The sequence below is a fragment of the Arachis ipaensis genome, chromosome B4, assembly GCF_059453495.1.
Source record: "Arachis ipaensis isolate K30076 ecotype BB chromosome B4, ASM5945349v1, whole genome shotgun sequence".
Classification (NCBI taxonomy): Eukaryota; Viridiplantae; Streptophyta; class Magnoliopsida; order Fabales; family Fabaceae; genus Arachis; species Arachis ipaensis.
In genome coordinates this window covers 123,983,640-124,055,728 of record NC_142439.1, presented here as the reverse complement: position 1 = coordinate 124,055,728, position 72,089 = coordinate 123,983,640, and the positions used below count along the sequence as shown (strand labels likewise).

Genomic DNA, 72,089 nt, shown 5'->3' with positions numbered 1-72,089 from the left:
TCAACCACCTTACTAGAAGTGAACATTGAACCGTCACTCAAAGAAGGCATTAATCATACTCCCATCAATCTCACTAACAATTCTTCTTTTGTTTTAGGTACTAATACCATGGACGCTCCAAGGAGAGTTACCATCAAGGAAGCGGGTGCACCGGATTATGTCCTTCAACCCCTTCATGTAACTCACCCCAATTTGAATGCGAACTTTGAATTGAAGACCGCTTTGATCAACCTCCTACCCAAGTTTCACGGGCTTCCCGCACAAGACCCTATTCGACATCTCAAGGACTTCCATCGCATATGCTCGACTACTAGACGGGAAGGGTCCGATGAAGTTGCTATATGGTTGTTTGCTTTCCCTTTCTCTCTTGAGGATAAGGCCAAAGAATGGTTCTACACTCTCTCTAGTGAAGTTACCTCCGATTGGGACCTACTTAGAAGGGGGTTCTTGGATAAATTCTTACCCCCGGAAAAGATGGATAGGCTAAGGAAGGAAATGTCTTGTATTGTGCAAGGTGAGACGGAACCACTATATGAGTATTGGGAACGGTTTCGCAAGCTACTAGATGCATGCCCTAATCACATGATCGACACTCAAGTATTGCTTGGATACATATGTCAAGGGATGCGCGAGCAGGATAGAACCCTCTTGGACACTTCTAGCAATGGTTCTTTGTCCAAATATAAAACCGCGGAGGAGGCATGGCAACTTATCATTGACTTAGCCGAATCCAATCAACATATGAGGCGAAGAGTCAACCGTCCAAGGACCGTGAACGAGGTATCAACTAGTAGTGAAGCCACCGCTCTAACTCAATCCTTGAATGAGATGACATCCGTTTTGAGGCAACTCCAATTGAACCAACAACAACCACAACAACCTCAATCATATCAACAACACCCTCCACCACCTCAACAACACAACCAACAATTGGTCCCTCAAAGAGTATGTGGTATTTGCTCTTGCTACTCTCACCACACGGATGAGTGCCCAAGCCTTCAAGAAGATAACACTTTGGCGGCTACCCATAATTTCTATGACCGCCCTAATCAAGGGTACTACCAAGGAGGTAATCCTAACCAAGGACACCCTTATCAAGGAGGAGGCTACAACCAAGGAAGTGGACACAATAATCAAAATTGGAAAGACAATCATCAACAAGGGAATAGGGACAACAACAACAATGGAGGAGGTCAAAGATGGAATAACAACTCGCAAAATTTCTCACAAAACCGACCATACAACTTCCAAAATCAACCATACAATCAACAAAACCCACAAAGAAACTACCAAACATATCAACCACCACATCAAAGACCACCACCCAAACAATCACAAACTCCTCAACTCACATATGCAACCACCCCCTCCAACCAAGACGAAACACTCCGGACCATTATCCAAGGCCAAAAGGAATTACAAAACACACTTGCTTCCGGCCTCACCGGCCTCACCTCTACACTACAAGCTCTTCTTGCACGTATGGACACACCATCGACCCCCACTCCTCAACTCCCAATCCAAAGTGTCATTCCCTCTCAACCTCAACCAAATCCAAAAGGGGGCATCAATGCCATCACCCTTAGATCCGGTACACAACTAAAAGAAAAGAAAGCAAAGGACTCAAGTCCTATCACAACCGCCCAAGAGGAAGAGAGAATAGATATAGAAGAGGTAGTGGAAGAGGAGACACCACAAGCCATAGTTGAGGATGAAGCCCAACCAACAAGGGAGACAACCAAGGCCAAAAGAACCTTGGAAGAAGAAATTGCTCAACCACTTCCATTTCCAACACTTGCAAAGAAAGCTAAAAAGCGCATGGAACTCGACCCCAAAATGGTAGAAATGTTCAAGAAAGTTGAGGTAACCATCCCCCTCTTTGATGCCATCCATCAAGTTCCTAGATATGCCAAATTCCTCAAGAATTTATGCATAAACAAGGATAGAATTCTTGAATTGGAAACCATTCCATTGGAGAGTTCTATTTCCGCTTTGATGGGAACATTACCGGAGAAGTGTGATGACCCGGGCCCTTGTATGGTCACTTGCACCGTCAATGGAGTTCAATTTAGAGATTGTATGTGTGACCTCGGAGCATGTGTTAGCATCATGCCGCTCTCCGTCTACCGGGTATTGAACTTGCCCCCACTAAAAAGGTCGACGGCAAGATTTGTCCTAGCAGATAAAAGCATAATAACCGTAGCGGGTGTTGCGGAAGATGTATTGGTGAATATAAAGGGGTTGGTGTTTCCGATTGACTTCTATGTCCTTGAAATGCCGTCAAGCGAAACCGAGAGAGCATCATCTATCCTACTTGGAAGGCCATTCTTGAGGACTTCTAGATTTAAGCTTGATGCTTATTCGGGGAACTACTCATTTGAAATAGATGGGAGAATTGTAAGCTTTAGCCTAGAAGAAGCAATGAAGCATCCACCGGAGAACCACTCTCTATTTCGGTGTGACCCAATCGATAACATAGTAGCCGAAGTGCATCTTGCAAGATTAGATGAGAAGTGCATGGTCAAAGAAGCAAATGAAGAGTCAAGCGAACTAAATACCACACATCATACAAGCCATCCGGAGACTCAAACTTCAAGGAATGACAAGAAGATGGAATTGAAGCCACTACCACCTCACTTAAGGTATTCATACCTTGATGAAGCCCAAAAGCTACCCGTGATAATTGCACAAGAGTTAACTCCTCAACAAGAAGAAAAATTGCTTAATGTATTGAGGAAAAACAAAAGGGCAATTGGGTGGAGTTTGGCGGATTTAGTGGGAATAAGCCCCCAAGTATGCGAGCACTGCATATTTCTTGAAGAAGGAGCAAGACCGGTCCGACAACCTCAAAGGAGACTTAACCCAACCATTCTTGAGGTGGTAAAGAAAGAAGTCACTAAGCTACTTGAAGCGGACATCATCTACCCTATCTCGGATAGTGAATGGGTAAGCCCGGTCCAAGTAGTGCCAAAGAAGTCCGGAGTGACAACAATCAAAAACGAAAGTGGTGAACTTATAGCAACAAGAGTGCAGAATTCTTGGAGAGTATGCATAGACTACCGAAGATTGAATGCGGCCACAAGATAAGATCACTTTTCACTACCATTTATCGATCAAATGCTTGATCGGTTAGCCGGTAAATCATACTATTGTTTTCTTGATGGCTACTCCGGATACTTCCAAATTCATATTGCTCTAGAAGACCAAGAAAAAACCACATTTACTTGCCCCTTTGGAACGTATGCTTACAAGCGTATGCCATTTGGCCTATGCAATGCACCGGCAACGTTTCAAAGATGCATGATGAGCCTATTTGCGGACTTTCTAGAGCAATCGATGGAAGTTTTCATGGATGATTTTAGTGTGTATGGTGAGTCATTTGAGCATTGCTTAGGTAACCTTGAAAAAGTCTTAGAAAGATGCACCAAAACAAACCTTGTCTTAAATTTTGAAAAATATCATTTCATGGTCAAACAAGGCATTGTTTTGGGACACATAGTATCAAAGGAAGGCATCTCCGTAGATCCGGCAAAGATAAATGTCATATCCAGTTTACCTTACCCCTCCTCCGAGAGGGAAGTCCGTTCTTTCCTTGGACATGCAGGATTCTACCGGAGATTCATCAAGGACTTTAGCAAGGTGGCCTTACCTCTCTCTCGATTACTACAAAAAGACACCGAATTTGAGATGAGCAAGGAATGTATGGAAGCATATGACAAACTCAAGGTAGCATTGACACAAGCCCCTATTGTACGAGGACCCAATTGGATTCAACCCTTTGAAATCATGTGTGATGCTTCGAACTATGCGATAGGAGCCGCGTTAGCACAACGCGAGGGTAAGATTCCCTATGTCATAGCTTATGCTTCCAAAACATTAGACGGAGCCCAATCCAACTACACTACTACCGAAAAGGAACTTTTAGCTATTGTTTTTGCTTTGGACAAGTTCCGAGCCTATCTTCTTGGTTCCAAGGTAGTAGTATATTCGGATCACGCGGCACTAAAGTACTTGTTGGCAAAAAAGGAATCAAAACCGAAATTAATTCGTTGGGTGCTATTATTACAAGAATTTGACTTGGAAATCAAAGATAGGAGCGGTTCCCAAAACCTAGTGGCGGACCACTTAAGTCGCCTCGAACACACAAAAGGCGACACCACTCCTATCAATGATTCCTTTCCTTTAGACGCCTTACATGCAATCTCGGAAGTGGTTCCTTGGTATGCCCCAATAGCAAACTATTTGGTTTCACACACTTTCCCTCCCAATCTCGACAAAAACAAAAAGGATAAGCTGAAAAGCGAATCCAAATACTATATTTGGGATGATCCCTATTTGTGGAGGTGTGGAGCGGACCAAATAATGCGACGGTGCATACCTCAAACCGAATTCCAAGCAATCTTGGACGCTTGCCATGCTTCCGAAGGAGGTGGTCACTACGGGCCCCAAAGAACGGCAAGAAAAATCCTTGATTGCGGATTTTGGTGGCCAACTCTCCTCAAAGATGCGTCTCTCTATTGCAAATCTTGTCCCCAATGTATTAGGTTTGGAGATATTTTCAAGAAGGACGAAATTCCCCAACAAAATATGCTTTTTTGCAAAATCTTTGACGTATGGGGAATCGACTTCATGGGACCATTTCCAAATTCCAATGGCTTTCTCTACATCTTGTTAGCCGTCGATTATGTGTCAAAATGGGTGGAGGCAATCCCCACCCGAACGGATGACGCTAATGTTGTGTATTCTTTTGTGAGGAACAATATCATTTGTCGCTTTGGCGCCCCAAGAGCAATCATAAGTGACCAAGGATCCCACTTTTGCAACAAAAGAATAGACGGCCTCATGAGAAAATATGGCATCATCCACAAAGTCGCCACAGCTTACCACCCTCAGACAAACGGCCAAGCCGAAGTCTCTAACTGGGAAATCAAGCATGTGTTAGAAAGGATTGTAAAGCCAAATAGGAAAGATTGGAGCATCAAACTCTCCGATGCACTGTGGGCCTATCGAACGGCTTACAAGACACCCATTGGCATGAGCCCCTTCCGGCTTGTATATGGTAAAGCATGTCACTTACTGGTAGAGATTGAACACAAAGCTTATTGGGCCGTAAAGGAGTGTAATATGAGCTTGGGTGGGGCCGGAGTAGAGAGAAAGCTTCAATTGGCAGAATTAGAATGTTTGAGATTGGAAGCTTACGACAACTCTAGACTCTATAAGGAAAAGTTGAAAGCCATCCATGACAAGAACATTAGGAGAAGAGAATTCCAACCCGGTGACCTAGTCCTTCTCTACAATTCAAGGTTGAGATTACTACCCGGAAAGCTTAGATCAAGGTGGGATGGGCCATACCAAGTGGAGAAAGTAGAACCTTATGGAGTCTACCACTTGCGCCACCCATCAAACCCGGACATCTTCAAGGTAAACGGGCACCGTCTCAAATTGTATCATGGTGAGTAAAGAAAGAACGCCAAGGAAATTGAAGTGTTCCTCTTGAGGGATGCAACTCTTGAACAAACACCATAAGCCACTGAAAGTCCAACTTAAGGACGTTAAACAAAAGTGCTAGGTGGGAGACACCCCACCATGGTAAGATCTTCCTTTGAGATTTGTACATAGACACTTGACTTCATGTTTGTACATAGACACTCCCCTTCATTTGTTGACTTCCTTGATAGTTTACCAAGTAAAATGCCCTGCTATAATGCTTAAGTGGCTGTATGGGGGGGGGGGTTTTGAAATGTCAAAAGTGGTGTAAACACTTGTAAATTTAGAAAAAACCACCCTTCTGCGCATGCGCGCACCTGGCGCGTACGCGCCGTTCTGGCACTCAACGATCATCTACGCGGACGCGCACCGTGCGCGGACGCGTGGATTGCGAATCATAGCCCTCCATACATTTATCCGAGAGTTGCGCCCACACCATGCCAGGGCTATGCCTGAAGCACAGGAAGCTCGCGCGCACGCGCGCATGGCGCGTCCGCGCACATGGGCGAAATCTGCCAATCAACGCGCAAGCGCACTTTGCGCGTCCGCGCCGATTGCCTTGCTGCCCCTCCTAGTACATCCTACAGAGAGTTAAGCCACTCTCAAGCCTACACTAAGCCACAGGCCCAGCACCTTTGCCGCGTGCGCGCACCTGGCGCGCACGCGTCCATGCAAGGCAAGCACGAATTGCGCGCGCGCGCCGCAGCCGCGCACGCGCCCTTTAATTCTGCACTCCTCTCTGGGCCATTTCACAGAGAGTTGAGCCCCCTCCAGGCCCCTCTCATGCCTGGGGCACAACCACGAGGACGCGCGCGCGCACAGTTCGCGCGCGCGCCAACAAGCGTTGAAGCCATCTCTGGTACTTCGTCCAGAGAGTTATGCCACCCCTGTGCCTCCCCTGCGCCACCAGCCCAAGCGCATGGACGCGCACGCGCACTGTGCGCGCGCGCACCCCTAGTCCACCTCGCTCCCTGCGCGAGCGCGCACCGCGCGCGCACGCGCCGGTGATCGACACCTTCTTTAAACAGAAAGGGGGCACACTCACCCCTTCATTCTCATTCCACTTCTCTTCTTCTCCCATATCCTTCTCCATCTTACAAGGTATTATACTAGGCTCCCTCTTAGTCCATTAATCTCTTGTAGTTCTTATTCATTTAGTTGCACCATCTTTTAGGTAGCTTCTTTCTTCTTTTTTCTTCTCTCTTCCCCCTTTCTCTAGTTACTTCCTTCTTTCTTCTTTGTTCTTCATGAGCACTTAGGTCCCAAACTCACTTACATGAATAGATGAATGGTGTTACTTACTTTTCTTGCAATCAATATGCATTATAATCGTTAATAATGGATTGTGGAATGTTCCATTACTCTCATTTTCACATAATCACATACTACTTGAAGGATGCACACCAAGTGTTCGATGAAAGGCACACTTGAATTTTGGACTCATTGCGACTACCTTGCCTCTCAACCAACCACTTTTGAGTGCATCCCCACTTTCCACAAACCATTCTTTCCCATTTTCTTAGCTTGCCTTCCATTTATGGTCCCTAAGGGTGTGTGCTTCTCATGCCTCTTCCTTGCATGCTTAAACTACCCTTGCACCACACGAAAATAATTTGCCTTGCTCTTCACACATTATCCTAGTTACATGTTGCAGCTGTCATGTAACAAAGATACCCATATTTTATGGCATAACTTTTCATTACATAGAGCTCATGTACCTTCACTTCTTTGAGTTTGATATTTTCACTTTCTTGCTTCCACAGGATGGTCATCAAAAAGGACAACAGGAAAGGCCCCAAGAAGCCAGCTTCCAATAAAGTGCGTCAAGAACTAACGGCCAGGCCCCTCCTGAAGAAGACCAAAGGCCCCGTTGACGTTCTAGAGAAGGACAACCCTCCTAAGGATTCAAACAAGTTTCCCAACCGTTACTGCGAACTTGTTTACTCCAGAATGATTGAAAGGAATTACCATCCGGAACCCCTCCTAGTCTTACCGGCTCACCTCAGTCCGATTGTGATGCCACACATTGACCGGAGGCATTGGAGATTCCTCTTGAGGCAACCAACGGAGGCCAATCTCTCATGGGTGGTGGAATTCTACTCCAACTTCCATTCACCTCATCTCACATCAATATTTGTGCGCCGGAAACAAGTGTCGGTCACCGTGGAAACCATCCGAGAAGTCCTTGGGATTGAACCGTCAACGGATGCATATGACGCCTACCAAGAAGTCTTGGCTACATGCGTTGACTGCGCATTCGATTGGAGTGCGATCCTCCGCGTCATTGCTTTACCCGACGCATATTGGATTCGGGGGACCATAAAGCGAAGACCCAAGGGTTTAGATGTCCGCCACCTCACTCAAGAAGCCACGGCATGGGCCCAAATTCTAGCTCACTACGTGCTCCCAAGCACACATGGGTCATCCATCACCGCCGAGCTTGCCTTATTGATATGGTGCATCTTGACCGAAAAACCAGTCGACGTTCCGCGTGCCATCCGCCAATCCATGGGGCGCATTCATGCCAAGGGAAATCTACCATTCCCCGCTTTAGTGACGGCATTAGTTGCGAAAGCCGGCGTCAACCGGGAGACTAAAGATAGGCGAACCTCAATACCGGTCGATGGTGATATCATTCCGACCAAGAGATGCCTCAAGCCTCCGGAAGTCACCAAGGACATTGAACTGGCCACACCAACTGGCCACGCTACCACTTCATCTACATCACAAAAATCGGCCGCCCAACGCCTTGAGGACCTTCACAACAAATTAGACCGTTATGAGAGGCGTAACCAACGCCGCTATGCTCATGTGAAGAGGCTTCTAAGCATAATCACCACGCCTATGGAGGAACCCGATATCTCCACCTCCACCGCGACTTCAAGCGGAGATAGCAATGGCATTGGAGATGTGGCACACTCGGAGCTCAATCACCCCGTGCGCCTAACCTCTAGCACGGGGGACCGTGCCAAGTTTTAAGTGTGGGGAGGTCGGCCGACCGATCTCCGTAGGTAACATCTGAATAAATCCGAATAAATTAGAATAGGTTGCATGATTAGGTTTTAGTTGACACCATTCGCATGATAAGTCTGCTTGGTTGGAACAATGAAATTCTCTCTTAGGAAACCAACACTTTGGGACGACCATGGCATTGCAAATTTTAAATGCTTTGATGCCAAAGTTGCATGAAGAATTATATTTTGGAACATGGTTTTGAGCTAAGAACACAAGCTTGTGAGATTTGAGCCTAATGGTGTGGTTACATCTTATAACCACTTATTTTTTCTTCTTGTGTGCATTATTCTCTTTCTATGATTGTGATCCTTGATTTGTTTGATTCTTTATGTCCATTATTTGGTGTATTCATGCGTTTATATGATTGAGGCCATCATTTCATTAGCTCACTCTCCCAAATGGCCTTACCCCCTATCTTCCTTTGTTAGCCAAATTTGAGCCTACAATTAACCCACTTTGTTCTTAATTTAGCACATTACAAGCCTTAAAGCGGAAAACAATAAAAGTCCTTATTTGGATCATTGATTAGCTTAGGCTAGTGTGTGTGAGTATCATTCAAGTGTGGGAACCTTGGGACATTGGGTGAATAAGAGGGTACTTTGTATTATTATTGAAAATATTGGGAATTGGGTACATACTCATGTATTGATCAAATGTAAAACCTTATGCATTGACGCTCTTGTATATAGAAAAAAAAATGAGAAAAACAAAAGAACAAAAAAAAAAAGGGGAAAAAAAACAATATGGAAAAGGAAAGAAAAAAAATAGAAAAAGAAAGAGGAAAAAAATAATGAGAAGGGGACAAAATGCCCCAAAGTGAAGCTCAAGAGGAATCAATGCATAAGTATAGTGAAACGAAAAGAAAATGCATGAGTATGTGGAAAAGTAAGGAATGGGTAGTTAGGTTAGCACTTAATTGTATAGGTCATTATATAGGTTAGGTGGGAAAAGCTCAAGTTAATCAAAGATTCAAATCCTAAGCCCACTAGCCATATACGACCCTACCTTGACCCTAACCCCATTACAACCTAGGAAAAGACCTCATGATAATTGTATGCATGCATTGAATAATTGTTGATTGTTAGATGAAAAACAAATCTTGGAAAGCATGATTAGGGGAGAATTGAGAGAATGAACCCCAAACACTGAGTGATTAGAGTGCAAACACTTCCGACGAGGGTTCGATGCTCAATCCTTTGATTCCCGGCTCTCGCGAGCATTCCTCATGCAAGGTTGCGCATATTGCATTTGACGCTTAGAAAGTGGCGAGTCCTATGCTTTGACCACCATCGTATCCCATGTGCTCGCATATGTCCTAAGAAGGCTAATTTGCTCCCAACCAAGTGGATAGTGGCACTAGTCATAGTTGCATGCATATAAGTAGGTTGCACTTCATGAGTCTTATACTTTTGCAATCCCTCGGTCTTCTTGTTTCTTCGCATTTCTCTAAGCATGAGGACATGCTAGAATCTAAGTGTGGGGAGGTTGACAAACCCCAATTTGAGGGTTTATCTTGTGATGATTTCAGGGGTTTTATCAATGATTCCACACACTTTCTATATGAAAATATAAGATTTTGCATTCCTTTCCTAGTTTCGCCTCATGAATGAAAACATGCTTATTTCGCACTAAAATAGATACATTTATAATCTTCTCTTGATGCCATTCGATGCCGTGACTTGTGTGTTAAGTGGTTTCAGGATATAGAGTAGGAATGGACCGAAAGAGAGGAGGAAGACGGGTACAAAGGAAGGAAGCATGAGGATTAAGCTTTGGAAATTTCCGCATGGGCGCGTGCGCGCACCTTGCGCGCCCGCGCGGATAGGGCAACGTGGAGCCAAAGCCAAGAGCCGGCTTGAGAAGCGGCTAAGCCAGGATCTTCATGGGCGCGCACGCGTACATCACGCCTCCGCGCACATTACAAGACGCTTCAACGGCGCGTGCGCGCCGATTTGCGAATATGATTTTTTTAAGAAGTCACGTGACTTAGGCGTGGAGGCAGTTAAGGATTCCACTCTTGGAGAAACACCTTGGCAGGAAAAGCTTAAGAAGACCAAAGGAACAAGGGTTAAGGACACTTAGTTAGTTCATTTTCTAGATCTAGATATTTTAGGGAGAGAGGAGAGTTAGTTACACTTTTTGGGGAGAAGAAGAGGGAGATTCCAAGCTTCACTAGGGTTCATCCTCATCTAACTTCTGAATTTTCAATGACTTTTTGGTGAGATCCACTACAATTCTCACTCCACTTTGTTCATGTCATAGATGTTCTTCTCCAATTTCAAGTAGTAGATGCAATTGATCAATTCTCATAGATCTAGAATTCAACTTTGTAATTTTGGATTTTGTCTCTATTTTGGACTTTCATTGCTACTCTTTAAGATTTGTTGTTAGATCTTTGTGTTGCAATACTCTCAATTTGACTTTCCTTCTCATTTTACTATGACTTTCCTTATTGCTCATCACATGTTTGATAAAATGACAACACTAGCTATGGAGTAGAATTTTCACACTTGGCATAGGGTTTGGTCCTTGGAAGAAGTTGAATAGTTGTATCAATAGTTGATTTGGAATTAGGGATTGCTAGTTGGCTTGGAGTGCACTAAAGCTAGCTTCCCATGAGGTGAAGCTAGGACTTGTGACTCAAGTTGATTGCTTTCATTTGACCTCCCTCTATACCTAGGGGATAACTAAATGGAGCAAGGCCTAATTGTTGTCAACATTGAATGGACTATAAGGATAGAATTTCTAATGCCAACCCTAAGCCAAATCTTTTGATAATTGAATGTTTGTTTCTCATTACCTTGCTAAAACCTTCAAAGAATTCCAACAAGGCTTACTAAATCAATAAGATGCACACTTTGGCAATTCCTAGGGAGAACGACTCGGGAGACTAGTACTCTCGGATATAGATTGTAGATTTGTTTGATGAAGGATTTTGCGTCGGTCTAGACTATACTACGATTGATCATTTGATAATTTCTATACCGGCAAAAATTCATTTGTCATACCACACGGAGACTTGGGCGTTGGTGGAGCAGTTGCTTAGTGCCAGGCCTCCGATGGCTCCACAACAGGCAGGGCAGAAGAAGGAGTCTTTCAGAATCAAGCTTGTTTAGCTACAGGATCGTGTTAGCCAGATGCCCCTACAGACGACCCGGAGACCCTCCGACAGTACGGTAGGTGCTATATTATGTTACTGATCGGAGGATATCTAATGATGGATAAGTTGAACAACTTGGTCCACATACGTTGGCTTCATCTTCTTCGGGACTTTGGGCAGTGTCGGGCGTTGTCTTGGGGCTCGACCGTGCTGGCCTGGACGTACCAGTCACTGTGTTCGACAGCACAACGGGGCGTCACGGACATCGCCGGCTGCACTCCGCTGTTGATGTCCTGGATCTACCAGAGATTTCCTCAGTGATGTCCACCAGATAGAGGGATCTACCAGTATCCTATCGCTGCGAGGTAAGAAATGTTTATTTCTGTATTCAGTTAAATTAATTTGTAACTTCTTACGACCTGTTACTTAACGAACTGCTTATATTCTCTTGCTTGGTGTCAGGTTGGTTGGATTGCAGTAGCAGAGTAAGGATCAGCATGAGGCTAGGTTGACAAGATCTTCTTTGATGACGCCTTCCAGCTTCACACCGCCGATCCAGCCTCGATGCATCGGATCGCTGAGTTATTCCGGACTGGTAGGGAGCAGGGTATCGAACAGTTCCAACATCCCTCCGCTCCTGTGCAGACCACCTCCTGGATGCCACAGATATCACCGGCTTTTACCTCGTCGTACGAGGCGGGTCTTCGTCCGGGTAGCCAGTATGCGACCCCGCCCTCCTACGACTATGGTATGTTGCTGACGTCATCATAGCCTCAGGTGACCCCTCCATCAGCTCCACCATCTCACCCTCAGGGTCATTTACATCAGTATGCCACATTTCCACCCTCCGGAGGAGTCCAGCCATACCATGCGCAACAGCCCCAGGATCCTGTTGTCCAGCCGATGGCTATGGGAGACCTTCGGCCTCAGCGCCAGGCTCAGACTCCACCGTGTGGTACCTAGCACAGGCGCCACTAACAGGATCCCCGCCACCGATGATGTTTATATGTTTGTACTGAAGTTGTTTTTGTTACTTTGTATTCGGTTCACTTGTTTATTCTTTAGGGTATCTTGGTGCGAACTTCTGCATTGTAAACTACTGTTGTTTATTATGGTGTAGTTTTGTATAACATTATCCTCTGCTTTACGTGCAATCTCTACATAGCGAACTATCATAAAAGTACACAAACAGTTTATACGAATTTAAAACTAAAATATTACAATTACAATAAATCGAAATAGCTACAACTTTTTTGAACTAGTACAATCAAACGATAAAATACACAAACAGGAGCAAAATACATCCATACTAAAAGCACTGTCTACACTAGGCATCTCCACATATTCTTCGTCTGACTCCTCGTCGCCCTCCTCCGCCTTGTCGACTGGAATGGCGACATGAATCAGTGGTGGTGTAAGAGGTCGGTCGTCCTGGACATAGGTCGAGTGGACAGAACTACCATGACCAATATATCCAACCTCGGCAGAAAGCTCCATCACCTGTTCCACCATGATCTTCCCATGGATGTCGAATATGAGTTGAACATGCTCGACCCATAGAAGCCGAAAGAGTCAAAATCGGAAAACACCATTACGGCATTACCCATGGGTGCTAGCAACCTATACCCCACCCTGCCGACCTCCTTTGCTTCTGTACCACCGAGGTTGGTCAATATCAAATTCTTCAACTCCGACAATATACTTACACGCTGAGTGCGCAACAGTATCGAATTCTCACACTCAAATGTCGCCCCATTGTGGCCATTTCTCATACGACAATTGGGATAAACACACACAACTATGTATACGCTGTTACTGGCCATCGTTGCGTTATTTTTGTGAGAAAAACGAGACAGAAAAAGATATGAAATGTGTGTGGAGAATGTCAAAAGTTACACATCCTTTTATAGCAGCTGAAAATTTGTCTTCTTGTATCTCGTTTACACTGTAAACGAGATACGTGCAAAATTATCTCGTTTACAATGTAAACGAGATAGAAGAGGAGTATTTATTTTGATAAATATTTTTTAAATTACTTATTTTCATAATTATTATATTATTTTATTTATTAAAATAAAAAATCCCTTTAAATTTAGGTTTACTAAATATGTTCTTAACTTTTCTATATATATACACACACATTAGGTTAATTTAACGCTGTCTGTCAAAATTAGGACGGACTTTTAGGCTTAATAAGTGCTAGTATTTATGAATATATCAATAAATCATTTATTAAAAGGAATAGCAAATTTATGATCCCCTATGTTAATCTCTCAACTAATTATTATTGCTAAAGTAAAGTAAAATATGTTGAAATGATTAGATTAAAGCAAGTTCGTTGGGTGATCCCGACATTGATTAAAGTAGGAGAATTCTTGTGGCTTATAACAGTCCACTTGTATCTGTATGTCGTAGTCAGCATTTCATATTTTAATATACCGTTAATTTTTGGAATCTCACGTTTGTCACGATCTTCTTTTGTGGCTGCTGCCTAGTGTAGCAAAATATAAAGTAATAATGTTACTGATTAGACAAAGAAAATTACCCTAATTTGGTCTTTATGATATTAAAATTTTTGTAATCTTATCTTAAAACTTTAATACATTTTGTTTATCATGATGTTGATAAATTAATTAATAAAAAATTAATATATTGTTAAATCAACCTTTAATCGACAATCACCAAAAGAAAATGCTCATTAATTAACTGTTACGGATCCGGCCCACGGATCCTACACCCAGAACGGTCCCCGAACCCGGTTACCAGGGTCCGACCCCCTTCGCCCTTCTAGAAGGCCTGGAACCAGCCCACTAGAGTTCCTAACCAACTTTCGAATTCAAACGTCTCCCTTATCTTAGCCAAATAAGATAAGATAATTCAAACGTCCCTTATCTTAGCCAAATAAGATAAGATAAGATATTCACCATCACCTATAAATAGAGGACCCAGGTCCCTCCAGGTATTCATTCATTCCTCACACCTTCTACCTCTTAGATCCATTCTGACTTGAGCATCGGAGTGTCTTTGCAGGTACCACCCCCCATTGCTCCAGGCAAGTGATCTGGCATCTGCCTCAACCCGCAAGTTCTCGATCCATCTCTCAACCCGTACCAGAGACATCTTGTACATTGGCGCCGTCTGTGGGAACTTTGCAACGTTGTGGCGGCATGGCGGATAACCCAGAAGAGCAATCATCAAACTCAAATTTCTTGCGTGTAACTGAGAGCAAAAAGGAATAATGTTTCCTTAACTTGCATCACCTTTGCATGTTTATGCATCCTTTCGCCCTACTCCAACGGCGAAATCCCAAAGGAATAATGTTTCCTTAACTTACATCACCTTTGCAGCGATAACACACCTTCGCCCTATTCCAACGGCGAAATCTCAAAGGAACAATGTTACTTGCAATTACCTTCTTAGTGATAACACTCTTTATGCACCCTCGCCCTACTCCAACGGTGAAATTCCAAATCCTCTGAGCCCAAAGTCTCGCCTCCCTTTAGTGGGATACCTCCACCTCTTGGACCATCTCATTCACCACTCCCTCATCCGTCTCTCCAAGCGCCATGGCCCCATCTTCTCCCTCTACTTCGGCTCCATGCCCACCGAGGTTGCTTCTTCTTTTGAACTCTTCAAGCTCTTCCTCCAAACCCACGAGGTCACCTCTTTCAACATTAGGTTCCAAACCTCTGTCATCCGCCGCCTCACCTGTGACAACTCTGTCGCCATGACATCATGAACGACCTCCTTAAATGCTACCACCATGGCCAAGCTCAGACCTCTCAGGAGCCAATAGATCAAGAAAGTTCTCAAGGTTCTTGCACAGATACGGGGGACAGCCAAATCGTGGCGGCATGACGGAGAACCTCGAGGAGCAATCCTCCACCCGACACCCCAACTCAAACCCACAAAGCCCAACTCCCGAACTCCAAGATAACACTCCTCCCACCCACGGGAGGATAATAAACGCGGCACATCGCCAACCAACCCCAACCCAGCAACAACCAAGAGAGGACAACCGTCCTCCCACTGAAGCCTGGCCACCCGATGGCCTGGGAGAGAAGGCGGTCCAGATAATCCAAGAGTTGTGCCTCAGGGTGCAAAACCTCAAAGGCCGAGTCACACCCAAAGAACGGTACCACCCGGAGCATACAAGCCAAGCGACCTCCAGGACCTAATCTCATCGCGATACCAGGAACACCAGGCCCTCTGAGCAACAACACTGCAAACAGCACGATCGCAGCGTTTCCCTAGACCCGAAACACCGAAGCGGAGAAGACGACCGACGGCACCATCGGGAAGCCAAACGAGCAGGAAACATGCACGTGATAATGGAAGCCATCCCGTTCACAGAAAAATCCTTGAGAGCCAAACTCCTGAAAGACTTCAACAAGCCCACTGACATGAAATAGGATGGGACCAACGATCCCCGGGAACACCTAACGGCCTTCGAGGCCAGGATGAACCTAGAAGGAGCCGCCGACATGATCCGGTTGTAAGGCCTTCTCGATAACCTTAGCTGGCCCTGCGATCAAATGGTTCAACGCCCTCCCCAACGGATCCATAACTGGCTTCCACGATATCTCACGGAAGTTCATGGCCCAATTCACCACCAGAATCACCAAAGCTAAACACCACATCAGCTTATTAGGGGTCACACAGAAACAAGACGAATCCACATGAAAATACCTGGACCGCTTCAATGATGAATGCCTAACGATTGATGGACTCACGGATTCCGTCGCAAGCCTCTGTTTAACCAACTGGCTCATGAACGAAGACTTCCTCAAACACCTCACCACCAAGCCAGTATGGACCATGCACGAGATCCAAAACGTCGCCAGAGACTACATAAATGACGAGGAGGTCAGCCAGGTCGTCGCCGCCAATAAACGACAACACGACAACACCCCACACGGCAACCCGACTTCCCGCCATAATCCGATGCCCAGAGAAAGTCAAAGAGACCAATCCAAACAAACCAACACAAACCGACCACCCAGGATCGGAAAATTCTCAAACTACACTCCCTGACAGCCCCGATTACCGAGATATACCACCAGATAGCGGATCAGGGTATTATCCCGAAAGCCCGACAACTCAGAGAAAGAACGGGCGGCAACAAGACCCTTTACTGCGACTACCACCGAGGTTACGGGCACAGGACACAAGACTGTTTTGACCTTAAAGACGCCCTCAAACAAGCTATAAGAGACGGCAAACCCCCAGAGTTCGCCAAAATCATCAGAGAACTAAAACGCGCGGAAAAAGACAGGTCGCCTGAGAGGGAAGGACGCAACCTAAGAACACAAAAACAACCTCCCAAGGAAAGTCCAGAAGACGACCCGGCCATAGTAGTAAATGTCATCACAGGCAAGGATGTGTCATGCAAGTCAAGATCAACACTAAAAAAGGACCTCAAAGTCTTGGCCGTCAGAGATCAAGCCCCAGCTACCACAGCCGACAAAACGATAACTTTCTTGCCCGAGGATTGCCAGCACAGCACCTCGGCCGAAGACGCACCTTTCGTCATCTCGGCGAGAATCAGAACAGGACTAGTTCGGAGAATATTGGTGGACACCGGCGCAGACTCTAACATCCTCTTCTGAGATGCCTTCGACAAGCTCGGGCTCCGCAACGAAAATCTCCAAACACACCGCAACGGTGTCACGGGACTCGGAGACAACTTCCTCAAGCCAGACGGTTCCATCATTCTTCCCCTTACCATAGGGACGGGAAGCCAGAGGAAGACAATCCTGTCCAAGTTCGTGGTCCTCAAGAACTCCACCGCTTATAACGTCATCCTCAGAAGGAAAACAATCAACGACCTCTCCGCCGTCATCTTTACCAAATACCTTCTAATGAAGTTCACGGAAAAAGATGGCTCCGTCGGAACCATCCATGGAGACCGGGAAACCGCGGTAGAATACGACAACATCAGCCTAGCCCTACGCAAGAGATCCCGAGACGCGGCAGGAATCTTCCTTTCCGATCTCGATGCACACCAAAATCCACGCAGAACCATGGGAGGAAACGACAAAGAAGCAAAGTAGGGCCTTGCAGACAAGGTCAGGAGTATAGCACACTTACGTGAGCTAGTCCTAAAATAGAGAATAAGCCTAAGGTACAATGGCAGCACGGTACGACGAGACTTCAGACCAGGAGACCTCGTCTTATGACAACACAACATCGGTCTACCCACTCCCAATAAAATGGATATCCAAATAACAAAACGGGTATCCAAATAACAAAAATAGCGGCCCGGGGATCGATCACTCCGAGGCCAACAAAATAGATATCCAAATAATAAAACGGATATCCAAATAAGTAAACGGCTACCCGGGAATCGATCACCCCGAGGCCAACAAAACGGATATCCAAATAATAAACCGGATATCCAAATAAGCAAACGGCTACCCGGGAATCGATCATCCCGAAGCCAATAAAATGGATATCCAAATAATAAAACGGATATCCAAATAAGTAAACGGCTACCCGGGAATCGATCACCCCGAGGCCAACAAAACGGATATCCAAAGAATAAACCGGATATCCAAATAAGCAAACGGCTACCCGGGAATCGATCACCCCGAAACCAATAAAATGGATATCCAAATAATAAAACGGATATCCAAATAAGTAAACGGCTACCCGAGAATCGATCACCTCGAGGCCAACAAAACGGATATCCAAATAATAAACCGGATATCCAAATAAAAAAACAGCTACCCGGGAATTGATCACCCCGAAGCCAATAAAACGGATATCCAAATAATAAAACGGATATCCAAATAAGTAAACGGCTACCCGGGAATCAATCACCCGAAGCCAATAAAACGGATATCCAAATAATAAAACGGATATCCAAATAAGTAAACGGCTACCCGAGAATCGATCACCCCGAGGCCAATAAAACGGATAGCCAAATAATAAACCGGATATCCAAATAAAAAAATGGCTACCCGAGAATCGATCACCCCGAAGCCAATAAAACGGATATCCAAATAAGTAAACGGCTACCCGGGAATCGATCACCCCGAAGCCAATAAAACGGATACCCAAATAATAAAATGGATATCCAAATAAGTAAACGGCTACCTGGGAATCGATCACCCCGAGGCCAACAAAACGGATATCCAAATAATAAAACGGATATCCAAATAAGTAAACGGCTACCCGGAAATCGATCACCCGAGGCCAATAAAACGGATATCCAAATAACAAAACGGATATCCAAATAACAAAAATAGTGACTCGTGAATCGATCACCCGCAAAGCCAACAAAACGGGAATCCAAATAAGCTAAATAAACAAAGTCTTGAAATCAGCCCACCAAGAGGCCTAAAATAAGTTCACAATAACGGCCCAAAAAAGGCCACACAAAACAAGCATGAGCTGACGGTCTTCCAACTCGTAGAAAGCCATATTGACCAACATCCTACCAATTGGTGCATGATGACGTCACGTCTTTTTCAGGCCCCTCACAGTCTCCCGAACTACAGAGAATCGGACTCTCCAATGACTTAACATTGAGACCAAGAAAGCATACTCTCATGCTCCGGGGGCAACTGTTCCAGACCCGATCTCCGGGCCCTTCTTCGGAACGGTCATCAAACCCGGCATGTGATGAGACGCCCAAACAACACGCTCCTGGCCTGACCATGAAACGGCTAGGAACTCCCCAAATCCTCGACCTCGATCGGAAAAACCAAACAACGATCTCCTTGCCAAACCACAATGGCGAGGAAAATGTTTCTCCAGCGATGAGACCGAGCACCCTCACTCTCTCGCTCCGGGGGCAACTGTTACGGATCCGGCCCACGGATCCTACACCCAGAACGGTCCCCGAACCCGGTTACCAGGGTCCGACCCCCTTCGCCCTTCCAGAAGGCATGGAACCAGCCCACTAGAGTTCCTAACCAACTTTCGAATTCAAACGTCTCCCTTATCTTAGCCAAATAAGATAAGATAAGATAAGATAATTCAAACGTCCCTTATCTTAGCCAAATAAGATAAGATAAGATATTCACCATCACCTATAAATAGAGGACCCAGGTCCCTCCAGGTATTCATTCATTCCTCACACCTTCTACCTCTTAGATCCATTCTGACTTGAGCGTCGGAGTGTCTTTGCAGGTACCACCCTCCATTGCTCCAGGCAAGTGATCCGGCATCTGCCTCAATCCGCAAGTTCTCGATCTATCTCTCAACCCGTACCAGAGACATCTTGTACATTAACATAACATAAAATAAATTAATATATCTTTTAAAAATTTAGCTTATGATTTTTTTTTTCAATTCTTTAAGGTCAAATGGACACTTTTTTTTTTTCAAATATTAGACTAGTGTTGGTGTTTTGATCGGGAAATGGCTCTTTTGGTGCTTAATTTGAATTAATGGAAAAAAAGATTCTGGGTCTAAATTGCTGGGTCCAACCTACAAGCCCAAATAACGGGGGCAACTTGGTTATTTGGACGACCAAGTGAGGGTAGCACTGGAATTGGATCGCTCTAAAAGCGGGCCGGCCCGCTCCAACCTGCCCCGTCCTGCCTAAGCCTGTACTATAACGGAACGGGTCGGCCCGCTCCACCAACTAAGGTGGGTTCAAAATGCTAACTCATCCCACTTTATGACGGATTGGTAGACCGGCGAGTTAGCCCGCTTGACTTTTAAAAAAAATATTAAAATTAATAAAAAAAATAATAATTAAAAAATCAAATACAAATAAAAAATAATCAAATTATAATATAATTTTTTTGCTATCTTTTTTTTAATTTTTAACTTCAATAAAATTGTTGAAAATAATATTTGTTAATAGAACTGTCTTTATTTTAAAAAATAAGTCATATAATTTAAACATATATATGAAATTATAAAATAAAATAAATAAAATTAATAAATAAAAGAAGAATAAAAATAAAAAATAAAAAAAATACTTGAAAATTATATAATTATTAATTTTGTAGCAGTAATAATTCTTTTCTTTAATAAAAAATAAAATAAAATAAAAGCCTTTGACCCGGCGGGCCGACCCACCTTGTCCTGCCAAAACCCGCAAATTTGACGGATTTTTTTATTTAGTGGATTTTAAATCCTAGTCCGATCCACCTTTTTTAGCGAGTTCGGCGGGTCAGTCCGACGGGTTCGACATGTTTTGCCATCCTTAACAAAGGGTAGTTTCATTAACTCACCAAGAAGATACTGGAAATGTCTTGTCAGGTGCAGGGGAGAATTCTTTACCCACAAGCCATGTGTCGAATATGCAGTGCGTAGAGTGGTAGAGGGGAGTTTTAAATTTTCGAATGTTGGCTCTCTCTCTCTCTCTCTCTCTCTCTCTCTCTCTCTCTCTCTCTCTCTCTCTCTCTCTCTCTCTCTCTCAAAATCCTAGCTCGAGCCACCTTTTTTAGCGAGTTCGGTGGGTCAATCCGACGGGTTCAATCCGTTTTGTCATCCTTAACAAAGGGTAGTTTCATTAACTCACCAAGAAGATATTGGGAATGTCTTGTCAGGTGCAGGGAAGAATTCTTTACCCACAAGCCATTTGTTGAACATGCAGTGCATTGAGTGGTAGATGGGAGTTTTAAATTTTCGAATGTTGGCTCTCTCTCTCACACCAAGCACTCTCCTTCCTTGCTTAGTCATTTTCATCTTCACCTTCACTATCACTTTTAATTTAACACAAAGGAGAAAAGTTTCATCTTTAGTGAGGAAGGTTGAGAGAGTTGAGAGTGAAAGTAAAAATAGTGTCACGGGAAGGGGAAGGGAGGCGCGGTAGTGATGTTGAAAAACGTGAGAAACACGACCACCACCACCACCTCTCTGACGACGAGGAGGAACATGAGACGAGGGTGAGGGCCAGGCGCGGTGAAGCGGGGCGAGGGCGAGGGCAACGACGACGGCGGCGAGGGCAAGGGCGATGGTTCCTTCTTTCCTTCTCTCTGCGTCTCTACTTCTCTCTTTTCTAAAGGTGTGAGTGAGAAGAAGGGGTTGTGATGGAGATGATCATATTGAGGGTATAATTGTCTAAATGACGATTTTAATACCAAATAAAACGTTATGAATGATTTTAGATCCAAAATAAAATTAGAGATAATTTTAATTTTGACCTTAAATTTTAGAGACTAAAACAATTCTTATCCAAAAATATTAATTATAATTTTGTATGAAAAAAGTTTTTTTTTTTTAATACAAAGAGTTAGGCATGTTTTTGGTTATGTAAAATATTAAGTACCCTTTTATATATATATATATATATATATATATATATATATATACACGCGTGTGTGTGTGTGATGATCATAATAACTAATTTTATTTTTTTTTTAAAAATTGACTAAAGCTACACCAAAAAAATTTAATTAATATTTTTTAATTAAGAAATATCCTTATAAATATCTTGATAGATGCCGTATAAAGTTATAATTAATATTTTTTAAAAGATTTTTCTAATGTTATTAATATGTTTAGAATAATTATAATGATTTTTATATATTTTCATATTGAATTGTAATAATATGTGTATGGATAATTTTTTAATATATGTTATTATGTTAATAATAAATTTGGTGTAGGAAGCATTACCTTACCGAAAAGTAAAAAAATTGTTGTTTTAGAAAAATATAATTAAGTATTATTTTAGTCTTTAATGTTTGTGTCAAATTTTAATTTGGTTCATAGTATTTTAAATGTTCTATTTTTATTTTAAAAAATTTTAAACAGATTTAATATTGTTCTATCATTAAATTTGATACTAATAATTAACGGAATGAGTGATGTGAATATTATTAATGTTACTAGTTAAGTAATATCTTCTTTCATATATTAAAAAAATATAACTAAAACTTTTTTGTAACACTTCTTTTCTTCATTTTTTTTCATTCAAAACTCCAAATCCTAATAATCAATCATTAACGCTTCAAAATTAAAGAAAATTTTTTTATATTAGTGATCCTTGGTGAATCAATTTTATTTATATACTGAAATCGAATGTTATTGATTTTTCAATATGTGAATTGTTTGTATCAAATTTAATGATGCACAACTTTAAATCCGCTTAAAATTTTTTTGAAATTGAATCAGACATTTAAAATGTTAGAGATCAAATTAAGATTCGATCCAAATATTGAGAACCAAAATAATATTTCACCCAAAGTTATATAATTGTTAGTAATGTGCTTAGTTAGTATAATTGTTAAAGTGAGTTTTTGATATTGTATAGTATAAAATTATGTGATTTTGAAATGGTTAGAATTATTTATTTAAATGTTAGTTTCTATTTAGTAATTGTGCAAATGTTCATATTTTATAATATGCTGAAAATTTATTTTTTATTGTATATTTTTTTGTTTAAAATTATTAAAATTCAAATATCTAAACGTGCCAAAAATCTGTGATCTAATTGTTGTTGAACTTATAAATAAAACTGAATTTGGAGACATATTTTTTTTCAAAAGAATACAGGGACATTTGAAAATATTGATAACCTTGGTTGAAAAATAGTACTCCAATAGAATTTTCGTCTATTTTTTGATTGGTAAATGCACCATAATTTTAGAGAATGTAACAATGATTCTAGTTTCTAAAGTGATATATTTTTGTATAGCAACAATGCAATATCAGTCAAGTCTAAACTACTTTTATACCTCTTTAACTACGTTAATTTAATGAAACTTTTTTGATAATTTCTCGTTGTAGGTGCCCTTTTAAATTAATCCATGCACTCTTTCATTAAAAGGGCACCTACAACGAGAAATTATCAAAAAAGTTTCATTAAATTAACGTAGTTAAAGAGGTATAAAAGTAGTTTAGACTTGACTGATATTGCATTGTTGCTATACAAAAATATATCAAAACTCACATTATGTTGCTGTTTGGTATGATTTTATTCGATGATAAATCTGATACTGGAGTCTATTAAAATTTTTTACCATTGTTCCGTGACTTCGATCGCATAAGAGGATTTGATTGAGTTCGGCATGTCTTGCCTATCTATATTAATCACTATGTCGAGACAACGCATTTTGATTATAAAAATATAGATGATCTGTTACTTCTCTTCCAAAAATGAGTTTGGGAGCAGACGTCTTTACTAATTTTGATTTTTCGATCTCTACTGTTAGAATATAATTAGGATCAATTAGAATTATATTCTAACACCTACTATTTTCACTAGATTGTCGGTATTGTTACTTGTGTTATGTGATATACATGCGTTTTAATATTATACTTTTTAGAGTAAATGCTATTTTCGGTCTCTAATTATTTGTTCGATAGACTTTCCACCCCCTAAAAAATTTAAACACCCAAATTGGTCTCTATTTACTTTGATATATGTACGTTCCAGTCCCTAGTTAGTGATCAAAAAAGGCATTTACTCAAAGTAGATACTAGATAAAGACTAGAACGTATATATATCAAAGTAGATAAGATTCGATTTAGGTGTTTAAATTTTTTAGGAGGTGAAAAGTCTATTAAACAAATGATTAGAGACTGAAAATGATATTTACTCTACTTTTTATTTCATTTTTCTAATTTGACATAGTAACTTCGTTACTTGAGTAATGAAATTTGTATGAACAAGTGGGATGATTGGATATCTTTGTTAAATAATTATAGAAATTAGACAATAATACTGTTTAGAGAGATACTGAACACAGTAAAAGATGCTGTCAGAATACGAATTCATATATTAATTATCGCTTAATCTTTATTTACAGTATTTAACTATTTATCATCTTTTGTATTCGTAAGCTTTCTTGAAATATTTTTTTCGTGTTGATATAATTTGTCAGAGATTTATACAATCACGACAAACTATTTCATCATTTGGTTCCGGCCGATGTCCGTAATGATGGACCAATATTAAATATAATAATTTTTTTTTTATCTCATTTGAATGTCTAGAGTCATATCTCACTAATAAAATGACGAGATAATTTAGTATGTAATAAAGCATTTTAAGAGTTATAAAAAATCCTAATGGTGCGCATAACAATATCTTCACAGATTCTAAAATTTAAATTGACTCGCAGTGCATGACAAAATTGTTTTGAAAAAATCATACTGAAATTGTATTGTATTGTATTGTTGTTATGTGCGTGAACGATGCTAAACAAACTAATTGTGAATATTTAAACTTATTTTCAAAGTCACATAAAAAATATTATGTAAAAATATCATACTTATCAATATCAATTGATAAAAAAAAGGGTTAACATTTTTATAAATTGGTAAAGTTAGCAGCCTCCCCGATGCTTTTACTTTTCAAATCTTGTCATTTCTCTTTCATTTCTTTTTTAAAGATAAAATTCATCAATTAAAAACTAAAAAAATAGTTAAATTAATTTCATTTTTTACTTGAAAAAGAAAACACGAAACGTTTTAAAATTTTTATATTAATGCCTCATGTAGGGAAGAACTTTGACATGAAAATTTATTTTTCTAACAGAATAAAATATTAAAAACTATTTAATAATTAAAAGCTATTAAAAATTAAAGGCTTTTTTATTTAAATAAATTGTTTGGCTTTTTATATTACGTTATTCTCCTAAATGGTTTTCGTGAACATAAATTCTCTAAACTATATAATATATAAATTGTCTTAGACTCGTGTGTTTTAATCAATATATAAATCATTGTATCCAGGGACGATTTATACATGAATTGCATAGTTGAAGAAGGCATAAATCGTCCAAACTCCCTGTGTGTTAGAAGAAACAAGTAAATCCTCCTAGGCTAAGACGGTTAATGTCTTTTAACCTAAAATCCTCTACCCTGGCATGATTTACGTGCTGCTTCCTAACCCTCTACCCCCTAGTACGATTTACGTGCGAATCCAATCCCCATAATACCCTACCACGATTTACGTGTAATTTTTTATCCCTCAATACCCTAGGACGAGTTATGTGTTACTATGATAAGACACGTTAGTTTGGGACGATTTACGTGCATAAATACAATATCCGATACCATGAAACGATTTATGTGCTGGAAGAGCCTATAAATACAGGAGAACGATATGTGTCGAGCCATATTTCAGCTGAGGATTGCGGAAAGATGGCTGAGAGTGTGTTTTTGTTAGTTCATCATCGGAAAAAGATCGATGAAAACACAAGGGTGTAACGTTCAGTAGCAAAAAACATGTTGGAGTGTTCATAAATCCATCAACGAGTTTAGATGATTTACGAAATAGGATATTACAGAAGTTAGGTAAGTGCGGTAAAAAGCTTGTGAAGCAGATGTTCTTTAGGATCCCTATCTCACTCAGGCAAGGTTATGTGAAGTTTGGAAAATATGAGATGCTAGGCGATGACGACATTCGTGTTATATTTCACAGTCAATCCAGATTTCCAGATTTGGGGGCAATGGAGTTGTTCGCAAGAATGGCTGACGTGGAGGGTAGCTCCGGTGGATCTGCTCCAAATTCGCCCACCGTCGGGGTAGATGGTGCTTTAAGTGCCATTCCGACCCATCATGACGTCGCCGCCCACATTTCATCTCCGTCATTTGCAGCCGATCTGCCTGTTCATACCGATGATGGAGATTACCTGGGTGATGTGCGTACCTTCGAGGAGCTTGCAGCGGCAATCAGAGGGGGACCGGTATTGAATGGTGCAACTACGTTCATGGAGGTCAGAGATAGAGATCCACTTGCTGAGGCCATGGGCGATGATGAGTCAGATTCGGAACCACCCGTTATTGGTGATGAATCCGATGGTGAGGATGACACAAGACCAGTTGGGAGATTGCAAGGCCAATCAAGTTCTCAGACACTACAGTACCCTCCACACTTCTCTATATTGGATCTTGAGGCGATGAATCAACCAACATTTTCAGGTCGACAAATGCCAACTATTCACAGAGACGAGCATGGTATGCATGAGGCAGAAAAGTTTGAGGTCGGGCAGCGGTTTCAGAGTAAGGAGTAGGCAGTGTTGATGGTGAAGAGTTATAATATTCGTCGTGGTGTTCAGTATAAGGTGTTTGAGTCGGACCAGTTGAAGTATCACGGGAAGTGCGTCCAGTTTGGGAATGGGTGTAATTGGCTAATACGCGTGACTATGCGGCAGCGAAAAGGATACTGGGAAGTCCGGAAATACAATGGGCCTCACATATGTCTTGCAACCGAGCTGTCCACCGACCACAGGCAGCTTGATTATCATGTGATCTGTGCATCAATGTTGTTTCTGGTCAGGGCGGATGCAGCAACCTCGGTGAAAGTATTGCAGAATGCAGTCTCAACGAAATATGGTTTCAAACCCAGCTACCGGAAGGTGTTGATGGCTAAGTAGAAGGCGATTACACAGATTTATGGTGATTGGGAGGAATCTTACAACCTAATTCCGAGGTGGATAATCGGGGTTCAGATGTACATGCCGGGCAGTATTGTAATATTGCGTACTTCACCTGTAAGGTCTGGTAATACGGTTGATGAGTCGAGGGTGTTTTTTCATCGATTGTTTTGGACGTTTCCGCCATGCATTGAGGCCTTTCAAGTATTGCAAGCCACTGATTCTATTGATGGTACCCATCTGCATGGCAAGTACGGCGGTACCTTACTCATGGAGATTGCACAAGATGGAAAGTCGAACATACTCCCAGTTGCGTTCAGACTAGTCGAGGGTGAGAACACGGATTCATGGAAGTTCTTCCTTAGTCACCTTCGCCGGCATGTGACCCCACCTGGGCATTCTAGTTATATCTGACCGCCACAATGCAATCAAGGCCGCGTTAGTTTTTGAAGACGGTGGGTGGCTCCCACTGGCCGCCTACCATGCATATTGTGCTAGGCACATAGCTGCTAATTTTGCGCTTAACTTTAAATCTAAGGATGCACAGAAGATTCTGGTGAATGCAGCCTACGCAAAGTCTGAACAGGAGCATGAATATTACATGGAGATTCAAGCTAAATAATAAACGTTAAAAGTGATTCAAGTCTACCCCACCTGCAAGATTCATCATCGGAGCCATTATACATACGGTAAAAGTGATTCAAGCATTAATAATAAACGTTATGTTTGCAGTTAAAGTATATCAAGCTAAATAATAAGCATTATACTTAGCTCGATGAAAGCGGCCAAAGAATGACATCAACTCCTCTCGGCCTGAATGTGTAACCTCCAAAATATCCACGACTGCAGCAATGCTAGTGGTCCAGCTAAGTTCTTTACATTTCGATTGGAAACTCTGCAGAGACACCTATATAACCAAGACAACGTGGCCGAACCCTAGCTATACTTACCGAGTCCGTTGAGATCCGCAACATACGGGAGCCAGCGTAAGTGAACTCTGGCACCAGACTTGTCGCCAAAAAGCATTGTGGACAACAACATCATGATGTAACCACGCGCATAGACCTGTACCGTCAGCTCTGTAGCATCAGCCATACGACACGGTGAACTCATCGATACAGTCCTCAGGAGGAAGTTCACCGAACAACTCTTCAAACCACTGCCACGCAGGCTTTCTACCCTCGATCAACTGCTCAAAGTCACTAAGACAACCACTAACTTGAAATCCATCAACAGGGAGGCCGAACTGATATGCCACATCCTGTAAAGTAACAGTGCACTCCCCAAATGGCATGTGGAAAGTGTGAGTCTCTGGACGCCATCGCTCAACAAAGGCACTAATCAGTGGCTCATCTAGCTTAAACCAATAATCATTCAGCCTAGCAACATGCAGCAATCCGGCGCTATCTAGGTAAGGCATAATACGGTCATACAATATCATCTTTTGTTGCCTATGGATGCTCCGTACACACCGGGTTGGGTGATAACAGAATAACAAGCATAGTCACAACTCAACATCGCTTAACAATAAAAAACATGTATCAGAAATCAACCTCACCCCTAAACCAAACAAGAACCATACCAATCCTAAGCATGTTAAGCTTAAGGTTTTACAAATTTCTAACACAACAAGCATTTTTTTTTCAATAAAATCACATTATTATGACTAAACACATCAACGTCATTGACTATATCAGTTGTAAACCAAACTAACCACTAACCTCTTCGTCGATAAAACTTGCCACGTGCGCGATGTCGTTCAATTGGTACATGTCACCTTCGTTCCTCGCCATCTTGCACCGCCCCCCAACGCCACCAAACCAACCTTCAACCGCCTCCCTTATCACCTCAATCCTCCGCCGTTGGCCACCGTCAACGTTGCCGTGCACCAGAGGCCACCCCTTCTGCCGCCTAACGAACCCTCCACCGCCGCCAACTTTCCTCCACTACACCCTTCCTTCACTTTTTGGTCGTGGCTCTCCTCCACTCAAGTAAGCTCCTCACCGCTAATGGGGTCTCACGAATGAGACATTACTCGTGGAAAGGTAACTAGGGTTGGGGGGTAATACATGATTCGTCCTAGGCTGTTGACGGGTGTATATATGCACGCAAATCATGCTGGGTTGGTGGGGGTTAGGATTGCACGTAAATCGTACTAGGGGGTAGAGGGTTAGGAAGCAGCACGTAAATCGTGCCAGGATAGAGGATTTTAGGTTAAAAGGCATTAACCATCTTAGCCTAGGACGATTTACTTGTTTCTTCTAACACACTGGGGGCTGAGACAATTTATGCCTTCTTCAGCTATGCAATTCATGCATAAATCGTCTCTGGGTACAATGATTTATATATTGATTAAAACACACGAGCTTAGGACGATTTATATATTATATGATTTAAGAGATTCACGTTCACGAAAACCATTTAGGGGAATCACGTAATATGGAAAGCCAAATAATTTATTTAAATAAAAAAGCCAAAATTAAAATATCCATCAAAATTTTTAGAAACTAATTTGGTATCACTCAAATAGTTTTAAAGCGTTGCTACTACACTAGTCAACAAATCTATATAACAGGTGAATTATATCACTTGGCAATTGGCATTTACAAAATGATAGGTACTTTATTTTATCAATTTCGTTAAGTAGATAATAGAAAATATGAACAATATGAATAATAGACTAAAAATTTGGCCTAATACAAGTAAAAAATAAAAAACACTCTCCAAATTATCTAAATAAAAAATACACTCAATTATTCAAAAAATTTAACCATACTAAACCCTAATTTACCAAACCAATTTACCCAAACTGCTTCTTCTCTCCAAATCCTCTGTCACCCCACCTTTATCAATCATCCCACTTTACCGGCGTCAATCGCACCCTCACCAGCTATCATCCTCGCCCCCTGGGATCATCACGTCGTCGCCACTCAGCAAGTATCCCCCTCTCCCTCGCCGACAGCCAATATCGCCGACGGGCTCCGCCTCCCTGTCGCGCATCCGTCGTGCCCCGTGCGTCTCTCTCTCCCTCGTTGGAAGCCAATCTCGGCGTCGATTTTAACCACCGCAGGAAAGAAGGTCAGCTCCGTGATCCCCCTTGACGCGCTATTTGGCTCACCATCCACCATTACCGCGCAACGCTCACTACTCACCGGAGATACTTGTTGCCGGACTCCTTCTTACATTTGTCGTTAGTTGGCATGGCAGACACCATCATTGGTGTCGCACTCAGCCCACTCGCTACTTCAATAGGTTCGTTGATGGCCAGAGTTTTAATTTTCAAAAAGGTGTTCATGAAATGTATTTGGTTAAGTGAATGGATTTTGCCTCTCCTGTACACAAAACAACCATCCACGTAACACTTAAAATAAACATCCAGCTTCCTAAAGAACTGAACATTCTGCATTCGTTAACTGTTTATACTTAAAACCAAATCCAATAAAATAATCATCCGATTATTCATTAAAACAACCATCCAACAACAACCATCCGATTTTGTATGAAACTAGACATCTGCATCCAACATAAAACTTTAATTCATTACCTACTTGGATTGTTGTCCCTAGTACAACGCACTTGCCATCTGAAAGAATAGAATCATCAATGATTAATTAGGATGGTGCAGTAGAAATTTATTCATCCATAGTAAACTCCATCCACAATTATGTGAGGAAAATGCAGGGGTCACTATTCACGGCGAGACTACGACGGTGTCGGCGGGTACAGCGAAAAGGGGGAGGTACAGGGTGGCTGCAGAGGGATCCGCCACAATTACAGAAGAACAGCAGCACAACTTGAGGTTCCGATGCTGTCGGCGGGAGCCTGGAGCGGCATTGGCACGGTCGGTGGGGGGAGGGGCTTGTAACAGCGCAAGTGAGACTACGACAGCGAGAGAAAAACCGGAGATGAGGAGGTTATGATGAGATTAGCAATAATCGTACGCAGTGTGAATAAGTTTAATTGCTAATCCTAGTTTTTTAAATTTTAAAATCTAAAATTAAATAATTAATTAACAATCTGATTTTCAATTATAATTTTACTTTTTTTTTTATTTATTATTTACCTTGTTTACAATTGTCATTGTTTCCTATACTTTCTCAATATACATGCTTAAAATGATCAGGCCTTTTCAATAGGTTAAATTATAAATTAATCATATATTATCATATTTACAATGTGAAAATATTAAGTTGGCCCTATTTTAAGAGAATATACATCTTAATTAGCATGCTTAGTTTTTTATTTTGAAAAAACTTTAAACCTTACTCATCTATTAAATTCCCAATAAATTTTGTATAATTACAACTCATTATTTACTTTTTAATAAATAAGAATGTGTTGGCATTTGGCAATGTCTTTTTCCCTAATAATATTTTTTCTTGTAAAATTCTTTTTTTCTTTTGTGCTTAGTAATATTATAAAATAAAATCTACAATCATCTTGGTAGGCAAACACATGCATATCAATATGCTTTTATTTGTCAAAAATACTATTTATACACTAAAATTAGATACTAAAATCAACCACTAATATATTTGTATATAATTATATATGTAATTTAATTTATTTTTAATGCATATTTATATTCTAATATGTATTTTATATTAGTAATTAATTTTAACAACTAATTTTAGTGTACATATACCATAATTATTTATTTATAAATAAAGTTAAAGACATACAAACAAAGCTTTAACTTCAAACATCTACCTTCTACTACTTATCTTATTTCAGATTGAAGTTTATAGTTTAGACCCGTTGAAAAAATCATGATACCAAACTTCCACAATAAGTGTAGGATATTCGCATATATTAATGAAAAAATATTGACAAATTAAAATACATATTGACATGTTACTCTTTCTGACGTAAACTACAAGATTATTTAAATCTAATGGTCAACAACATATATTATCTTAAAAACTACTCTGAAAATTTTCCTAGGGAATGAATGAAAGAATATTACATTTGAACAAACCCCTTTTTTTTTCCTTACCAAATTTTTGTTTGAAAAATAACATTCTAACAATTTCATATCATTTTCAAAGTGATGTCTTCAGCTAACGTCCACAAATGAGTAGAAAAATACAAGCCATGCACCATCCAATGACAAAGACATTAGTCCCTTAAAAAAATTAATAACTGATTTACTGTTAATCATTACACAATAATTAATAATATTTATCAAAACAAAGCAAATGTTCAAAAAAAAGTGTTTTAAACAATTCTATTTCTTTCTTCTTACTCTTTCCAAAAAAAAAGTCTATGAACAACATTCTATTCTATTTTGTGGAGCATGTTACATTCTTTCTAGTTGTCACCTTAGATGGTTACTCATATAAATGCACTAAAATTATATACCATAATACCATTGCAACTTTTTTCAGTTTTCATCTACACCAAAAGGGAGATTATAGGGGGGGGGGGGGGAAGGAAAAAAAAAAAAAAAAGGTTATCACTTGATGTTAGTTTTTGGTCCTCTTTGAAGAAAACAAATGGCGAATAAAAGCGAACTTCCCTCTGTTCCGGGCGGAATACTGAGTAATGGTACCATTACTTGTCGTCGCTTCCTCAGGCTCGATTTCATCAGGCTCTTGCATGGGAGGAGACGGTGGCGAAAGCGTGAAGAGAAATGCATTGAGCATGCGAATGATCTGACTAAAACTCGGTCTCAGGTTAGGATCTTCGACCCAGCATGATTGTATGATAAAGGCAAGATCCGGGGATATATCTTCAGGCATGCTAGGCCTCTCTTGCTGCAACCTCAAACACAAACCATATCAAGATTAGCCAATATATATATTTCACTCAAGCATTTAATATATCATATGTGTAAGGATTTTACCCCGTCAATCCAATCATATATTGTCTTTGTCACATTATTCAAAATATGTGACTCCGGCAATAATTACTTCAAAAAATCATATACACGATGATTTCTAATTGGTTGAGAGACTATCAAAATTACTCTCTTACCTTTATCTTTCAACATCAGCACATATTAGAAATGTTGGAGTAGAGAACTACATGAATAAGGTAAGGGGCAACAATCATATAGAACTCCATATTTCAAATTTAATACCTTAAATGCAGCAGCATAAGCAGCCTGTAAATTCGACATCCCTTCGAAAGGCATGCGGTTTGTTAGTAGCTCCCACAAAACAATACCAAAGCTATACACATCAACCTTGTTGTTGTAGTGCTTTTTCTCTCCCTGGCGCAATGTCACGGTACTATACAACTGCGAAAAGGAGCAGGCAAAATAAAGTAAGAACTATCTATAAGAGAAAAACTCCAAAACAGCTAAAAAATCAACAGCATAGTTTTAACAATCAAAATTTAGCTCCCTAAAGGGTCTTAAATGTGTGGTTTTTATCTGTTCAGTGATTAAAATACCTTGAAATGCTTTTGAGCAATGTCCTTTCATTAGAAGATATTTGAATAAACGGGACGTCAACATGTGACACGGTAGCATTGGATTGAGTAAATTATAACGGTGATGCAATAAACAAAGGTGCTAAACACCAAAAGAAGAGCTAGCCTTATCAGCACTTCCAAGGTTACAACATACCTCTGGTGCCATCCATCGGTAAGTTCCGGTTTCTGCTGTCATCATTTCAGTCACGGATTCTTCTCTTGCGAGACCAAAATCTGCAAGTTTAACAGACTTCTGATTTGCCGTAAGCAACAGATTGTCTGCATTGTCAAAGTTTCAAAAACAAAGTTGAAGAGAACCACACTAACACAACATGGCTTCAATACATCACATATACCTATATTTTTCACTGTAGCATTAATACATAAAATCACTATCATTAAATTTTAATCTATGATTAAATAGTAGACTTTCCTGTTTTGTAACATTTTATACTACCAAATTCACAATGAAGCAAAATAAGACCCGAAATACCTAAGGATACTAAGGCCACAACATCCATGACAGACATCTAATTTCAATAAACCAAATTACAAATAATGATATTAATCAAATTACGCAAAATAGTACCGGGCTTCAGATCTCTATGTATGATCCCGTTGGCATGTAGCCAATCCATGGCCCGAGCAATATCAAGGGCAAAGTTTATAGCAACATGAAGGTCTAGTAACTTCGGACGGATACTTGTTAAGTATTTCCTCAGTGACATCCCAGGCAATAATTCTGTAACGATCACCATCAAAGGATCCTTACAAGCTCCAATAAACTGCAACCACAAAAAGAAAAATAAAAAGAAAAAAACAATCAGTGACAGCATTATCTTCTAAAGAGTGGAAATCATCACTCATACTAGTACCGAGCGAAAGAATATAACATAACTTCTCATTATCACATAAGATACAACAGATCAATACACAGAGAGAAATTATAATAGCTACAATAGAACTCACCTTAACAAGATTCTCATGGTGGACACGAGACATCATATTAACTTCCCGAGCAAACCGATTTTCAAGGGCAGCTCTTTCTTCAGAAGTGCTCCCACGATTTAAAACTTTGATTGCAACAATTCTCTCTCCATACCTGGAAAATCATTAAATCCACACCTACATAACTTGATACACATACAAATAGCTATAACAGTTGGAATGGTACTCCATGAGCAGTTCAATTTTGACCTTTCATTGGAACTTAAAAACAAAAAATCAAGAGTTTGAAGTCAATTGTTCTTAGGTAAACTCAATACCATAGACATGGTCATATTTTATAGTTAATCCTATATAAGTCAAAGCAGTGAACAGGGAAAATCCCAACATTGTTATTGAAATTTGTGACGTTAGATATTCACTGATTAAACCAACCACTTAATCATCCAATTTTTTTTTTTTAAATAAAATGATCCATATGAGAAATAAAATTAATTAATTATGAAAAACTAAATTGTAGACATGCATCCCACAACTGCAGGATCAGGGTCTTACATACTTGCCCCATTACATAGAATCAGCTACATGGATTAAAAGGCGCCAAAGTATCCTATCATATAATTCATAAATCACAACTAAACATTATTCAAAACTAAATACTTAAGGCATGAAATACAATTAACATCAAAATTCAAAAGGGTTTTTGTTGCCACTAACCTTCCTTCATAGACTTTACCATGAGCTCCCTCACCAATATTGGACCCTATAAACAGAAGTTTTGGATCAACCAAAAGGCTCTCATCGATTGTTAACTGAGTATCTGTTATGAACCCATTTTGCTTCACTGATTTTGACTCAGTGCTTTCCGGAACCGATTCTTCTCTGAAACTCATGCTGCAACCTTACAAAACTATACACCCCAATTCCTCATTTCAATCATTACCCACATAATAATCAAACAATGAAAATCAAAGTATAAAAAGAAAAAGACTTTACTTTCAAAATACAAAATTCAAGACAAAAACCAACCTCCCAGAATCCTCTCCTTTCTACATGAACATCATCAACAAAATAAAGAACCAAACCCCAATTCTTCTGAGTTATATATGAAATTCAACATCAGGAACAACAAAAAAAGGCATCTAGAGCCCCACAAAGTACAAAGCTTCTTCAAACTTGAGCTCCTTTCGTCTAAAGCCACCAATAACAAAAAAGGGAGGCAAAAATATATATAATAACAACAAATAAAAAAATAGTTTTTTTTTTCTTTCCCCTCTTCTGAGATGAACCTGAAAAGAATCAATGATGTCGTTGTTGTTCTTCTTCTTCCTTCTCCTATACCCTAAAAAGTAGGCATGCCCCTTCACCCCTTTTGTTATTTTCAAACAAGTTCAAGGCTTTTGCTTCAGTGAGAAGCTGAGCTTTCGGTGCAGTTCATCTAAAAGAGGAAGGAAAAGAGAAGTGAGATAAGATAATAAACATTAAATAAAAAAAAAAAGAAAGAGAAAAAGAAGATCAAAAGCAACTTACAACAGAAGTTAAAAAAAATACCAACATTTTTTTCCTCCTTTTCTATTTTAAAACAAAATTAAAATTGTGAACGAGAGAGAGAGAAGTGAAAGTACGAAGGAATTTACTGAGTGAGAAAGTGAGAGAGTAGATGATCAAGTTGATGAGGTTTAGAGGAAGAAGAAGAAGAAGAAGAAGAAGAAGAAGATATTCTGATTTCTGAGTGTGTGTTGGGTTGGGTTGGGACGGAGAGAGAGAAAGGTTTCAACTTTCAACTTCAAAAGTGGGAGGAGAGAGAAAGTGTGTAGTGTGTCAGAGAGGGAAAAAAACAAAATAGAAAAATATCGGAAAACTATTTCTTGTGTATGTTAATATAATTAATTTTTGCATATTAAAAGTCTCTTATAAGAAAATGAATTCGTATTTGGAAATTAGAATTAATTTTTAATTAATTAATATTAAATTCAAATTTATTAGCGTTTGACTTATAGAAATTTTTATTTTTTGAATAATTTATAATTTATAATTTAAACTTTATGATATAAAACTTTAAGATAAAAAATATCACTTTCAAAAAAAATTAGCTAATATTAGTTTAAAAAATTGATTCTTTAATTAAACTCTAAAAAATCATTATTGGTAAATAATGAAGCCTAATGAAAAATAAAAATTGTAGCTAAATGTTTTTAAAAATTTTCTATTGCATTTGCAAAAAAGTAAAATTCTATTATATTTGTATTTGTTATTTTTATTTTCATTATGAAAAAGATCATTTATACTCTTTATTAAAAGTCTTATACTCCATAACATAACCATTGTTATAATTGTTAATAGTATTGAATTTTTCATATGACATAAACAATCAATAAAATTCTACATCTAAGTCATAATTATAATCAAGTCTATCTAAGTATTTTAAATTTATGCACTTTTTTTTTTATCTTTCTACCATCACCTCATTCTTCTTGTTTTTTCATTTGAATTTTTTCTTCTTCCTCTTTTTTCTTCTCCTCCTCCATCGTCATCATGATTATCATCATTATCGTTATCATAATCTTCTTCTTATACATATCATCGTTATTGTTATTGTTATTGTTATTGTTGAATTTTTCCATGTTGATGATGTTGTCTGATTCAAAATTGGTTTTTGATATGTTTTTGTTCATTATTCAATCTTATTTATGTGATTGTTTTCAAACTAAGTTAATTGTGTCGCAATTTGATTTAGATGAGTTTCATGAAAAATAGATTAAGTGAAAAAATAATAGTTAAGATGAGAGATTCAAGGTAATTATACTTGTGAGGAAAACACTTCTATTAATGACGAATAAGTAATATAGGAACTAATAATGAGGAATAGAGGTGGAGAACAAGTGTTGAGACCTCCACTAATGTCACAAGAGGATGAATGAGCTTTGTTTAAAGTGGACAAGGGTGGGTTAATGGTTGTCAAGTGTTCTGGTGGATCAACCAAATGCCAGTTTTTACTAGTGAAGATGATGAATGAAAACGATGAACAAGGAGAGGAATTTTGAGGAGAGGAAAAGATGGGTTTTTTAGCTTCTCAACTTCAGAAATAAAAAAGAAGGTAAAAGGTTTTCAGAAAAGAAGCTCTGCTTTAAAGAGGTGGTTTGAGATCCTTTTATAGTGTAAAACCAGAAGAAATCTATTGTCCAATAGTTTTAGTCTGATATTTGATTTACTCCTTTTTCCAAAATATTTTTAGGTATACCTGTCACTTTAAGTCTTTTCAACTGTTCAATGAAGGAAGTTGATTCTCACACGTTAAACTAAAGCTCATGACATGTGACATCAGTGAAGGGACATTTAGTTTGGTTTTCTTTCAACTAGATGACGCTCTTTACACTCCAAATCCAACCAATCCACTTTCACCAATTTAGTTCCCACGGAAAAGAAATTCAACTGCTCAATGTGTTCTTTTGGGTTTCATCATTTTACCCAATACCTTTAGGAGGAACTTGACTCTTGTTTGACCATATTTGTAGGTCATTATAAAAATTATTTATGTACAAAAAGGTTTATATTTTTTAGTACACAATCACAATTATTATATAATTTTAGTTCAGTACTGAGTTAATTGTGTCGCAATCATTATATAATTTCGATTCATTTTTGAGTGAATTAATGTGTATTTGGACTTGTTGTCCTGCACAATTCAAAACTCTTTCTCCTCATCTTCTACTGCTTCTTCTTCTTTTTCATCTTTTTCTTCTTCATCTTCACCTTCTTATTTCATTTTCTCAAAATTCTTTTTTATTTACTCTCTTAAGAGGAATAAAACCAAGAAAAAGAGAAAAAAAATATCAAATAAAAAAAGAAGAAACATATTAATGATGTTGTCTGATCCAAAATTGATTTTGGATGTGTTTTTGTTCATGATTTAGTCTTGTTTGTGTGCTTGTTTTCAAACTGAGTTTATGTGTCGCAATCATTATGGTAATTTTTGGTTCATTTCTGAATTAATTGTGTTGCAATTGTTATGTAATTTCTGTTCATTTCTGAGTTAATTGTGTCGCAATCCATTATATAATTTCGATTCATTTCTGAGTGAATTAAGGTGCATTTGGACTTGTTGTCCTGCACAATTCAAAACTCTTTCTCCTCTTCCTCCTCATCTTTTTCTGTTTCTTCTTCTTTTTCATCTTTTTCTTCTTCATATTTTCCTTCTTATTTTATTTTTTCAAAATTCTTCTTGATTTACTCAAACTTAACACTTTTTTTAGTTTATGTGTTAAATTTGAGTTTATCTCTTGGATAGACCTTAGAAAATCAGTAAAATTGAATAAAAAAAAAAACATAACAAAAAATAATGTATACAATGAATATTTTTCAAGTATTCTACAAAGATAGAGAAAAAAAAGCATTTCATTAATCTTCACAATCCCAGAAAATGAAATCTCCCAAACAGTATTGATATGAATTATGAATTTAATATAAGATACCATGAATATACTCATTTTTTTCTAAAAGGCCTTTTTTTTAAATCTTTTTCTCTGTTGTAGCTAAATTCTCCTCAGTTCAACTTGAAATCTACATGCGAAAATCTCTAAGTTCATATTGAAAATCTTTTATTATTAACATACATTGCTTCTCAAACCTGCAGATTCTTTATTATTGTTCTCCGCTTCTCTTTCTTTCTGAGTTAATTGTGTCACAATCATTATGTAATTTCGGTTCATTTCTGAGTTAATTATGTCGCAATCATTATATAATTTCGATTCATTTCTGAGTGAATTAAGGTGCATTATTTAGGACTAATTATCCTGCACAATTCAAAACTTTTTCTCCTCACCTTCTACTGCAATAACAACAGTAACAGCAGCAACAAAAAAATGACGATGAGGAGAAAACACGCATAGAAAAAGAAGGAGAAGGAGAAGGAGAAGGAGCAAGAGGAGAAGGAGGAGGAGGAACGCAAAGAAAAAGACGACGACGATGATAACGTGAAGCCCTAAATGACTTGATTGGAAGAATGATGTGTGCGTGTCACGCTCTTTTTAATAAGAGTAATTTTTATTAGTGTTAAATTTACTTAGTTGGATTTAGAAAAAAATATTGTTTAGATGTATAATCGATCTAATAAATAATAATTCCTAACATAACAAGTATAAAATTTTAAACTGAATTTGTCAAATTTGTAATAATAAAATTTTAATAATAATTTAAACAAAGAAGTATTCGTGTGATAATAAAGACTTAGAGATAGATTTTAAGGAAGATAATTCTCTTAAAAAAAATTATTTATTAAGATCACAAGTTATTAGCAATTGTTCAGTGGTAAAAAATTTTAGTAATATGTATAAAATTTTAGGATTGAATAGTGATTTATTAAACACTATATTGTGAAGTGGCATTTTTATCAAGTAAAAGCTAAGAGATAAGAATACAAAATACAGTGACATGAAAAATAGCGAAAGATAAGATAATGGTGCAGCTACATAGCCTACACTTGGTGAAAATAAACTGCAATAAAATATTTTCACACTTTTGGCCGTAGTAACAAGTTGTTAATTATGTTATTAAAAAAAAAAAGGATTGGACAACCAAACTATTGAATCCCTTTCAATAATGGTAGGCATAATCAAAATCTGTCCTTTTCTCTTTTAAAATTTAGTAAAACTCAAATTTTAAACAAGAGCTTTTGACCAAGTTAAAATAATTTTCCATCTGCATATACATGTTTATTAGGTTATCAAATAATTTAAATTAAAATATTTAGCCCAATAAGATATTTTTAAAATTCAAAAGTGATTTGGGATTAAAAATAAGTTGATTATTTTATTTACAATTTTAGTTTTCCAAATTTTTAGTTATTTTTAATTCAATCTCATTTTAGGGTTTATTTAATGAGTTTTAACTAACTGTTGGATTAAAAACTAAAAATAAAAAGTTTAATTTTTTCTCAAGGCATTTAATATATAATAAACTTAAAAGTATACATTTAGTTTATATATTTTTTCGAATTTCCTAATTATAGTATCTTTAAAAATATATTTAAATCACTTGTTAGAAAAAAATTCAAAATTTTAATAAAAAATTTATATATAGACCAAAATTAATCACCATATATTTATATGTAAATACATATATTACGTTACATATATTTTAATATATAAATAATTAATTTTTTTTATGTATATAAGATGGTTAAAAATTTAATACTTTATCATAATTAATACCACGGCCCACGGGTATCAATTTACAAAATCTAATATATTTTAAAATAAACTTTAAAATGAAAAAAAAATTAAAGCATGTGACAAATTAAAAAAAGACACGTGGAAGACGTGAGAGTGAAGGTTGGAAGGTTATATATAGCAGCAGCATCAGCGATTGCCGATTGGGACGTTGTTGGTCGAGGATGTTTCACATATATCATCTCTTTATCATACTCCATCTTATTAAGCTCCACTCATGGTCCTTACCTTATTCACCGTTCGATTACCTTTAATTGGAAGATTTTCTTATTCAACGGTCAAAAAATTAGCGACTACCAATGGACTCTATATTAATGGTATGTCTTAAAAAACCCTTCAGATATGTATGAATATTATTATAATGATAATGGGACACCGGACACTATTCCTTCATGTACGGACATATCTCACCGTTTACTCGGCTCGGCTTAAACGGCTGGCTCACTTTAATTTTGCCTCGTGCGGAAATATATAGGTGGAACGGTCAATCGATACATTTTTTAATACATCAATATGAATAATAATAAATAAATAATTGTTTTCCCAAAATAATCGTGTTAACTTGATGGATCAGGGGTGTTCATACATCACTTTCGTATTCGATTAAAGTTTTAAATAATGGTCGAAGAATCAATCATATGCCAACAAATAAGAGTTTCAATTGTCTTATTGGTGATATTATCAGGTTGCAAAGAGGAGGAAGAGGACGAGAATATTTGTGATTTAAAGAAAATAATGATATTTAACTCGTGTTTTTGTGTTCATCATCAAAATTTAATTAGTCATCTTGTATGATAATAAAATTTACGAGTCTTGTAATATAATGTTAATAGTTTAAAATTTTGGTGTTTATATACTAACACTCACAAGCATGGAGTATATTTACGGATGCACGGATTGAATTTAGGATGGAATTACGTATTAGTATTTTTTGTTTAAGTAATTCGATCCAATTTTATGAAGTATTTAACGAGCCTTGTAAATTATAGTAGATTATGTATAGATGTTCATTGTGAAAGACTTTTTGGTGGTTATGTAGTAATCACCCACTATTTAGAAAATGACTAACTATAATCATAGTAACTACCCTTTATGGTAAGAATGTTCTCGGTTCTGTTCAAATCGATTTTGAAAATAAAATCAATTCAATCATGTTAAGGCCTACGGGCCAGTCCATAATTAGAGTTGTATGCCATAATCTAAAAGCACTCTCGCAGGAGCATCTTGACACACAAGAAAATCCATCCAAATCACGTCCCTAGAGATTCGACTTGTATCTGGGAAGGAAAATGCAAATTCTCTCAAATTCACCCACCTCAATATTAGTTTGGATAAGTAATTTAAGAAGAATGTTAGAAGATCAGTAAATTTTGTAATTTGTAGTTATTAATTAGTCATTATTAATATTTTTAATATATAAAATTGTATTTGAATGCACTACAAAGACAAAAACAAAAGACAATATCATATTTTATAATATATTTAGTTTAAAAAATAAAGACAAAAATATATTTTTATATATGTCTTTTAGTCAAATTTTTGTATCAACCTCCACTTAAAATATATGGAAATATGAAATTTAGCGACTATTTTAATGATTTTTCTTTTTCTTCTTTTTAGCTGTCGTCTCTTTATCTTAACTTCGTCGTCCCTGAAGTTCTCTAATCTTTATTGGTATCATAATAACAAAAAGCAAGAGTGAAGAAGATGAATGGACAAAAAAAATGAAGAAAGAGTATCAAGGTGAAATAAAGAAAATGAAGAGTTAAAAAGATGAAAAAAGAGTATGAATGTGAAGTGAAAAAAAATAAATATTGAACTAACTGGGATTTAATTAAAAGAAATCAAGAAGACATAGAAAAGAGTTTTCTTTTATTATAAGATGGGATTTGATTAAAAAATATTATAGGTTCTTAAAAAAAAATCAAAAGGGATATAATGTTTTTTTTTTATCTATTTATTTAACTGTATCTATATTTTTAACTACAAAACAAAGACATTTGATAAATTTTTGTTTACTATTTTCAAATATAATATAAAAGCATAAAAATATTAGAGATCTCTGTCTTTATATCTTTGTTTTTATATCTTTGTATTAAATACAACATTCAAACATAATCTGAAGATTTATATTATAAGTAATTTATAAATAAATTATTTTGTATTTAATTTTTTAATTACAAAAATGTTTGTTTTAAAGTAGTAGCAAGGTTTTGAAAACCGGACCGGTCATTGAACCGCTCTAGTCACTGGTTTACTGGTTTATTGGTTTGACCGGTCTAACCGTGGTTCAACCGGAAAAACCGTTCCTTAATAAAATAATAAATAAATTATAAATAAACATCCTAAAGTATCTTTCTAATTTAAAACCCTATATAAAATATCACCAACTAAATGTAATTAATCATCAAAATACTCAAATTTACAGCAAATATGTTGACATTTAACATAATTATACTTTCTTTAAAAATAGTTGGATTGAATTGCAGTGCACAAGTTAAAAATAGAGAATATAACCTTAATGTAGCTAAGTCAAAAAGTAAAACAAAACAGGATTCTTACGCTTGTAGGCTTCAATATAATCATTACCATACAGAAGAACTTTCTTGAAGGGATTTATGGCAACCAAAATTGTACAAGATATGATTAACAAGGTTAAATTAAAAGAACACTTTCCAGTTGTCTCACTGAGTCCAGCTAGATGGAACAAACATCACTGTGTACTATGGTAATTCTAGATCAAATCTTACTTTTCCATCAGGCAGTAAAACAACAGACTCAGTTCCAGACGATGTTATTATCTTCACCAGCTCCCAATTCCCATTTGAAAGTTGAAGCCAACACTAAACCTTCTGAAACAATGAACTTTAGAAGTAAGGGAAAGAAATAGAAAATTCTAAACTATCCATGTCTTACTAATAATGAGAACAGAAAAACTCAATCTCTTGAACTCAATAATTACATCAGTTATTCAACTAAATAATTGCATCGGTTATCATAAACTGATTTCAAAGCCTAGAAGCAGAGTGAAATTAAAAACATGAGGCATATAATCAATCAAAAGATCAATTGCAAATTTTTTAACAAGAACAGCAGTTAAGAACAATGAAATTAATAAATCATTCACGAAATTAAAAACAGCAGCAGCATTCAGCAACAAACACTTAGCATTCAGCACAAACAGCATTCAGCAACAAGACCATATCTGAACTCAACAATCAACATTCAGCAACAAACATTACAAAACATTAACCAATAATCACACTAAACCTCCAACCAGCAACCAGCAATGACAAAATAGCAACAAACATGTAAACACTCTAAAATAGTGATGACACTAAACCTGCACCCAGCAACCAGCAATTACAAAACAGCAACATTATCAAACATTACAAAACATTACACACAAATTTGAACAAAAATTCCAGAAATTAAAAAGAACAAGAAGAACAAAGCATTCAGAAATTAAACAGAGCCATCACTTATCAGTAAACAGAGCAAATTAAAAGGAAGAAGCGAATGCGAAGCAAAATTAAACAAACCCATCAGTAACCAGAAACAAAATTAAACAGAGCCATCACTCATCACTCATCAGTAACCACTAACCATGGCAAAATTAAAAGGAAGGAGCGGATGCGAAGCAAAATTAAACAAACTAACAGAGCCAGGGATGGGGGCAAGGAGAAGGAGAGAAGGGGGCAAGGGGCTCTCAGCGCTACCGAAGCTTTGTTTATTTTTTCTGGGTTGTAAACGAAACGGCGACGAGACGACGGCGAGCTGCTCCAAGGCTTGAACAGAGAAGCCAGGGATGGGGATGACGTGCCGCGCTAGAATAGAGGTCCTGGGTTTTGGCTCGGGAAAGGGGGAAGGAGGAACCCACGGAGGCGCCGACAACCACGCACGGCGGTAGTAGAATCGTTGAGGAGGAGGCTAGGGTTTTGGTTTGTCCGTATTGTGAACTTTGATTTAGAAGGGGATGAGATGAGTGTGGCATTCACGAATGAGAGAGGGGTGTTGGGGGAAGGGGGTGACCGGGTGAGAGTGACGCGTTGCTTTTCCTTTTTTTCTTTTTTCCAAAAAACTCCAAACGGCGTCGTTTTTAAGGAACCGGTCGGTTTCCGGTTCGGTCCAACCGGCCGATTTTTGGCCGGTTCAACGGTTTTTAAACAGTTCTTGACAGAACGGTTATAGACAGCGGACCGGACCATTTTTGTTGCCGGTTCCCGGTTAAACCGGTTCGACCGGCCGGTCCGGTCCGGTTTTCAGAACATTGAGTAGTAGTGATATAACGGCTTTTAAAAAAGAAAGTTTTTTTTTTTACTTTTTTTAATATTTTAAATAATTTTTTAAAAATTTATAAGTTAATTTTAAAAATATTATCAAACAATAATATTTTAATTTTTTATAATTTAAAAATAAAAAAAAATAACTTTTAAATTTTTCCAAACAAATTCTTAACATGAAATTATTAACTTGAACATCTGAATTCTTTGCACGTATCCTCCACCAACTAGTTAAAAATTCTACGTCTGAAAGAAGTTAAATTTTCATCGCCTCAAAAAGAGTTTAACTAAGCAATTCCTAATTGAATATATCCGATATATAATTTGTTATCATTCGTTGAGAATGAGATCCATCTAAATTATTTTACTTTTTATTTGATAGCCAATTTGTTTGAATTGGTTTGAATTTTAGTTCGCATCCAGTTCCTCTTGGGGTAACTTAGTCCTCCTCTTTGCCCATTTCTTCCTCTCAAAATCATCTTCTGTGTTGAATTCCATTTTTTTAAATTGGTGCTGGCACAAATAATTCTACCTACTGTAAACTCTATTCATTTTAAACGAATACTTATATTTGATAAAAAGAAATTATGACTTATCTTATTGGTTTTTCTCTTTACGATTTTTTTATAATTCATGAATACGTTGATTTATAGTGTCCAAATATTTATATTCTTTTAAAATCATTATATCCTTTTCATTTGTTCGGTATATTAAATCTAGTTTGATGGACAATCTCTTTGTTGGAAAAAAAAAATCTAGTATTTTGTATTTTTTATCTAATATTTTAATTAACTAAATAAGTGGATTTTAGTATTTTCATATTTTGTATGATTATGGTAATTATATAAATGTTATTAAAATTAAAATAATCTTTTTATATATTTTAATAATATTTTTTAATAATACTTTTTAAAAAATTATTACTAAAATATTATTTTAAATTTAGTAATATTTTTTAAAATATTATAATTACCATAATTATCTTAATGTAGGTATATTAAAATGATCCAACTAAATAATATATAAATATTTGTAGGGTAGGAAGAATGCATGCACGTTTATGGCGCTTGGCTTACTAAAAATGTTCATATATCATTATTTGATTTGATAACTAAATAATGTCATATATGGAATTCAGGGTACAACATTTAACAGTACTAATTGTAGTCTTCAATGGCATTATGCCAAATTCTGAGTTGATGACCTAGCTAGGGCTGCTACGCTAGTTGGAATTTCAATTTCAACATCTCTAGCTTCTCACTTACTTTTGCGACTTTGTCCCCACGTTTTCTTTTTTACACTGTTGCCATTGACAATTTTAATTTTTCTCAATTTTTGTTTCAATTGACCTTAAATTATACCAATAACTTTTGTAATCACATGTTCGGCAGATGTAATAATGGAAATCCTACTTAGTTCTGTTTGTGGTATTTCTTGTGACCAATATTGTTATTTTTATTTGGATACATTGAGTTTTTTTACTTGAATTCTTATAGAGTGATTTTGGTAATATTTATGTCTTTTTCTCTAGCTAAATCGTGATTCTAAACAATAATTTAAGATATACATGTAAATTGTAAAACACAACCATGAATTTGATATATAAAATTCTTGTTTAAATTATATAACAAAATCACTATTTATATATGTTTATTGTGGTAAATTGTGGATAAGAAGATGATTAATTAGTGAGTATAAATTGTAAATTAGAACCATGATTTTGAATAAAAACTGTAATTTAGATACTCATGGGACGAAAAATTTTTTCCTAAGCTAAAGAGAGGGGGGTAAATGAGAGAAAATTTTGGTAAAAAATGATTTAATTATTTTGTCGGTTTCTAATTTTATTAAATTTTAAATTAGGTTTTTATATATTTTTTTAATTGAGTCCTTGTATTATATCAAATTTTGTAATTAAGTTTTTACTGTGACAAAAAAATTAGAATTAACACAATATTTTGTTAAATAAAATAGAATATTCCGTCAAGTATGAGGTATATTCATTTTGTTTAACAAAATATTCTGTTAATTTTAATGTTTTTGTCGTAATAGAGACTTAATTACAAAATCAGATATGTTATAAAAATTCAATTGAAAAGAAAAAAGTATAATGACTAAATTAAAAATTCAATAAAACTAAAGGACTAATAAAATAATTAAACTAAAAAAAATCTTATCACAAAAATGTCTGTTATCTCAGTTTCAATTGAATGATATTACTTACATGAAAAACTTTATTTAACAACAACAACAACAACAACAACAATATATCATTTACTTAAATATGTAGGAAGAAACATAATAAAAAAAATTATTAATTTTTGTCTTTTGGTATACTATACAAAATTCATATCTTAATTTAGTATTTAAGTCTGATTCATTGTTAAAACATAGTTATTTTACGGGATAATTTTTTTTAAAAACGTTAGTTGAATAAACATAGCAAACCATACAAGAATAACTAACAACAAAAATATAACTAAGGCTATCAAAATATTCACAACTCATATCATACATCAAAAGGTAATTTGTCATCATTAACATGCATATAGATCCAGTTAATCTACAGTCTACACTCCATATATTAAATATGTACATATATGAACATACGGCACCTAGGAACTAACCCATATAAAAAGTCTCTAAACTGACATCCGGACTAATATCTCTAAACTTACCGAATCTCTTTGGTTTACTAACAAAAGTGAGAGACTACTCAATGTCTATGCTAAGTAAAAAAACTGGTGTTTTTGCCTACCAACAGAGGTCCGTTGGCGTAGACCAGCACTAGAGCCTCACCTAGTAATCGGTATTGGGATTGTAGTTGCTCCGCAGGAAAAAGTGGTGCATGTGGCTCTGGAGGTATAATCACCTCAGGAGGAAGCTCAGGTACGTACACGTCATCATAATCAGGTACAAGTGCCACTTGATTACCTGGCTAAGCTGGAATGAACTGAGCGGAAAAAGGCTGAGTAGGTGCATCAGGATGTAACTATGAGAGGGAAAAATCATGGTATATCTGGATCAAAGTTCGGGCTATCGAGCGGGTGTAGAAATAGTCTGTCTCGTAGTACGTATAGTCTGATGCGAGGCTCCTCGCATTATACATAGTAGCTACCGAAGCCAGGATCCTTGTACACATAGGGCTGCGACGTCTCATAGAATAGTACGCCCGTCTCCATCTGAAGGAAAAAAGTTGGGGTAAGAACTTGGGAGTTTTTAGTAAGGTCGGTTTACCGAAACCTTACCGAAAACTCCCAAGTTCTTACTCCAATCATTTTCCTTCATATGGAGACGGGAATAATGTTCTATGAGATGTCACAGTCCCATGTGTACGAAAATTTCAGCTTGAATAGCTACTATGTATACTACGGGGAGTCTTGCATCAGACTATACGTATTACGAGACAAACCATTTCTATACTTTCTTGATAGCTCGTACTTTGATCCGGATATGCTGTATGACTTTCTCCTTTCATGGTTACATCCCGGATGTACCTACTCAGCCTTTTCCCACTCGGATCATTCCAGCTGAGCCAGTAATCAGGCGGCACCTGTGCCTGATTATGATGATATGTACATACCTGAGCTTCCTCTTGAGGTGATTATACTTCTAGAGTCACAGGCACCACTTTCTCCCGCGGAGCAGCTACAGGCCCAATACGAACCACTGGGTGAGGCTCTAGTGCTAGTCCACACCAACAGACCTCTGCTAGTAAGCGAAAATGACAGTAGCAGTTCTTTTGGAGGGACAGAGGTCCCATAGGATTCTGAGGAGGAGGATTCGGAGGAGATAGAACTGCCTTCTTCTGGGAGCAACCAGTCTGCGGGTGGGCTACACATGGATTTGCTTAATGGAGACAAAATCACCATCCCTGCCAGACATACAATTATACAATTCTCAAATATTTAGGGCAATCAATCACAATCTTACATCCATCAAATTTAAGATCAAGGCATTTAGTCTATAAATATTTAAACCCTTAACATTTAATCAGGATAAGATCTCCTTTTGCATCACAATCACGAAGTAAGACAAAACCTACATCCTTGCCAAATTGATAATCATATCACAGTTAACCATAAACCTTACAAACCAATAATTTCACCTTTTCTATAATCTAAAAATTAATAGTCAATTATCTTTTCTCAAAGAGTCATTTAAGTTTTTACATTGATTCTTATATTAGTACTTTCAAAATATTTAGCAATAATGTCGAAATCCTTTTTTTAAATTCCATACCCAAGGCTGTCACCAAAACAGTCTTGACAGTCCATTTTTTTCCTACCTTAAAAATATCAAACGACCTCGGAATCGCGCAAACTTTATATTCACACGGCCATCTCGGACTAAGATTTCTGTCAATCTAAAGATTATAATTTTCTAACCATTCTTGCTCCAAAAATGAAGGAATAACCGTGGCTTCCCTATTTCACAATAGCACTACACCTTGTTCCTTTACAAGGTTCCTATACGTCATGTAACGATTACGTACTAATCCGTTTTTATAATATAGGTATCTTAGAAACACTAGACTTTGTTTTAGTTTTAGTCCCAATGTATTCTGATCTAATTTAGATTTTACATAATTTTTACAAAAAGACTATTCTACATTTTCAAAAACCAAAAAAGACAGCAGCAGTATCCAATTCAAAAACCAATATAAATTTCAGTTTAAATCCAATAACTCTCAAAATTAACATGGTTCAACTAGACTCATTTAGGTTCCTTTTTCAATTAATTCCAGGTCAATATCATTCCTAATGAAAGAGTATGTAGCTTGGAAATTAGTTCTTTTTTTGCACAATTCTGTTTTAAAAACTAACGAATACAACTTCTTCCAAGTAGCATAATTTACTCATTAAAGCTTAGATCACCCTAAAATTTGGACTGAACACACTAGATATACCAAGCTTTCATTTACATTTGGTTGAAATGCAATAGGTGTTCAATTCTAGGAGTTGAGTACTGGAAGTTACTGACATAAGTGCTGGAAAACTGTTTTCTCTGCTTCAGACAATAATTTTCAGGAAAATAAACTAGATTCATCAAACTTTCAAACAAAATTAGTTTCACCTCAAAATTCAATTTGTGGCAATCGTGGCAAGGCAAAAATTGTTATCCCACTCGAAATTCTGCAGCAAAAAAAGTTTCAACAACCATACTTCAAAAATTTACCATAATTCACATAGTTAACGAACTACCCCACAATTCTCCAATCTAACTCTAGACATCCCAGGTTCACCCTAAACTTTATCCTGCATGATTCTGATCATTGTGGAAATAGTTATAATCATTTAAAGTTGCTGCACTTTCCATAATGATGTAGAAAAACAGATTTAGCATTCTAATTTCGTAAATTTATAACTAAATCCACATAGGGATAACAAAAATCCATGGCAGGGTGGCTACCTGTGGGATTTACCCACCAGGGGGGGTATGGGGCTTGGGGATGGGAGACGGGGATGGGGCCCCGTATAAACGGGGTAGGGGTAGAGATCCCGACCCCGTGGAGACTGGTTTAACCTCCGTTTATATGAAAAGACTAAAAGGTCCCTATATATATATATATAATGAGAATGAGACCTAGCCATAAATGAAAATTCAAAAGCTTCAAAGCCTCTCCTCAGATTTCTCTCCTCTCCTCTCCTCAGACGGTCAAACGCTCAGCCTCTCTTCTCCCGATTCACAACGCACGGTCATCACCGCCAACCGCCACCTCCCACCCCCTAGGTTCCTCAGCACCACTTCCCACCCTCTCGCTCCCTCAGTGCCACCTCTCACCCCTTTAGTCCCTTACCGCACGTCTCCAGCTCACCGTCACGCTCACCTCGCTGTCTTGCAGTGCTCGTCGTCTTCTCCTTGTCGAGGTAGAGCAGCGTCTTCTCCTCATCGTGTCATCGCCAGTCGTCACATCTTCGCTCTATCGCGTCTTCGCCAGTCTTGGCGGGTGGTCTGCCACTCTTTTCCATCGAGTAAGTTAGCTCTGTGATGTGTGAACTCTGAGATTTTCATTATTTTTATGCTAATTTTGATTTTTAGGGTTTATATTTCTGATGCTGATTCTAATTTCTAGGGTTTATGGGATTCAATCTTTGTAGATTTTGTTGTTATAATGTCTGGAGTTAGGTTAATTATAGTTTATATTTCTGATGCTGATTCTGATTTCTAGGGTTTATATGATTTAATCTTTGTGGATTCTGATTTTATAATGCCTGGAGTTAGGTTAATTATAATTTATATTTCTGATGCTGATTATGATTTCTAAGGTTTATGTCATTCAATCTTCGTGGATTCTGTGATTTATGTGTTTACGTTATAATTTTTTATTCTGGTTCTTTGTTAATATATTAGAAGTGTTATAATTTCTGTAAGTTAGATTAATTATAATTTAATTTATTAATTTACATTTAACTGTGATTTTTGTAATTTATGTGTGGTTTTATGATGTCTGTGATTTAAGTTTTGTGATTTTCTGCGAATTGTTCTCTATAATTTAATTTATGTGATTTATTGTGGATTGTTGTGTGTATGTGATTGTAGTTTTATTGTTATGTGATTTTATAGAATGTCTTTCTCTGATGATTGAGTAATACTCTTAAGAAAAGTATTTCATCGGAAGAATCTATAGCCACTAATATTCAAACTACTCAAGAGGTATGTGTGAGACGGAGGCATGTGTTGTAATTGATCAAGTGAAAATGTTAGTATAAGATTTAGTTTTAGAATATACAACTAAGGAGAGAGAGAGAGAGAGAGAGAGAGAGAGAGAGAGAGTTTAGTCACAAATATGCCACCGCCACCACCAATGCCTTCAGGTTCAAGGGGGAAGAAAGTTTAGTCACAAATCTTAGCAAGTTGACTTCGTTATCCATGTAAGTGAGGAATCTGTATTTATTGATACAAAAAACGAGTTGGATTATTATCTTGAAGAGTGATCAATGCCACAAATTGAAGATGACTTTGATATCTTAAATTGGTGGAAATCAAATGGAGCAAAATTTTCTACTTTGCAAACGATTGCTAAGAATTTTTTGTCGATTCCTATATTTACAGTTGCCTATGAGTCTTCGTTTAGTATTGGTGGTTGATTTTGTTACCCCATATGGCAGTAAGTTGCGTCTAGATACGTTAGAGGCTTTAATGTGTAACCAAGATTAGCTTTCGAATGAGCTTGGAACCACAGTTAACATAGTGTTTGAGTGCTACACAATTAATAGCATTGAAGCAGATGTTGATGTAAAAAAACTACTAAATTATATACAATACTATTTTTTCATATTATTGACTTATTCTTGATTTATTTTACGATTTTAACTTTTAATTGTATTCTTTCTTTTGATGTAGGATCCAAACAAATCGAAATCTACCATCACTACCATTACATCATGAAAAAAGGCTTGAGAATTCTACCGTATGATAAATTATGCTTTGTAGATTTTGATATGTTTGGTACTTTGGTTGTTTTATGGATATGTTTGATATTGAATATTTGTTATTGTTAATGTCTTTAGAGACTATGAATATGTTGTTAATGTCTTTGTTGTTGTCAATGTTTGTGGAGATTATAAACATGATGCTTGATATGTTTTTTTCACTTTTTCTATTTTTTTATTTTTTAAAAATCCGCAGATATTGTGGAGTCCCTGATCCCCGGTGGATATGGGGTCCTCGATACCCATTGCGAAAACGGGGCGAGGACGGGGACTAAATATGGAGGCGGGGGCGGGGGCATGTTTCCGCCCCCGTGGGTACCCGTTATTGCCATGCCTATTCCACATTTAATTTAGAAATCCTCTCAAGTTTGGACTCAATCAACTACACTCACTCTATTTTTCTCCTAATTTAGCACCACGCAATTTCAGTCATCATAGAATTACTTAATTTATTTATGAGGTTACTGCATCGAATTTCAAGAAATCGGTTTAACAATCAACTTCAATCCTTCAACAATTCTCAAGTCGAATCCTAGCTTCTCATAATTCAATTCAACAACCAACACAATATCATCAAGCCAAATCAGAATTTTCAGCCGCCATTAGTTTCCAAACAAGTTCGCAAAAGTGTACATTACCATCAAACAAACTTGTATTTACACACATACAATCAATTTCACAATAACATCAACACCATCCACATTCACAGCTCCAAACAAGATTCCAAACATGCAAATCAAACAATTAATAACCCTATCTCCAATTATTTACTAAACTTTATAGTCATTCAAGAATTAAAATCTTTAATTTTAAAAATATATCTCCTACCTCAATTTGTCGAAATTAAAAGAAATCGGAGATGGAATCGTGGCAGTAGCGGCTAGCTAGAATGTACCATCAACATAGCAACTTCATCATTCCACTATCAATCAGTCAGCAGCAACCTCCAAGCAGAACCAGTAGCAGAGTTTCAGGAATGGAGGAATTGGAACCAGAACAGGGAGGATGGTGCTTTCGGAGACAACAGCAGTGGCATCTCCTTTCAAAGTCGACAGTGACAGAACGGCGACTCCAATGGCGGCATACGACTCCTCGGCGACCGTGGCAGCGATGGAGGACCCCTTTCTCCTCTCTTATTCCTGTTGAAACCCATTCTCGTTCTCCCACAAGTTCGGTTTTCTCCTCCCTTTTGCAACTCTTTCAACGCGGTCCCGGCGGTGACAACGGCGGCGAAGGAGACCGCCGCACCCTCGTCCATCTTCATTCCCTCACCTTTTGTCGTTCCCCTCAATCCGCATCTCTGTCTCTCTATCTCTCATCCTTTCTCTCTTTCTCTTTCTGGACTTAACAATGGCAGCGGCGACAAGGGAAGCCGCTGCACCCTCCTCCTTCCTCTCTTCTCCCTTTCTTCTTTTTCTTCTTCTTCCTCTCTCTACGATTCTCGCGTCACTTCCTCTATGCTTCTTTTTCCTTCGTGAGTGAGTGAGGATAAGTACAACAAGGACGCATGTGTTAGAGTGCAAATTCCTCTATGCTTCTTTTTCCTTCGTGAGTGAGTGAGGATAAGTGGAACAAGGACGCGTATGTTAGAGTGCAGAAAGTATGTACACGTGTTTTGGTAAGTGTTGAGTGCCTATGTGTGTGCGTGCGTTTGAGTGAGTGAAAAACTAAAATAAAGAATTTAATGTTAGAGTTATATATATATATATATATATATATATATATATATATTATCAGAGCCTGCGCAAAGGAAAGGTGTCTGATAATACTTTATAAAGAATATATATATATATATATATATATTAGAGCCTGCCTAAAGGAAAGGTGTCTGATAATACTTTATAATCATATATATATATATATATATATATATATATATATATATATATATATATATATATATATATATATATATATATATATATATATATATATATATATATATATATCAGAGCCTGCCCAAAGGAAAGGTGTCTGATAATACTTTATAAAGGATTATATATATATAATCCTTTATAAAGTATTATCAGACACCTTCTCTTTGAGCAAGCTCTGATACCACTTGTATCTCTTAACATTAATAATATTAGAATATTTATTCTTATTCTAAAATTAGGTTTTACTGATACTTGTATTAATCCTATATGAATAAAATTATATCCTTGATTACTATGTGCTTTTAATCTATTCTCTTCTAAAAATAGCAATTGTCTTATTGTTACTTGTCTCACGATAACTATATTCTAGCATGTGAACTTCATAATCTTTTTCTTTTCAGAAATATCTCTTTTTATATACTTTATTTTTATCTATTATATGTATACTCTAATTATAAAAACTTTCTTTTAACTTAGCTATTTTCTCATTTTTAGTTCTGAAGGTTGATGCTTTACTGTTATCTATTTTTACTATTAAAAAATTATTTCTATCTAGATTTAAATTACTCATCGTTCTTAAGAATCTAGCCATTTTATAGTTAAAACTTTGCGAATTACGGAATTATCCTTGCTGACCAACGAATTTACTGTCTAAATAGGACTTACAACCAGGACCACAATTTAGGATGACCAATGTATTAACAGTTTTCACTACTATTTCAAAGTTTTTGCTATAAAATTTTTTTATTAACAAGAAGATAGTATGTAAATCTAAAGAAAAAAAATTCTTTTTTAAATTCTTATTTCTTCTCGAAGTGAGTTAAAGAAGACTTTCTCTCGTGGGTTTTTAAAATGGTTATAAATTTTTTTTATTTTTGTTGGTTTTATTTCATCCTTATTTTTTTTTCTTTCTTAATTAGTTTTGTTAGCTGATTTGTAAATTCATATTTTAGAGGTGTATCTTCTGATTTGTCAATTATATTTATTAAGGTAGAAGTTTGTTCTTTTGTTAGAATATTTACAGTTTTTTTTCACAATTTTTGCAATTACACAATTCTTAAATAATTATTTTGCTAATCTTTTTTACTTTTTACTATTGAGGTTTCTTCATCTGATGACATAAGGTCTAATTGATATATGAAGTAATTCTTAAATTAAGAGGAGCTTTCATAAAATAATTCTTTCTCTGATTCTGAATTAATTAATAAAGCTGTCAACACTTGTTTAACTTCTTTATTTTTTATTTTATTTATCTTTTATATATTCTGTTGTACATTTATTAGTATAATGACCTTGCTTTTTACGTTTTCAACATGTTATTTATTTTCTTTTATTAAAAGACTTGGTTTTTCCTTTAGGAATTTTATAATATTTTTTATATAATTTTTTCTCATAGTAAAGAATTCTTTCTGTATTATATTTATTTTGTCTTTTGTAATTTTATTTTATTTTATTTTGACTATTTGGTGCCATTTCAGAGATTATTTCATATTGGTAACAGAATGTTCTTAATTCTCTTTTTCCAATAATAGTTTTTTGTTTTATTTTTTGTTGTATTTTAGTATTTGTACATATTTTTATACTTGTTTTTAGTATTATGTTATGTAATTATCTAAAGGTTAATGAATTATAAAGAATTTGTGTTCCAAACTGTGTTTGTAATTTTTGTAAAGCTGTTATGAATCTTTCTTTCTAGAAAGATGTAGAGGCATCATCTCTAATCATTACTTTTGCCATGAAAATATCTTTATACTATCTATAATCAGACATGGTTAGATATCTTAAATTCATTAATTGGGTTGCTATCCTATCTTTAAAAGTACTTAGATCTCCAACAAAATTTTTAACAATTGTATATATTAATGTAGATGTAACATCTTATGACTGATTTTTTTGTTTAACGTTGTTAATAATTAATTCTTTTTCTTGGATACTGAGAAAGTTATCCCATCATACTTTTAATTGGCCTGTAAACCCTTGGATTAACATAATTGTGGCATCTTTATTGAGGCTTTTTTCATTTTATAAGCAATTGCTGCCATTGTCATATTACACATTTGATATAGAATTTCTTATTCACTTAATCAATCTATGTTCCATTTTGCTACTAAATCTGATCCAAAAAAGTTATTTTGTATTAATTATGTTCTTTTTTCTAGGCCTATATCTACTGGTGATGGTTTGGAATAATAATTTCTAGTTTTAGAGTAATTTATTTTCTGAGTTATTTTATTTATTTCTAATCTTTCTTCTACTTTTAATATATTAATCGTCATTTTTTCAAACTAATACTTTTAAGTTTTTCTTTTAATTCATCCACTTCTGCTTCCACTTTTGATTTTAAATTGATATTATCTAAACTTTGTAATTTATATATTGGTTTTTCTATCTTAATTGATTTTTTCATATTTTTCATTCTTTTTAATTATTTTTTTATTATATCTAACATAGTATTAGTAAAGTTTAGTTGTTGATGCAATTTTTTAATATCTCTTTTTTCTATATTTCCTTTTGCGTTGTTATCTTTATAGGGGGCTGCTTCAACTTCTAAATCTTTTTTAACTGGTATTTTAATAGTTTCTTTAGGAGGATACTCAAACTCTATTATTGATCTTGAACTGATTTTTCATATAACGGTTTTTTTTGTTAATAGACATGATTTCTTGTTATTTTAAGAATAATAATTAATGTATCAATCGAAGAAATATAGATTAATTCTATTTTATTTCATATAATTATAAAATAATTTTCTAATCCTAATAGCCTCATTTTCAGAATAATTTGTGAAATACCAATATCTTAATAGTCTATTATATTCATCATTAAAATCTTATTTTATCCGTTCTTTATTAATCTCAAATGGTTCTTCTCTAATAATTACTCCTAATACTTGTAATCTAGTTGGAGAGTAATTTGAATCTATTTTATACACAGGAGTGGCTATACGAGGCCTTATATTATTAATTCCTACAATATTATCCATATTTTTTAATGACGAGTTATCTATAGAATTTTTATGACTAATAGTTTCTGTAATATTAAAAATTCTTAAAGACGGTGATCTCCTCATCCTAATTCTAATATTGTTCCTTCTTTTATTATTTCTCTTAATTTTATATTTTTTATTTGTAGTTCTTCAATAATATAAAAAATTATCCATTCTTCAGGTATCTTTTTTAACAATTCTTCATGTCTTAAAAAAAAGCTCAACTAATAATTAAAGTGTGTTATTTTTAAGAATTGTAACAAATATAAAAATCTTAAAAGATCTTAAATGGTACTTAAAAAAATTAAATAGATTACATTCCAGTAATACCTAATTAAGTGGATTTGAGTATGCTTATAAATTACACAAAATAATCGGTATCTTTATATTAAATGTTATGTTAATAGTTAAACTTATTATTTTTTTAAACTACTTTTAGAATTTATAAAACTAATAATCAAGTTTTAGGAGTACCAATATCTAAATAATATGTATCTTAATACAAATAAGTATAATATAACAAATCTCCTAATACAAACATACTCTCTGCCATGATTTTCAGGTAATTTCTTCTTATAATAAATTGTAGAACACAACCGTAATTTATATCTCCTCCTAAATCGTAATACAAAATCACGGTTTACTCTTTCGTTGTTTGGGTATAAATCATTATTTTATAACCACGATTTATGTTCACCGTTTTTTCGTTGTTTTACCAAGCTTTATACATAATAAGAGGACATAAATGTAACTGTTCCAGCGCGTACTTAGAACCGGAGGGTAGTTGGGCCTGTTTGTAAGGTCCAAGCACTAGAGGAGGAGCCTCCATCCGACTTGTGTATGAGAAAGAATGGGGGTGGTACCTGCAAAAACACTTCGATGCCTGAGTTAGCAAGGGGTTAAGCAGGTTTAGAGTATATTGGAACTTAGTTTTACCTGAGTATTTCAGTGTATTCATAGATGGTGAGCCAATAATCACCGTTGGAGTAGTTTCACTTAAGCCCGCTAAGGTCCTAACTTCCGTCTTATTTGTTGAACAGGTGGGATCCCGGATGAACAGCCAATCTGTGAGACATGAGTTCGGGATTTATTCCTGGCATGTCAGAAGCTTTTCAGGTGAAGATATCGGAATTTTACTGTAGGAGTTGTATCAGCTTCTGCTTCAACCCTTCCGTTAGACTAGCTCCCTCCTATGTTGGTATTCATTCCGACCTCTTGCTTGATCTGCACTTCTTCGGTCTTTCTTCCAGGCCGTGGTCGTAGCTCTTCTTTAACTCGGACTCCTCCGAACTCGATGGTATTGACTTCTTTGCCTTTACCTCTCAGGCTAAGGCTTTCATTATAACACTTTCTCGCCAACTTCTGATCTCCTCTGATGGTGGATGGCGATCCCTTCTTGTGTTGGAAACTTCATACAAAGGTGGGGGTAGAAACCACCGCTCCAAGCCGATTTAGGGTTGTTCTGCCTATTAAGGCGTTGTATGCAGAAGCTACATCGACGATAATGAAGTCGACGCTCAAAGTTTTGGATTTAGTCCCCTTTTCGAAAGTAGTGTGCATGGAGATGAAGCCCAGTGGCTTAATAGGAGTGTCTCCTAACCTGAAGAGAGTGTCAGGGTAGGCTCTTAACTCCTTCTCGTCCAATCCCAACTTATCAAATGCTGTTTTGAACAGGATGTCCGTCGAGTTTCCTTGGTCCACCAGAGTTCTGTGTAGATGAGCGTTGGTGAGAATCATGGTGATCACTACTGGGTCGTCATGCCCAGGTACGGTGCTTTGTCCGTCTTCTTTGGTGAAGAAAATGGTTGGAAGGTTGGGTCCTTCATTCCCGACTTGGTAAACTTCTTTCAGATGTCTTTTTCGAGATGATTTGGTAACCCCTCCTCCTACAAAGCCTCCCGATGTCATATGAATGTGTCGTTCGGGGGTTTGTGGGGGGCGGACTTCTTCGTCCGTGACCTTCATCGTGTCTTTTTCTCTTCCCATGATTGTCCGACCTTTCCATGAGATATCTGTCTAACCGACCTTCTCTAGCTAGTTTTTCTGTCACATTTTTCAGGTCGTAGCAATCATTAGTGGAATGTCCATACAACTTATGGTACTCACAGTATTCATTGCGGCTCCCGCCCCTTTTGTTCTTAATTGGTCGCGGGGGAGGCAACTTTTCAGTATGGCAAATTTCTATGTAAACATCGACCAGGAAAACTCGTAGGGGAGTGTAGGAATGATATCTTTGGGGCCTTTCAGACCCGATCTTTTCCTTTTTCTTGGGCTCCCTCTCTTTTTCTTTTGATTGGTTGGGATGCCCTAGTCGACAGTTAGGTTCTCGTAACCTGGTGTTTTCTTCCATATTGATGTACTTTCTGCTTGTTCCTGTACATCACTTAAAGAAGTTGAGTGTCTCTTTGAGATGGACTGGGAGAATAGTCCTTCTCGAAGTCCGTTAATGAGACCAATTATTACTGCTTCAGTAGGTAAATCTTGGATTTCCAAGCACACTTTGTTGAACCTCTCCATGTAGTCCCTCAGGGGTTCTCCGACCTCTTGCTTTACTCCCAGCGGGCTAGGAGTGTGCTTGACCTTGTCCTTTTGGAATGAAAATCGCGTGAGGAACTTGCGCGAAAGATCATCAAAGCTGGTTACCAACCTTGGGGGGAGGCCGTCAAACCGCCACCTTTGTTAGAGTCGTCGGAAAAGCCTTACAACGAGTGGCGTCCGACGCGTCGGCTAAGTACATCCGACTTTTGAAATTACTGAGGTGGTGCTTCGGATCAGTCGTCCCGTCATACAGGTCCATATTAGGGCTCTTAAAGTTTCTGGGAACTTTAGCCCTCATGATATCTTCAATGAATGGGTCCTCTTCTCCTACCGGGGTGTCTTCTCGATCTCTACGAAAATCCTTATTTCGGAGGTTGGATTTCAGCCTTGAGAGCTTTTCTTCAAGCTCTCTTCTTCGTTCAATCTCTCTCCTTAGGCTTCTCTCTGTCTCACGCTGTCGTTCTAGCTCTTTCTTTAGTTGCTCGAGTCGACCTTGGTGGCCATGCAGTAACTCCATTAAGTCAACGAAGTGAGGTTGTCCATCTTTTCCAGGCTGATGAACTTCGGAGGAGATTCTTTTTTATCCCTGGGTGTTGGAGGGACCTTCGCCATGTTGTCCTTCCATTCCTTGTAGGGATATTATTGCCGTGTCGTTGTTGACCACGTCTTGGTGTTCTTGCTCAAACTCTGATGCGGTGTGTCCATCTTCTTGTTGGTCGTCTACCATCACTGGTTGATCTTCCTGTTTCCCCAACAACGACGCCAATGTTTCGGGGCGTACCTAGAACCGGAGGGTGGTTGGGCTTGTTTGTAAGGCCCAAGCACTAGAGGAGGGTAGTCTCCGAATTGTTTTATGTCTGGGAGCTTCCGTCCGAATTGTGTATGAGAAAGAATATGGGGAGGTACCTGCAAAGAGACTCCGATGCCTGAGTTAGCAAAGAGTTAAGCAAGTTTAGAGTATATTGGAACTTAGTTTTACTTGAGTGCTTCAGTGTATTATAGATGGTGAATCAATAACCACCGTTGGAGTAGTTTCACTTCTGATGGTGGATAACCGTCCCTTTATCTTAGGGTTGTTGAGATATATTTTCTAGAAATGGATGAGAGATTTAGGAGACATTTACTTATTTGAATAAGTGTCATCTGCCAGTTCATGTCGAATCCGACTTCTTCTGGAAAAGTCGAGTGATCAGTGAAGGCCAACCCTTTGGATTGGACCTTTTTAACTTGATTGGGCCTGACTATTGTATTGGGTAAGAGTAGAAAGAGTAACCAAAATAACTTTAGAAAAATAGCATAATTTTATTTTATGTAAAAGTTATGATATTTTTTTATCTTAAATTTTAGGGTTCATTTGTGTGTTTGTTTCGGGCTGCAACATCTGAGAAATGAGGAGTTATTGCTATGTCACCTAGATTTGTATTCATTTTCTTATAAGTAAACATTTAAATTAGTTCCTAACAAAATTTAGAATGAACATTTGTAAGCTGCATGAGGAAGACTCCATTTTTGTCTTCATATATTTTTCTTTTATCAGATGGATTAGACAATCCCAATCTATAGGTATTACATAACACACTCACATACAATCCGGATCTATAGGTATTACATAACACACTCACATACTTACCACACATTGCAGCAACAGCTAGAAATTTTTTTTGATCAATTGCAACAGATAAAACTCGAACCCGAAACCTCTAGATGGAAAGAGACTATACCATTTGAGGTATAACTCATTGGCGTTTTCAGATGGCGCACATGCAGAATTTCATCAACTCTTGCGATAATTTATGAGATGGTATGGTGCCACAACACAAATAAAGCTTTAAAGATGCAGGGGTGGTAATCTTTGCTTGTTGGGGGAATAAGGGCATTGGCCGATGATGGTATGCAACTATGCATACATGCCGTATATATTTTCTTTCCATTTATATGGTTTCTATTGGGCAGTGGTTTTGGTTCTTTATTTATTTATTTATTTCATTTTATATGTTCTTAATAGTTGTTGTGCTTGGAGTTTGGGTCTCTGGGAAATGGAATCATGCTACTGTACTAAAGGTTACCACTCCGGTGAATATTTAAAAAAATTTTCGACCAGTGAAAAATGTGATAAATATCTCAAGAAATGGATCAAATTGGGCAGTCACCTCACTATTATATCCTACATTTAAATTTGTTCTTGTACATGCTTTCCCACAGCTGAGATTAACAAAATATTACAATATACATCCTTATATTAAGGATAAAAAGGGAACTCACTCGTCCATCATTCAACTTTGGCTATCACCTCACCAGGCATGTTGCTTTCTACAACAGTCTCCCTTACAAATCTGGGATTCAATGAGAAAATATTAAAGCAGAAAATACAAAATAAACACATGAGAAAAGTTTTTCACTTATTTCAAACCAAGGATCACGTACCTTTCCAATTTTTCCCGTGATGATTGCAATATATAGATTGAGAGGATGAAAGATAACATGAGCCCTGAAACATCCATGGAAGTAGCAGCAAAAATGTACTTAGTGAAACTAACTTGACAAAGTTATCAGCAAAACTTGGAAACAGGACATTCCGTTTTCTTTTTCTTTTTTTTTTTGGTATTTTTGTAGAAGGTATTTCAATTAATTTCAGTCCTCAGCTCTGTGTGTGTGTGAGAGAGAGAGGGTGATTCTTGCAATCCTATGTCAAATTCTCAGCCAGGGATATTTGTGAGGTACCGAGATACTAACTCAATTTTCAATGGATTGGTCACAGAAATAAGTTGACGATCCTTACTAACAGTAGTTCTGTGTTTAATATGATATTACTTTCAATTTTAAAAAACAAAATAGTGAAAAAAGACATTTTATTTACCTGAACCAAACAGAACGTAAAATCCAGAAGCTACATCTATATCTGAATGCTCCTTCCTGAAATAATCCATAATGCATCTCTAATAATTTGTTTTCACAAAAATGATGAAAGAATGGCATATTTCTCATACAAACTAATGAAATTCTGAAAGAATAATTACTTGATATTATGTTACAATGTGATATGTGCAACAATACTAACTTTTTTGAGCTTGGAGTGGCAAAATATACAGAGTATGAATATATTTAGCCGCAAATCAAATAATACCAACCATGTATATCTCACAAGTATATGCTTTGGCCAATGCTGCGAATCCCAGAATTGTTTCCGAATCTCAGGATGAATTTCAACATCTGAAAATTCATAACAAAAGCTATGAGCATAACAAAACTTTATTTAATCATGTACAGCAATCTTTGACTTAAATACATATAGGTAATAGCATATTAGCTTCTTTTATCTTTCTTGTCCCCTTGTATACAGAAATATTCCAAATCACAATTGAAATTGTACAAGCTTTGGAAAATGTAGAAGTGGAGTGATCATGCAAAATAGTGCGCCAAATTCTATTCATATATAAAAAAATTAACAACCTTCAATGAAAACATGAGAGAAAATTATCACCAAAAATGTCTATCTGTTGGCAGTTTTAAATAAACCTTAGAAACATCGAAGTAAAAGGCTTTTAAGACTTGAAAAAGTTTTCAAGGCCATTCCATGACATTTCCAACACATAGGACGAACCATGGAAGGCACATACCTAAGAGTAATACTTTTCATTTACACAAAGTATAATTAGAGAGGAACTACGTACAGTGATGAGGCATATCGACAACTTTTGCAGTGACACCATGGAAATCGTTACCTGAATACCTCTGCATGACACAAAAAATTCCAGTAAATTCATTTTCTAGTTAGAAAACATATGCTTTATAACAAGTCTTTGCTGTTTTGCATCCATGAACTCATGATCCACTTGATGACTAGAATAATTAGATAAACTCAATAAGTTCCTGTCAGAACTATCTTAAACACATTACCAGCTCTACTTCGATCATCGGGACCTCTGTACTTTTCCGATTTACAATCAGAAGCCATGGGATTAAGAATTTTTCTCTTCCAACTTGAAATGATCTGGCAGATTAAAAAAAAAAATCAGAATCACCTCTTCACAAAGTTTTTAAGTCCACTTACTGACACATTGTTCACTACTACTACACATCACCTCAATTCTTACATCAATAAAATTCCAACGTCTCCTCAATCATACAATCTCTCGGTTTTTTTGTTTCAATTCTTTATTATTATTACAAAACAGAAAACCACAAGATCCCTAATTAGGATAAGAAAAACAACGTATTCCAATAAGCTACTGCTGTCTTCAAACAATCCCTAACTAAAATTTAAAATAATAATAATAATAATAATAACAGAAAATACTTACATTTTATAAGGATCAGCTCCTGTATAACCCGTTGGCTTGGGTATAGGCATCAAAACCTGCAAACCGAATACAAATATCCAAATACATAAACTAATAAAATCAATTACTAATCAGGTTTAAAAACTTTCATAGAGCCCTAATTATTATCTAATTGGGAAGAAGAAGCAGACCTCGCGATTGACGGCAAAGATGGGGCAGTGGCGGCCAATGAGATCGTGCCAAACCGTTCTAGACTGCAATCACCAGATAAAAGAAAAGAGAGTAACCAAACGGCGTCGTTTGGAAGAAGAAGTAGAAGAATGAGTAAATGAAAATGGGAACGAACGGAGTGGTATTGACCCATGCGGCTCATGGGAACGATGTCGCCAGGTCTATAAGCGACGGCGAAGGTTGAGAAAACCGACGGAAACAGCAACATGAATAGCAATTGCCACGCTGAAAGGAGCCATGGTTTCGACCAAGTACTGGTAGATGCAGCCATGGATTCTATGAACTCACAACTACCTTCCAATAACTCAAAGCTTCTTTTGCTACTGCGTTTTGATGTTTTTTTTTTTTTTTTTTGGAGAATGAATACTAGTTTTTCTGTCATAGGCTCGTAGATAAGCTGATTTATTATTTGGGCCAAGTTAGATAAGTGGTTTTTTCAAATGAGGCCCAATGTTAGAGTTTGTAATGGAGGCCCAAGACTGATCCATTAGTAAGACAGAAAAAGTAGACTTTCCAAAATCTAGCCCCAAAAAAAAAGAACAATAACTGCAGCCCCAAAAAGATTAAATCAAGAGAAATAATATTTCGGTATAGTGTCAACATAAAACAAAATTGTATTTACTAAAACAATAAAAACATAAAATAATGTTGTGCTCTTCGTCATAATCGAACTGATAATTAATTCGGTCATACCACTAAATCATCAGGTCATTAGTTTAACTGTTAAGTTACTGGTTCACCCAATTAACTCAATCATAATTAAATAGAATTATAAAATTATAAAAATAAATTAAAAATTAAAAATACATACCTTTACAAATATGTTAACAATAATCAAGTATTAATTCTTAAATATAATTAATAATACAAAAAATTATAATAAACTAATCATTAGTACAAAATATTTTTTCAATTTAAATGAATAAGAACAAAAAAAGATAACACAATTAATAAATCAAATCTAAAAGTTGATCTCAAAATTGACATCTATATTTTCATAAGACAAATTTAGAACTTGACTAATATTTTTTCTCATTTTAATTTGCATCTATATCTTCTACAATATTATTAATAGGTCCATCATTATCTTAATCATCTTTCAAATTTAATTGATCTACGTTTGAATATTTTTTACAAATCAATATTAAGAATAATTCATAATAGCAACTAACAATTAAAATATTCAAGCAATTGAAAAACATACTAAGATCATCTAAAGTTGGTTGAATGGACATATTTACCAAATTATTTCATAGAGCATCAACCTCTTCAAGAGTTAAAATCAGTGATGAATCTTCTAATATCCAATCCGAGTAGTCATCAAATGTATTGAGATAAATTGGATCATAACTTTGCTTTCTCATTTGGTTCCTATGTTATCAATTTATTTAGTTATTAAACTAATTAAAAATTAAAATTTAATGAATGATTAAATAATTAAAAAATACCTTTATTGTAGTCTCAAGTTATAATGAACGAAAACAAGATCATTAAACTTTTGATGTTCTAACTAATTCTTTTTCTGTGTCGACGATGTGTTAAAAAATACTCCAATTTCGCTCATATCCGAAGAACTACAAATTTGACTTAAAATACGAATGGCTAACTTTTGCAAATTTAGTGTTTCAGTTTCATAAGATTTCCACCATTAATCTTAAAATAAAAATAGACAATGCATTACAATCAGAATTTTCAAATAAATAAAGAAAAATAAAACTAAATAAAATATTTACCTGACATTACTGTGCTTCGTTTTTGTATTGCAGATTGTCTTCCAAAATCTTTTTCAACATTCTTATATATATTCTTGTAACAGTCCAGACTACTTGCTAGCATGATATTGTCCGCTTTGGCACACAAGGCCTCACGATTTTGCCTTTGACGACAGGGATGATAGCCGAAGTCCCCCACACTCACTTGTCAAAACGCGTCATGCTAGGGAGAGGTATCCACACCGTTATAAGGCATACTTCGTTCCCCTCCCCAACCGATGTGGAACCTTACAATCCACCCCCTAAGGGAGTCTAGCGCCCTCGTTGGCACATCGATCCGGGCTCCGGCTCTGTAACAGCTCAGACCACCCGCTAGTACGATATTGTCCGCTTTGGCACATAAGGCCTCACGTTTGTCTTTGACGATAGGGATGATAGCCGAAGTTCCCCACACTCACTCGTCAAAACGCGTCATGCTAGGGAGATGTATACACACCCTTATAAGGCATGCTTCGTTCCCCTCCCCAACCGATGTGGGACCTTATAAGGGGAACAATGCATGCCTTATAAGAGTGTGTATACATCTCCCTAGCATGACGCGTTTTGACGAGTGAGTGTGGGGGACTTCGGGTATCATCCCTATCGTCAAAGGCAAAACCGTGAGGCCTTGTGTGTCAAAGCGGACAATATCGTGCTAGCGGGTGGTTTGGGCTGTTACAGATGGTATCAGAGCTGGAGCCCGGATCGATGTGCCAGCGAGGGCGCTAGGCTCCCTTAGAGAGGGTGGATTGTAAGGTTCCACATCGGTTGGGGAGGGGAACGAAGCATGCCTTATAAGGGTGTGGATACCTCTCCCTAACATGACGCATTTTGATAAGTGAGTGTGGGAGACTTCGGCTATCATCCCTATCGTCAAAGGCAAAATTGTGAGGCATTGTGTGCCAAAGCGGATAATATCGTGCTAGCGGGTAGTTTGGACTGTTACAATTCTCATCTCACTTGTTAGCTTAGAATTCAAATTTGGATCACTATAAGTACATTTCTCAATGACATCTAGTAGGCCCAAAGCCATTTGCTTATGTTTTTTAAATTCATCAACATTGAATCGAAATGTAGAATTTAACTAATACTCTGTAGCATGAAGATTTTTGCGAAGTTGTGAATCCTAACGAATATCCAAAATCTTCAAGTAAGGCTCCATAGTCTTCTTTCTTATTTGAAACCTCTTCACCATCTCTTCTCTAACTTTATAAATAGCTTAGTAAAAAAAATTCATTGCAGCTTTAATTTCACTATTCACAATACGTAGCATACGAACAAATAGCTCAGTAAACTTGACAATATCAGTAAATTGACTCCAAATTTTAGAGTCTAAAACTTGATCCACAAATTTTTTAGTTTTAGCTTATTTAGAATAAGTTGAGAAGGTCCATTTTTTACAAGTTATCATAACTCTCAATACATCTTTTTAAGTCAGAATATTCTATAAAGCTATAAAATTGGTAGCAAAGCAAGTTGGAACTAGACGAAGTATTTCTCGCCCACTTGTAAACTTTCTCATCAAATACAATGGATAACAATGATTATATGTATTTCGTAATCTTTAAAGCATGTGAACTAGTCTCACTTACTTTCTTTAACTTTTTAATATCTTACAACATGAGATTAATATAATGCACAGTACAAGAATACCATTATAACCTAGGAAATTTGGCTTCTAATAACCTTTCACCAGCAACATAATTTATACTTTATAGCATTATCTGTCACTATATAAACAATATTTTTAAAATTGATAAATATGACAATATTTTTAAAAAACTTAAAAATAAATCAACAATCTGTGAGATATGAGACAACTCACTTTAAAAAAAAAAATAATTTTTTTAGGATAATAAACTAATAAGTTAATTAAAATGTGTTTACAATTATCAGTCTATTTATTGGCTATAATAATACATTTAATTTGCTTTCAAATTTCATGATAACACTCTATTATTTTTTTATATCCTCCACCAACTTGCTCAACAAATACTCACGAAAAAAGATTATGGTGGACAATAATTATTAACATATTATAATTGATATAAATTTAGCATGATTTGATATTTTTTTTCCTGAATTTCTAACTGGTTGGCTGTAACATCATAGTTGTAAGAACCGGACCGGTAATCGAACCGGTCAGGTCACTGGTTCACTGGTTTATTGGTTCAACCGATAAACCGCTGGTTGAACCGATAAAACCGGTTTCACATAAATAAAAAATATAAAATACTAAAAATAGTCATAAAATTAATAAATTCAAAATACATATCGTTAGTTCTTCACCAACATTTTAAAAACAAACAAGTTTCAAAGTCTAAATATAACTAATACAAAGATAAACATGAAAGTAGTTAATACTAGTACATTAGTATCTTAATTAAACACAATATGGATAACAATTCATAAACTAAATCCAAGGAGTGATTTCAAAGTCGGCAAGTTGCTCTTCATCTGACAAATGTGGAGCTACATCCTGATTGGTTTCATTTTGATTTGGATAACAATATGGATAACAATTCAACAGTTTCATATTTCCAGTACAAATCAACAAAACAAGTCAACAACAAATTTACAACTTACAAGTCAGCAAGGATATTCAGCTTAACAATTTCAATAAGCATATTCAACAATTTCATATTTCAATCTTTCAACAAGGATATTCAGCTTAACAATTTCAACAAGCATATTCATATTCATAACAGCAAGTCAGCAAGAAGTGTAGAAACAAAGTAAGTTTTTCACAGAACAGAGTGGGTGTAATGCATTTTTCATAGAACAATCATTAAACTTCTAGTGCAGAACAGAGCAGAAGCAGACTGCAGATTACAGAACTGGTCAACTGGAGCTTACCTGTTTCACAGAGTCACAGAGCAGAAGGGCGAGGCAACGGCGAGTTCGACCGGAAAAGCAACGGCGACTGGGCGAGGGCGACGGCGCTGGAACGGCGAGTTCGACTGGGCGAGGGCGACGGCGCTGGAACGGCGAGTTCGACTGGGCGAGGGCGACGGCGCTGGAACGGCGAGTTCGACTGGGCGAGGGCGACGGCGATGGAACGGCGACTTCGACTGGGCGGCAACGGCGACTTCGCGGCAACGGCGAGTTCGCGGGTCTGTATCTGTCTGTCCTGTTCCTACTCCCTTGGTTGAGTTGGTTCCTTCAGAGTTCAGACCGGCGCTCGGCGGTGAGACGAAGAGGATGACGGCGGCGGCTGGGGGCTGGGTGAGTGAGGTGAGGGACTGGTCTGAGGGGGGCTTAGGCGCCGTTAGGGTTGGGGCCTTGGGGGGAAAAGGGGAAAGTGAAAACTGAAAACTGGGGTGGGGGGCTTAGGCGCCGTAGGACTTTTCTTTTTTTTTTTTTTTTTTTTAAAAATAAACCAAAACGACGTCGTTTTGGAAAATAAAAAAAAAAAACATTTCCGAACCGGTCGGTTAACCAGAAACCGCCGGTTTTCCGGTTTTCATCAAAACCGGCCGGTTCAACCCGGTTCGAAACGGCTCTCTTCCTTATCCGGTTACAGCACTCAACCGGACCGGTTATGGGTCCGGTTCACCGGTTTTCTGGTCGAACCGGCCAATCCGGTCCGGTTCTTACAACTATGTGTAACATTATCTGGCAACTAATCATTTTGGAGTGAAGACATCAACTAATTAATTCTATGTTTTTCTTTGGTAAAAATAAAGTTTAACCAGTTAAATGTTTGTTATGCATTAAAGATTGAAGAACAGCAAACAATTTAATGTAATGTTTTGTATCTATCTCTAGATTACTAAACACATTTTTGTGTTTGTGTTACCTAAACCAACTAACGGAAAACAAAGGACTTCAAAGGAACCAAACAAATTAGTACGTACTATATATCTAGCCATACATTACTAATAATAATAATAATAATAATAATAATAATAATAATAATAATAATAATAAGAGAAAATACTATTTTCCTTCCCTGCGAAATATTAAAATGATACTTCTTTCCCTTCTATTTATAAAATGTATATTTTTCTTTCTTATAATTTTTAAAAAACTTCATCTTTAATCTATTTTATTTTTTTTGTATTAACTAATGTTAACTTTATCCATTTTCAAGAAAAAATAAATTATTTTTTACAAAAATTATCCTTTAACAAAAATTTTATTTTTTTGTTATTAAATTTTGCTTAACAAAATACTCTTTAATAAATTATTTTTTTATTAATTAAATTGTATTTTTATCAAAATATTTTTTTTAATTAATAATTAAATTATTTTTTTAAGATATCCTTCAATAATTTTTTAATTATTAAATTATAATTTTACCAAAACTTTTATTAACAATTATTTTTATATTTTACTATTAATTTTTTGCTAGCAATATATATTATTTTAACATTAAATAAAAAATTTTTACTATTGTTAATATGTATAACAATTAATATATATTTATATTGAAAAATAATCTTACTAAGATTTTTTATTTAATGTTAAAATAATATATATTGATATCAAAAAATTAATAATAAAATATAAAAAAATATTAACGAAAATTTTGGTAAGATTATAATTTAATAATTAAAAAATTATTAAAGAGTATCTTAGAAAAAAATTAATTATTAATTTTTTTTAAAAATATTTTGATAAAAATACAATTTAATTAATAAAAAATAATTTATCAAAGAGTATTTTGGGAAACAAAATTTAATAATAAAAAATAAAATTTTTGCTAAAGGATATTTTTATAAAAAATAATTTATTTTTTCTTGAAAAATGAATAAAGTTAACATTAATTAATACAAAAATTTAAAACGGATTAAAGAAGAAATTTTTTAAAAGTTATAAGGGAGGGGAATATACATTTTATAAATAGAGGAGAAGAGAGTGTCATTTTAGTGTCTCACAGGAGAGAAAAATGGTATTTTCTCTAATAATAAAGTAATATTTTGACAAATATTCATAATTCTTAACGGTAATATTAGAAAATAATAATTAAAAATTATCTTATTTAATTTAATATTTATAATTTTAAGTATATATTTATTAATCTAATACTATTTAATTATTTCAAACATAATTGAAAAATATAAATTAAGATAATTTTAAATTATTTTAGACTAATTTATTTATTGTCTTCTAAATCTTTTTTATTATTCTTAGTTATCAAGGTGTGTTTTAGTTGTTCCCATACTACTCGATCCTTTATTAAGTGGTGTCTGATTTTCTTACTATTATGAATAGAGAGCATTATATATTTTATTATCCTCGTTAGAAATATAATTATTTATATATTCTTTTATATCAGTTTAAATTTAAAAAGAATTAATTCCATGGCAATTCTTAATTTAATATTTAAATATCAAAATAATTAGTGACTACTATCAACCACAGATACCAAAAAAATCGAGAAACAGAACTAATAGTATCATCATATCATAACATACTTGTGCTTATGAACAAAAAAGCGTGTTGGAGTTGAATACACAAGTGGGATGAGGATTTAATATAATATCAAAAGAATACACTTTGAATGGTTAATATGAAGTATAGAGATTGTCCTAGAGGATCACATATTCACATACCTATATTGCATTGTAAAGTCTTCTATCTGATCCCATGGACATGGTGTGCTACACCATCAATACTGTCACTGAAATTAAGCAAATAGGTAAAGAGCAATTCAACATTAAATTTTGTTGACAATGACAAATGCAGTGATAAAGATTAAAGGGTTTGCATGCACAACTAATTCTTGTCTTCCATTATTACATGGATATCATTGGCTTTGTTATTGCCACAAGTCAGCAAAAAGCACTGGATAAGCGATTTGGTGCCTAGCTGGAGATCACAGAGTTCTTCTGATAATTTGATTGGTCACTCAAAAGAAAATTTTCATATTATTCTTTTCTCATATTGAAATTAAACATATTTAATATATATATATATATATATATATATATATATATATTTTATAGTTACATATATATAATTATTTATTTTAATGTATGATTTTGAGAATTATGTAAAATATAATAAATAATTAAATATATTCTATGAGTGTATGATAAAAATTATCAGATCAAAATATGGACATGTGAAGTAACATTAATTTGTGTTTTTCTGGTCATTATATTATTCATTTAAGTTATTAGTATATATAACTTATATATCCACACATCTGGCTAAATAATTCTAGTAAATATATTTACCTGAAAAAAATTGACTAGTAGTGTGGGAAGTCTATATGGGT

The 72,089-nt window shown here is 36.3% G+C and overlaps 3 protein-coding genes and 1 long non-coding RNA gene across 12 annotated transcripts; 1 reads left to right on the top strand and 3 right to left on the bottom strand.

Annotated features, from left to right (window-relative positions):
- Positions 1-26,973: 26,973 nt before the first annotated feature.
- On the top strand, positions 26,974-27,514 carry LOC148569071 (uncharacterized). The gene is made up of 2 exons (XM_088484873.1): positions 26,974-27,223; positions 27,297-27,514. Exons 1-2 carry the CDS (start codon positions 26,974-26,976, stop codon positions 27,512-27,514), a joined length of 468 nt encoding a protein of 155 aa, XP_088340999.1.
- A 4,496-nt stretch (positions 27,515-32,010) lies between these two features.
- On the bottom strand, positions 32,011-36,128 carry LOC107639589 (Protein kinase superfamily protein). 9 transcript variants are annotated; one of them, XM_088483755.1, is made up of 8 exons: positions 35,892-36,109; positions 35,284-35,692; positions 34,972-35,164; positions 34,279-34,411; positions 33,899-34,094; positions 33,464-33,588; positions 32,975-33,133; positions 32,011-32,648 (listed from the first exon to the last, which is right to left on the bottom strand). In XM_088483755.1, the coding sequence occupies exons 3-8, from the start codon at positions 35,145-35,147 to the stop codon at positions 32,358-32,360; spliced, it is 1,080 nt and encodes a 359-aa protein (XP_088339881.1). In that variant the 5' UTR covers positions 35,148-35,164; positions 35,284-35,692; positions 35,892-36,109; the 3' UTR covers positions 32,011-32,357. The 9 variants fall into 9 exon arrangements, with proteins under 9 accessions (XP_088339881.1, XP_088339880.1, XP_088339882.1 ...); XM_088483754.1 differs by having other exon boundaries at positions 35,785-36,074; XM_088483756.1 differs by having other exon boundaries at positions 35,880-36,053.
- A 6,911-nt stretch (positions 36,129-43,039) lies between these two features.
- Positions 43,040-44,503, bottom strand: LOC148569070 (uncharacterized). The gene is made up of 2 exons (XR_015881170.1): positions 44,088-44,503; positions 43,040-43,333 (listed from the first exon to the last, which is right to left on the bottom strand). It is a non-coding gene; the product is annotated as an uncharacterized LOC148569070 (long non-coding RNA).
- Positions 44,504-61,730: 17,227 nt separating this feature from the next.
- Positions 61,731-64,463, bottom strand: NPU (ATP-dependent helicase/deoxyribonuclease subunit B). The gene is made up of 9 exons (XM_016343132.3): positions 64,228-64,463; positions 64,073-64,135; positions 63,903-63,958; positions 63,499-63,592; positions 63,273-63,333; positions 62,730-62,811; positions 62,459-62,514; positions 62,026-62,089; positions 61,731-61,934 (listed from the first exon to the last, which is right to left on the bottom strand). Exons 1-9 carry the CDS (start codon positions 64,381-64,383, stop codon positions 61,871-61,873), a joined length of 696 nt encoding a protein of 231 aa, XP_016198618.1. The 5' UTR covers positions 64,384-64,463; the 3' UTR covers positions 61,731-61,870.
- Positions 64,464-72,089: the final 7,626 nt, after the last annotated feature.

Bases quoted from the DNA above. Each gene is read 5' to 3' on its own strand.
- LOC148569071 (XM_088484873.1), top strand. From the start codon at position 26,974: ATGCCGGGCAGTATTGTAATATTGCGTACTTCACCTGTAAGGTCTGGT. The intron at 27,224-27,296 runs GTGAGAACACGG...TGGGCATTCTAG, and splicing joins TGCGTTCAGACTAGTCGAGG to TTATATCTGACCGCCACAAT.
- LOC107639589 (XM_088483751.1), bottom strand. From the start codon at position 35,147: ATGAGTTTCAGAGAAGAATCGGTTCCGGAAAGCACTGAGTCAAAATCA. The intron at 34,412-34,971 runs GTTAGTGGCAAC...ATGATTTTCCAG, and splicing joins GGTAAAGTCTATGAAGGAAG to GTATGGAGAGAGAATTGTTG. The intron at 33,134-33,463 runs GTATGTTGTAAC...TCCTTTTCGCAG, and splicing joins ACCGATGGATGGCACCAGAG to TTGTATAGTACCGTGACATT.
- NPU (XM_016343132.3), bottom strand. From the start codon at position 64,383: ATGGCTGCATCTACCAGTACTTGGTCGAAACCATGGCTCCTTTCAGCG. The intron at 63,334-63,498 runs GTAATGTGTTTA...TGTGTCATGCAG, and splicing joins CGATGATCGAAGTAGAGCTG to AGGTATTCAGGTAACGATTT. The intron at 62,515-62,729 runs GTTGGTATTATT...GGATTATTTCAG, and splicing joins ATACTTGTGAGATATACATG to GAAGGAGCATTCAGATATAG.